The sequence below is a fragment of the Pristiophorus japonicus genome, unplaced genomic scaffold (genome assembly GCF_044704955.1).
Source record: "Pristiophorus japonicus isolate sPriJap1 unplaced genomic scaffold, sPriJap1.hap1 HAP1_SCAFFOLD_100, whole genome shotgun sequence".
NCBI classification, from domain to species: domain Eukaryota; kingdom Metazoa; phylum Chordata; class Chondrichthyes; family Pristiophoridae; genus Pristiophorus; species Pristiophorus japonicus.
Window position 1 is genome coordinate 1,928,548 of NW_027250650.1, and position 72,089 is coordinate 2,000,636.

Consider the following 72,089-nt stretch of genomic DNA (forward strand, 5'->3'; position numbering starts at 1 on the left):
ATATAAACAAAGTCAGTCAGTCAGTCATGTCTTGTCTTGTCTTGATTTGATTTGTATTTGAATATAAGGGGGAAGGAGGTCATCATGCCACACAGCCCATACACAATCTCTCACTAAAATCGCTATGTTTCTAACTTATGTCATTTGCCTTCTTTCAGATGTGGAATAGCAAAAGCCCACAGCAGATTCTTCTCCTGTCAGGCCGTCCTCGAATGCGTCTTCAATCAAATCAGTGTGGCTTCAAGTTGCAAATACTGCCTTTTTTCTCACATGACATCAAATGCACAGTAAGATCGCGCAGCATGTTTGCACGCACTCTCTCGCTGACACAAACACACAAACAAACTAAAATTCCTGCACCCTCAAAGGCAGTTTTTGAAATTTGAAATGTGAAATCCGGGACAGACAGCACATCCCTTTTGAACAGACACAGAATGAACCGGGACTGATAGCACACCATTTTAGAGAAACAGAAAATGTCCGCGACCATCAGCACTTCACCTCAAAAGGGAAACGGAAACAGAATGAAGAAAAACAGAGAATTCTGTAACACTCAGCAGGTCGTGCAAATTCTGTGGATGAAGATCCAGGGTTGACGTTCAGTCAGATGATCATTCCGATATTTTAGGAAAAATGTAAATTACAGATTTTTTCAACCAAAATAGCGTCTGGAAAAAAACTGGCAGTGAGGAAGGACAAAAGGGAATGTCTGTGATACAGTGGAGCCTTTGAGAGATTGAATAATAAATGGCACAATGCGAAAAGGCAAAGTGGGTAAAATGACTAAAGCGGTTCTTTAACTAAAAGTTAGCAGGGCTCCTCTGGGATCTCTCGCATTTCAATTTTTAAAATACCAAAGCGAGAATCATACCCCTAGACCAACGAGCCGCCGACAACGAGGAGCGTAGCTCTCAGATTCTGAAGGTAGTTTACTATTCGGCCCATCGTGCCTATTCTGACTCTCAGAGACCGATCTAATGAGTCCCCCTCTCCAGAGCCCTGCTAATGTTTTCCCTTTGATGAATATATTATTAATTTGAGACATTACATTACCAAAGAGCTGCATCCTTGTCAGTAAAAGGTGAATTTGGCACGGAGGTTAAATGTGATTGATAAAAAAACCCAGAGGGATCAAACTTTTAACACAATAAAGACGATAGTGGGAGCAGACCATCGCTTGAACCTCTCGGCCTCCTCGTCTCCTATTTAAAGCAACGTCAGACATCCATCCCATACTTTTTGCATCCAAACAGAAATAATGTGCAAGAAAGTCTACTTAACCGTCTGTTCTGCCCGTGCAACCAGATCGGCAGTGATGAAAATGTGCCATTCGCTTATTAAAGCAAACAGCCTTCCTTTAAATCAGGTGAGTGACTATCCGAGATGGTTGGTTTTGAGGCAGAAACAAAACAATGAATATAAAATTTCACGTAGCGTGTTAGTTGACCACGGTAGGATTGGAACCTCGTGGTTACTATCGAAGTCAGATTCCTTATCCATTAGGCCACGCGGCCGCTGCCATCTGCACAGATTTTGTTGTATTTTATATTGAGAGAAAATTTGGGACAAGGGTTATTTCAAGGAATGGTTGTAGTAAAACATGAGCATATTTCGATTAATGAACAGATGCGCTGCGATATGGATGCGCACGGGCACAGGCAACGTCAATGTAGCTTGAAACACAACAGTTTAACAATTCGGTCATCGCAACTGAAATCACACTCCTTTTAAAACTATACAGAATGATCCGGATTATGTGAAATTACGTCATAAAGGGGCAAATTATGAACCAGAACTGACAACCATCCAGTTTAAGCAGACACCGAATGATCCTGAACTGCAAACACATTCATATTACAAAGATATAAAATGAGAAATGAGGGGGTTACCTTATGATGATAGATTGAGTAGACTGGGTCTTTACTCCTTGGCGTTCAGAAGGATGAGGGGTGATCTTATAGAAACATTTAAAATCATGAAAGGTATAGACAAGATAGAGGCAGAGAGATTGTTTCCATTGCTGGGGGAGACTAGAACTAGGGGGCACAGCCTCAAAATACGGAGGAGCCAATTTAAAACCGAGTTGAGAAAGAATTTCTTCTCCCAGAGGGAGGTGAATCTGTGGAATTCTCTGCCCAAGGAAGTTGTTGAGGCTAGCTCATTGAATGTTTTCAAGTAAAAAATAGATAGATGTTTAAGCAATAAGGGAATTAAGGGTTACGGGGAGAGGGCGGGTAAGTGGAGCTGAGTCCACGACCAGATCAGCCATGATCTTATTGAATGGCGGAGCTGGCTCGAGGGGCTAGATGGCCTACTCCTGTTCCTAATTCTTATGTTCTTATGTTCGTTATGTTCATTGGTGATCATTTACGAACAGTCTATCGAATCTGGATCAGTTCTTATGGACTGGAGGGTAGCAAATGCAACACCACTTTTTAAAAAAAGGAGGGAGAGAGAAAACGGGAAATAATAGACTGGTTAGCCTGACATCAGTAGAAAATGTTAGAATCAATTATTAAAGCTGAAATAGCACGCATTTGGAAAGCAGTGACCGGATCGATCCAAGTCTGCATGGATTTATGAAGGGGAAATCATGCTTGACATATCTAGAATTTTTGAGGACGTAACTAGTACTGGACAAGGGAGAACCAGTGGATGTGATGTATTTGGACTTTCAAAAAGCTTTTGACAAGGTCCCACACAAGAGGTTAGTGTCCAGAATTAAAGCACATGGTATTGGGTGTAATGTATTGACGTGGATCGAGAACTGGTTGGCAGACAGGAAGCAGAGAGTAGGGATAAACGGATCCTCCTCAGAATGGCAGGCAGTGATGGGGTGCCGCAGGGCTCAGTGCTGGGACCCCAGCTATTTACATTATACATCAATGATTTAGATGAAGTTAGATGTTGTCCTTACTACGAGGTAGATCAAGGGGTATGGCGAGAAAGCAGGAATGGGGTACTGAAGTTGCATGTTCAGCCATGAACTCATTGAATGGCGGTGCAGGCTCGAAGGGCCGAATGGCCTACTCCTGCACCTATTTTATATGTTTCTATGTTTCTATGTTTCTATGTCCCTTGACTGACAGCAGTTCGTTTTTAAAAGAATAAAGTGGGATTTCTATCATTCTTGACGGCAATTATGCTGTGCGTGAGTGAGTGTGGGGCTCAGGACCAGTAGGGCCTGGGACGGTTATTGAAGCCACAGGTGATAGACAGGCAGGAAGTAGGGAGGGAAGTAAAACCAACCCAGACAAAAAGACATTTTAAAATATCTATATATTTATCATAATAAGAAAATAAATAATTTTACAATTTTATTGCAAAAAATTGAATTTGATTTGATTTAAATAAATAAATAATTGTTTCATAATCTATATATTTTTGATTGAACGAAGGCTGTGTGACTGGATGAATTCCACTGGAAATCAGGTGGTGCAGTCTGCAAATACCCAAACACAGTAAGCCCATGGTGGAAGACAAGCCACGATGGAAGATGTGGGCAACAAAGGCGATTTTTTAAAGTCGCGAGTGCCTTTCTGTTGGATCTGACAACAGCTGCGTGTGCTGTGAAAGAGGTCAAATGTAATAGAACCCTGTGCAGGCAGAACAGAAAAAGTACATTTATTGTAAAAGTTAAAAAGTAGGGAATGTATGTAAATATACGTATATATAAATGTTTATATACATATATATATAAACAAAGTCAGTCACTCAGTCATGTCTTGCCTTGTCTTGATTTGATTTATATTTGAATATAAGGGGGAAGGAGGTCATCATGCCACACAGCCCATACACAATCTCTCGCTAAAATCGCTATGTTTCTAACTTATGTCATTTGCCTTCTTTTAGATGTGGAATATCAAAATCCCACAGCAGATTCTTCTCCTGTCAGGCAGTATTCGAATGCGTGTTCAATCAAATCAGTGTGGCTTCAAGTTGCATGTAATGCCTTTTTTCTCACGTGACGTCAAATGCACAGTAAGATCGCGCAGCACGTTTGCACGCACTCTCTCGCTTACACAAACAAACAAACAAACTAACAATCCTGCATCCTCCAAAGGCAGTTTTTGAAAGTTGATATTTGAAATCCGGTACAGACAGCACATCCCTTTGAAACAGACACAAAACGAACTGGGACTGATCGCACACCATTTAGAGAGACAGAGAATGACCCCGACCATCTGCACATCACCTTTAAAGGGAGACGGAAGCAGAATGAACAAAAACAGAGTATTCTGTAATACTCAGCAGGTCGTGCAAATTCTGTGGATGAAGATCCCGGGTTCACGTTCAGTCAGATGATCATTCCGATATTTTAGGAAAAATGTAAATTTACAGATTTTTTCAACAAAAATAGCACCTGAAAGAAAATTGGCAGCGAGGAAGGACAAAAGGGAATGTCTGTGATACAGTGGAACGTAGGAGTGATTGAATAATAAATGGCACAATGCGAAAAAGGCAAAGTGGGTGGTAAGCGGGCAATAAAGTAACAAAGGATGGTCCAGAGGCGGTGTTAGTGAGAACAGCAGAACCATTACCAGACAATGGAATCAGTGCTTATGATCCGATAAGCTGAACATAATGTTGAGGCCAGAAGACTATAAAATGTCTGAAATATCGGGTGTGAACGCCTTTTAATCAGACCAGGCAGGTTGGCCACCCCGGATTGATTTCCTGTACGGTTTAAATTCGGCAGCCAAGGGACTAATTCAAAAGCCAGCTTCTCACGTCTTTTGGCCCGAGAGAAACAGGACGCACTCATATTCAGAGCATGGTCTGTTTCACGTTGAAGTGGAGATTGACGCCGAATGTATGCTTATCACAATGGAGGTGAGCTCATGCATGCAGAAAGGAAGATATACTGATCAAGTATTGGCCGGAACCAAACAAGGGTTTAGGTTGTCCAATGAGACACAGAGCCGAGAACATCTAAGATACTTTAATTTTACTCAGTTAGGTGAGTTTCACTTTGCTCCTGGGAAACTCCAGGATTTGGACGATGTGGGAACAACGGAGCGAAATCAGACGTTTTAATTTGAAATATGTTTGTTTTCTCAAATGTCGACCGGCTCAGAGCGTTTCTTTGACTAAAAGTTGGCAGGGCTCGTCCGTGATTTGAACCGGGGACCTCTCGCTTTTCCAATTATGAAAATCCCGAAGCGAGAATTATACCCCTAGACCAACAAGCCGCCGATGACGAGGAGCGTAGCTCTCAGATTCTGACGGTAGTTTACTATGCGGCCCATCGTGCTTGTGCTGACTCTCAGTCCCCCTCTCCATAGTCCTGCTAATGTTTTCCCTTTGATGAATATATTATTGAGACATTACATTCCCGAAAACAGTAAAAGGTGAATTTGGCAATGAGGTTAAATGTGATTGACAAAAAACGAGAGGGGTCAAATGTTTAACACAATAACGACGAGGGTGGGAGCACACTGGAATAGCAGTCCATCGCCTGAACCTCTCGGCAACCTCGTTTCCTATTTACAGCAACGTCAGATATCTATCCCCTACTTTTTGCATCCAAACAGAAATAATGTGCAAAAATGTCTACTTCACCGCCTGTTCTGCCTATGCAACCAGATCGGCAGTGATGAAAATCTGTCATTAGCTTCTTAAAGCAAACAGCCTTCCTTTACTTCAGGTAAGTGACTGTACGAGATGGTTGGTTTTGAGGCAGAATCCAAAAAATATATATAAAATTTCACACGGCGAGTAAGTTGACCGTGGCAAGACTCGAATCTGCAATTTTCTGATAACATTGCGGTTATCACCGAAGTCAGACGCCTTAGCCATTAGGGACAGCGGCCGCTGCCGTTGACGCAACACTTGTTGTTTTTTTATACTGAGAGTAAATTTTGGACAATGGTGATATCAAGAAGTGGGTTTCGAAAAACATGAGCATATTTCGAGGAATGAATAGATGCGCTGCGATATGGATGCGCACGGGCATAGACAACGTCAATGTAGCTTGAAACGCAAGGTTAACAATTCGGTCATCGCAACTGAAATCAAACTCCTTTTTAAAACTATACTGGATGATTCGGCTTTCTGAGAAAATACGTCTTAAAAGGGCAAATTATGAAACGGAACTGACAACCACCCCGTTTAAACAGACACCGAATGATCCGGGACTGCAAGTACATCCCTCTTACAGATGTAGAATGACCCTTGACTGACAGCAGTTCCGTTTTAAAAGAATAAAGTGGGATTTCTATCATTCCTGAAGGCAACTGTGCTTTGCCTGAGTGAGTGTGGGTCTCAGGACCACGCGGGGCTGGGATAGTTGTTGAAGCCACAGGTGATCGTCAGACAGAAAGGAGGGAGGGAAGTAAAACCAACCCAGAAAAAAAGCCTATTTGAAATATGTATATATTTATCATAATAAGAAAATAAATAAATTTACAATTTTATATCAAAAAACTGAATTTGTTTCATTTAAATAAATAAATAATTGTTTCATAATCTATTTATTTTTGATTGAACGAAGGCTGTGTAACTGTATTCCACTGGAAATCAGGGGGTGCAGTCAGTAAATACCCAAACTCAGTAAGCCCATGGTGGAAGACAAGCCACGAGGGAAGATGTGGGCAACAAATGCGATCTTTTAAAGTCGCGAGTGCCTTTCTGCTGGATCTGACAGCAGCTGCTTGTGCTGTGAAAGAGGTCAAATGTAAGAGAGCCCAGTGCAGGCAGAACAGAAGAAGCACATTTATTGTGAAAGTTGGCAAATAGGGAATGTATATAAATATACATATATATCAATAATTAGATACATATATTTATATATATATATAATACAAAGTCAGTCAGTCAGTCATGTCTTGTCTTTTCTTGATTTGATATGTATTTGAATATAAGTGGGAAGGAGGTCATCATGCCACACAGCCCATACACAATCTCTCGCTAAAATCGCTATGTTTCTAACTTATGTCATTTGCCTTCTTTCAGATGTGGAATAGCAAAATCCCACAGCAGATTCTTCTCCTGTCAGGCCGTCCTCGAATGCGTCTTCAATCAAATCAGTGTGGCTTCAAGTTGCAAATAATGCCTTTTTTCTCACATGACATGAAATGCACAGTAAGATCGCGCAGCATGTTTGCACGCACTCTCTCGCTGACACAAACACACAAACAAACTAGAATTCCTGCACCCTCAAAGGCTGTTTTTGAAATTTGATATTTGAAATCCGGGACAGACAGCACAGCCCTTTTAAACAGACACAGAACGAACCGGGACTGATAGCACACCATTTTAGAGAATCAGAGAATGACCGCGACCATCAGCACTTCACCTTAAAAAGGGATACGGAAACTGAATGAAGAAAAACAGAGAATTCTGTAAAAGTCAGCACGTCGTGCAAATTCTGTGGATGAAGATCCCGGGTTGACGTTCAGTCAGATGATCATACCGATATTTTAGGAAAAATGTAAATTTACAGATTTTTTCAACCAAAATAGCGTCTGGAAAAAAACTGGCAGCGAGGAAGGACAAAAGGGGATGCCTGTGATACAGTGGAGCGTAGGAGTGATTGAATAATAAATGGCACAATGCGAAAAGGCAAAGTGGGTAAAATGACTAAAGCGGTTCTTCAACTAATAGTTAGCAAAGCTCGTCGGAGATTTGAACCCGGGACCTCTCGCATTTCAATTTTTAAAATCCCAAAGCGAGAATCATACCCCGCGACCAACGAGACGCCGACAACGAAGAGTGTAGCTCTCAGATTCTGACGGTAGTTTACTATTCGGCCCGTCGTGCCTGTTCTGCCTCTCCGCCACCGATCGAATGAGTCCCCTTCTCCAGAGCCCTGCTAATGTTTTCCCTTTGATGAATATATTATTAATTTGAGACATTACATTACCAAAGAGCTGCATCCTTGTCAGTAAAAGGTGAATTTGGCAATGAGGTTAAATGTGATTGATAAAAATACCAGAGGGATTAAACTTTTAACACAATAAAGACGATAGTGCGAGCACACTGGATTAGCAGTCCATCGCTTGAACCTCTCGGCCTCCTCGTCTCCTATTTAAAGCAACCTCAGACATCCATCCCCTATTTTTGCATCCAAACAGAAATAATGTGCAAGAAAGTCTACTTCACCGTCTGTTCTGCCCGTGCAACCAGATCGGCAGTGAAGAAAATATGCCATTCGCTTATTAAAGCAAACAGCCTTCCTTTACTTCAGGTGAGTGACTGTCCGAGATGGTTGGTTTTGAGGCAGAATCAAAACAATGAATATAAAATTTCACGTAGCGTGTTAGTTGACCACGGTAGGATTGGAACCTCGTGGTTACTATCGAAGTCAGATGCCTTATCCATTATGCCACGCGGCCGCTGCTATCTGCACAGATTTTGTTGTTTTTTTATATTCAGAGAAAATTTGGGACAAGGTTTATTTCAAGGAATGGATGTCGTAAAACATGAGCATATTTCGATTAACGAATAGATGCGCTGCGATACGGATGCGCACGGGCACAGGCAACGTCAATGTAGCTTGAAACACAACAGTTTAACAATTCGGTCATCGCAGCTGAAATCACACTGCTTTTAAAACTATACAGGATGATCCGGATTATGTGAAAATACGTCATAAAGGGGCAAATTATGAACCAGAACTGACAGCCATCCAGTTTAAGCAGACAGCGAATGATCCTGAACTGCAAACACATCCCTATTACAAAGATATAGAATGAGAAATGAGGGGGTTACCTTATGATGATAGATTGAGTAGACTATGTCTTTACTCCTTGGAGTTCAGTAGGATGAGGGGTGATCTTAAAGAAACATTTAAAATCATGAAAGGGACAGACAAGATAGGGGCAGATAGGTTGTTTCCATTGGTGGGGGAGACTAGAACTAGTGGGCACAGCCTCAAAATACGGAGGAGCCAATTTAAAACCGAGTTGAGAAAGAATTTCTTCTCCCAGAGGGAGGTGAATCTGGGGAATTCTCTGCCCAAGGAAGTTGTTGAGGCTGGCTCATTGAATGTTTTCAAGTAAAAAATAGATAGATGTTTAAGCAATAAGGGAATTAAGGGTTGTGGGAAGAGGGCGGGTAAGTGGAGCTGAGTCCACGACCAGATCAGCCATGATCTTACTGAATGGCGGAGCAGGCTCGAGGGGCTAGTTGGCCTACTCCTGTTCCTAATTCTTATGTTCTTATGTTCTTTATGTTCATTGCTGATCATTTACCAACAGTCTACCGAATCTGGATCAGTTCTTATGGACTGGAGGGTAGCAAATGTATCACCACTTTCGAAAAAAAGGAGGAAGAGAGAAAACGGGAAATAATAGACTGGTTAGGCTGACATCAGTAGAAAATGTTAGAATCAATTATTAAAGATGAAATAGCACGCATTTGGAAAGCAGTGACAGGATCGATCCAAGTCAGCATGGATTTATGAAGGGGAAATCATGCTTGACATATCTAGAATGTTTTGAGGACGTAACTAGTACTGGACAAGGGAGAACCAGTGGATGTGATGTATTTGGACTTTCAAAAAGCTTTTGACAAGGTCCCACACAAGAGGTTAGTGTCCAAAATTAAAGCACATGGTATTGGGTGTAATGTATTGACGTGGATCGAGAACTGGTTGGCAGACAGGAAGCAGAGAGTAGGGATAAACGGATCCTCCTCAGAATGGCAGGCAGTGATGGGGTGCCGCAGGGCTCAGTGCTGGGACCCCAGCTATTTACATTATACATCAATGATTTAGATGAAGTTAGATGTTGTCCTTAGTACTAGGGGGATCAAGGGGTATGGCGAGAAAGCAGGAATGGGGTACTGAAGTTACATGTTCACCCATGAACTCATTGAATGGCGGTGCAGGCTCGAAGGGCCGAATGGCCTACTCCTGCACCTATTTTATATGTTTCTATGTTTCTATGACCATTGACTGACAGCAGTTCGCTTTTAAAAGAATAAAGTGGGATTTCTATCATTTTGACGGCAATTATGCTGTGCGTGAGTGAGTGTGGGGCTCAGGACCAGTAGGGCCTGCGACGGTTATTGAAGCCACAGGTGATAGACAGGCAGGAAGTAGGGAGGGAAGTAAAAGCAACCCAGACAAAAAGACATTTTAAAATATCTATATATTTATCATAATAAGAAAATAAATAATTTTACAATTTTATTGCAAAAAATTGAATTTGATTTGATTTAAATAAATAAATAATTGTTTCATAATCTATATATTTTTGATTGAACGAAGGCTGTGTGACTGGATGAATTCCACTGGAAATCAGGTGGTGCAGTCAGTAAATACCCAATCACAGTACGCCCATGGTGGAAGACAAGCCACGATGGAAGATGTGGGCAACAAAGACGATTTTTTAAAGTCGCGAGTGCCTTTCTGTTGGATCTGACAGCAGCTGCGTGTGCTGTGAAAGAGGTCAAATGTAATAGAACCCAGTGCAGGCAGAACAGAAAAAGTACATTTATTGTAAAAGTTAAAAAGTAGGGAATGTATGTAAATATACGTATATATAAATGTTTTCTACATATATATATAAACAAAGTCAGTCAGTCAGTCATGTTTTGCCTCTTCTTGATTTGATTTGTATTTGAATATAAGGGGGAAGGAGGTCATCATGCCACACAGCCCATATACAATCTCTCGCTAAAACCGTTATGTTTCTAACTTATGTCATTTGCCTTCTTTCAGATGTGGAATAGCAAATTCCCACAGCAGATTCTTCTCCTGTCAGGCCGTCCTCGAATGCGTTTTCAATCAAATCTGTGTGGCTTCAAGTTGCATGTAATGCCTTTTTTCTCACGTGACATTAAATGCACGTAAGATCGCTCAGCACGTTTGCACGCACTCTCTCGCTTACACAAACACACAAACAAACTAACATTCCTGCACCCTCCAAAGGCACTTTTTGAAAGTTGATATTTGAAATCCGGTACAGACAGAACATCCCTTTGAAACAGACGCAGAACGAACTGGGACTGATCGCACACCATTTAGAGAGACAGAGAATGACCCCAACCATCTGAACATCACCTTAAAAGGGATACGGAAACAGAACGAACAAAAACAGAGTATTCTGTAATACTCAGCAGGTCGTGCAAATTCTGTGGATGAAGATCCCGGGTTCACGTTCAGTCAGATGATCATTCCGAAATTTTAGGAAAAATTTAAATTTACAGATTTTTTCATCAAAAATAGCGCCTGAAAATAAATTGGCAGCGAGGAAGGACAAAAGGGAATGTCGACCGGCTCAGATGCGTTTCTTTGACTAAAAGTTGGCAGGGCTCGTCCGGGATTTGAACCCGGGACCTCTCGCTTTTCCAATTATGAAAATCCCGAAGCGAGAATCATACCCCTAGACCAACGAGCCGCCGATAGCGAAGAGCGTAGCTCTCCGGTTCTGACGGAAGTTTACTATGCGGCCCATCGTGCCTGTGCTGACTCTCAGAGACCGATCTGATGAGTCCCCCTCTCCATCGTCCTGCTAATGTTTCCCCTTTGATGAATATATTATTAATTTGAGGCATTACATTCCCAAAGAGCTGCATCCTTGTCAGTAAAAGGTGAATTTGGCAATGAGGTTAAATGTGATTGACAAAAAACGAGAGGGTTCAAATGTTTAATACAATAACGACGAGGGTGGGAGCACACTGGATTCGCAGTCCATCGCCTGAACCTCTCGGCAACATCGTCTCCTATTTACAGCAACGTCAGACATCTATCCCCTACTTTTTGCATCCAAACAGAAATAATGTGCAAAAATGTCTACTTCACCGCCTGTTCTCCCCAACGTGGACACAATGCTGAAAAAAGAAAAGGGATTTAATAAACGTTTCCTTTCTTCCATTATGTAATCTTAGCTAAATATATCCTTTCTCTTTCAACCACATTTATATTTACTAATAACTTCATATTTACAAAAACTTCGAGGGTTGGGAGCTGAATTATCAGTAACCAAATTAAATACAAAAATTCCGCACTTTAACACATAGTTCCACATAAATGGTAATTTAAACTCAGCAGGTGTTAAGTTTTATTTTTCTTGGAACAAAAACTGGCAGCTTCAGTGTCGGTTCAACTTTAACTTGCTTCTCCATCGACATTTGAATATTCGCCTCAGGAGATTTTTTTCTAATTCTCTGTTTGTAATATTGCCAAGGTCCAGGACTAAGTCCAGGCCCTCCTGCTGTTACCCACAGTTATTCGCGCACTGATGAGTTTTTCCCACTCTGCTAATTAATTGTATACATTGTTACCACATTAACGTGCATCGGCCCATTCCCACACGATTCGATTCGGAATTGTTAAGGGAAGGGTGTTTCTGACTAACTTGATTGATTTTTTTGAGGAGGTAACAAGGAGTGTCGATGAGAGTAGTGTGTTTTATGTAGTGTATATGGATTTCTGCAAGGCTTTTGATAAGGTCCCACACGGCAGACCGATTATGAATGTAAAAGCCCAGGGATCCACGACAAAGTGGCAAGTTGGATCTAACATTGGGCCAGAGGCAGGAAGCAGAGGTAAAGTTTGAGGGGTATTTTTGTGACTGGAAGGCTGTTTCCAGTGGGATTCCGTAGGGCTCAGTACTGAATCCCTTCATTTTTGTGGTACACGTCACTGATCAAGGCTTGAATATTGGGGGTATGATTAAAACATTTGCAGATGGTACTAAAATCGGCTGTGTGGTTAGTAATGAAGACGGAAGCTGTTGACTGAAGGAAGATATCAATCAACTGGTCAGGTGGGCTGAACAGTGGCAAATGGAATTTAATCCGGAGAAGTGTTAATAATGCATTTTGGGGAGGGCTTACAAGGAACGGGAATACAGATTAAATGGAAAGACACTGAGAAGTTTAGTGGAAGAAAGGAACTTTGGAGTGAATATCCACAGATCCCTGAAGGGAGCAGGCCAGCAAGATAAGGTGGTTAAGACGATATACGGAATGCTTGCCTTTATTAGCCGAAGCATCGAATACAAGACCAGAGGGTTATGCTTGAACTGTATAAAATATTAGCTCTGGTCACCACATTACAGGAAGGATGGGATTGCACTTGAGAAGTTACAGAGACGATTTACGAGTATGTTTCCGGGAGTGGAGAATCTTATACGAACATCAGAAATAGGAGGAGGAGAAGGCCTGCTCCGCCATTTAATACGATCATGGCTGATTAGATCGTGAACTCAGGTCCACTTTCCTGCCCGCTATCCATTATCTTTTATTATCTATCGTTTAAGAAACTGACTATTTCTGCCTTAAATTTATTCAATGTCCCAGCTTCGACAGCTCGGTGAGGCAGCGAATTCCACAGATCCACATACATCTGAGAGAAGGAATTTCTCATCATCTCAGTTGTAAATGGATGGCCCCTTATTCTAAGATTATGGACTCTAGATTTACTCTCCCCTATCAGTGGAAACATTCTCTCTGTATCTACCCTGTCAAGCCACCTCATAATCTTACACGATTCGATAAGATCACCTCTCATCCTTCTGAATTCCAATGAGTAGACGCCCAACCTACTCAACGTTTCCTCATAAGTCAACCCCGTCATCTCTGGAATCAACCTTGTGAACCTTCTCTGAACTGGCTCCAAACCAAGTATATCCTTTTGTAAATATGGAAACCAAAACTGCTCGCAGTATTCCAGGTACCCTCACCAATACCCTGTACAACTGTAGCACGACTTCCCTGCTTTTATACTCCATCCTCGTCGCATTAAAGGTCAAGATTCAATCGGCCTTCCTGATCACTTGCTCTGCCTGCATACTAACCATTTCTGTTCCTTGCACAAGTACATCCAGGTCCTGCTGTACTGCAGCACTTTTCAATCCTTCTCAATTTAATTAAGAATTTGTTCTTTGATTTATTTTTCTGCTAAAGTGCATGACCTCACATTTTCCAACATTATACTCCATCTGCCAAATTTTTGCCCACTCACTTAGCCTGTCTATATCCTTTTGAAGATTTTGTTTGGCCTCCTCACACGTTTCTTTTCCTCCGATCATTGTATCGTCGGCAAACATGGCTACGTTATATTCAGTCGCTTCCTACAAGTCGTCAATATAGATTATAAATAGTTGGGGTCCCAGCACTGATCGCTGCGGCACCCCACTGGTTACTATTTGCCAACCCGAGAATGAACCATTTATTGCTGCTCTCTGTTCTCTGTTCGTTAGCTCATCGTCTATCCATGCTAATATATTACCCCCTACCCGTGAACGTTTATCTTGTGCAGTAACCTTTTATGTGGCATATTGTCAAATGCCTTCTGGAAGTCCAAATACACCACATCCACTGGTTCCACATCCACCCTTTTCGTTAAATCCTCAATGAATTCCAGCAAATTTGTCAAACATGACTTCCCCTTCATAACTCCATGCTGATTGTGCCCAGCCGAATTTTGCTTTTCCAAATGTCCTGCTATTGCTTATTTATTAATGGACTCCATCGTCTTCCTCACCACAGATGATAGGCTAACTGGTCTATATTTTCTGGCTTTTTGTCTGCCTCCTTTTTTTAAATAATGCAGTTACATTTGCAGTTTTCAATCTGCTGGGATCTCCCCAGAATCCAGTGAATTTTTGCAAATTACAACCTAAGCATCCACTATCCCTGCCGCTAATTCTCTTAAGACCCGAGGATGCATGCATCAGATCCAGTGAATTAATCTGCCTTTAGTCCCATTATCTTACTGAGTGTCACTTCCTTAGTGATTTTGATTGTGTTAAGTTCCTCCCCCTATAGCCCCTAGACTATCCACTGTTGGAATATTGTTAGTGTACTCACCATAAGGATTGATACAAAATGTTTGTTCAGAGTTACTGCCATTTCCATGTTCCCCATTACTAATTCCCCGGTCTCGTCCTCCAAGGGACCAACATTTACTCTAGACCACTCTTGTCCATTGTATATACTATAGCAACTCTTGCCAACTGTTTATATATTTCGTGCTAGTTTACTTTCATAGTCTATCTTCCCTTTCTGAATCATTTTTAGTCACTCTTTGTTGGCTTTTAAACGCTTCCCAATCTTCTGTCCTCCCACTAGTTTTGGCCACATTGTTTGCCCTTGTTTTTAATTGGTTACCGTTCTTTATTTCTTTAGTACCCCACGGATGGCTATCGTTTCTCTCACGCCCGTTCCTCCTCATTTTTCTTGAGAGTTGTGAAATATCTCCTTAAATGTACGCCACTGTTCATCAACTGTCCTAAACTTTACTCTATTGTCCAAGTCGACTTTAGCCAACTGAACACTCATACCTTCATTGTTTCCTGTATTTAAGCTCAGTACGTTCGTTAGAGAACCAAATTTCTCACCCTCCATCTGAATGTGAAATTCAATCATGCTATGATCACTCATTCATATCTATGAGGACAGATTGCATAGACTGCGTTTCTTATCATTGGAATAGAGGAGACTGAGCGGTGACCTCATTGGGCAGTATTAAATTATTAAGTGCTCGATATAAAGAATGCAAATGGCATGTTTACCTTTGTTGTAAGGGGGATGGAGTGTAAGAGTGGGAAAATCGTGCTAATATTCTGCAGTGCCAATAGAAAGGGTTTATTTCCCTTAGCAGCAGTGTCAAAATCCAGGGGCTTAAATTTAAAATAATTGGCAGAAAGTTTAGAGGGGATTTGAGGAATATTTCACACCCATAAGATGGCTGGGCAGCGGAACTCACTGCCTGAAACCCTCACCACATTTAAAACGGATTGGATATGCACCTGAAGTGCAATGACCTGCAGGGCCATAGATCCAGATCTGAAAAGTGCGATTCGCTGCTTTTTGGCTGGCACAGACACGATGGATCTAAATGGCCTCCTTCTGTGCTGTAAACTTCTATGATATTATGATTCGATAAGAACATAAGACATAGGAGATCGTCTACCTCAACTCCACTTTCCGGCCCGATTCCCACATTCCTTGATTCCCCTTGAGTCCAAAAAATAGATCCAAGTCACCCTTAAATATACTCAAACATCAGCATCCACAGCCTTCTGAGGCAAAGAATTGCAAACATTCACAACCCACTGAGTGAAGAATGTATTCCTTATTTCGGTTTTAATACAGAAACTCCAGCTAGGAGAAACAATCACTCATTATTTTGCCTATCAACCCTCTTGCAGCATATTGGCTATTTCACTGAGATCACCTCCCTTTACTAAATGCCAGAAAGTGTAACTCAATTCGACTAAATCTCTCATCATAAGACAACCCTGGCATCCCCTGCGTCAGTTAGCGATCCTTTGTTGCAGCATTTCCAAGGCAACTTTATCCTTGCTCAGATAGGGAGGCAATTTGCAGGTATGGTCCCACCAAGGCACTGCACAATGTAAGTAAGATTTCCCCACTCTTCCACTCCAACCCTCTTACAGGAAAGGACAACATGCCATTTGCATTCCTTATTGCATGCTGTACCTGCATGTGTGTTTCTTGCACAAGGACATGCAACTCTCGCTGAACAACAACATTTAAAAGTTTGATACCATTTAAACATATTATGTTTTCCTATTTTTCTTCCTAAAGTAGATACGATCACATTTCCCTACATTACACTCCATCTGCCAGCTTACTGCCCACTCACAGTCTATCTATTTCCCTTTTCAGATGCTTTGTGTTCTCCTTACAAGCTTACTCTCCCACAGAGCTTTGTAGCGTCAGCAAACGTGATTACAGCACACTCGGTCCCTTCATATCGGTAGTTAATATAGTTTGTAAATAGCTGAGTCCGCAGCACTGATCATTGAGGCTCCACACTAGTTACCAGCTACTAACCTGCAAAAGATCAAATGAACCCTATTCTTTGTTCCTTTCCATGAAGAAAACCGTTAGCCATGCTGATATATTACCCCAATACCTGAGCCCTTATCTTGTGTAATAACTATCTATTTGCATTTTTTGGAATGCCTTCTGGAAATTTAAATATACTGCATCCTTTGGCTCCCCTTTATTATGCTGCTCGTTACGTCCTAAAAGCATTACAATAAATTTGTCAAAAACGATTTCCCTTTCATAAAACCAGATTTGCTCTGAGTGATATGATTTTCTACGTGTCTTGATTCCACTTCTTTCACAACGGATTCCAGCATTTTCCCCCAACATTGATATCAGTCTAACTGGCCATTAGGTCTCTATTTGCTCTTCCCTACTTTCTTGAATAGCAGTGTCATATTTGCTCAATTCCATCCCAGAACAGCATCAGTAATCTACTGAATATTGGAAGATCAAAACCAATACATCCGTTATCTATACATTCAGCCCTTTTATAAACCTAGGATGTAGCCCATCAGATCTAGAGGGGCTTGTCGGCTATTACTCCGATTCATTGCCTCGGACTTTTTCTCTACTTCTATTCATTGCATTAAGTTCCTTACCCTCATCAGACCCTTGCTTCCCCAAAATTGTTGGTATGCTTTTTGTGTATTCAAATGTGAAGACTGGTACAAAATATTTGTTTAACGTTTCTGCCATTTCCTTGTACCTCATAATGTTTTCTCCTGTCTCAGCCTCTAAGGGACCAAAGAACACTTGTGCTACTCTGTTCCTTTTTACATTCTTGTAGAAGCTATTACAATCTGTTTTTATATTTCTTGCTAGTTGTCTCTCATATTATATTTTTCCACATTTTATCAATTTGTTTGTCATTCTTTGCTAGTTTCTGAAATTCTCACAATCCGCAGGCTTACGACCACTCTTCGCACTATTATAAGCATATTACAATGTAATGCTATGCTTAACTTGCTGAGTTAGCCACGGATGGATCACTTTTTCCATGGAATTTTTCTTTCTCTTTCTGTCTTTGCTTCTGTCCGTGTAATAACGAGGGAAAACTTGTTCATCCAACCAGTTCCACCCTAGTTTATATCGGTTTATAACCTAAAACATTGTAACAGATGAAATCACCCCATTCCGGGGTCCCAATTTGTCACACAGCTCGTAGGTCGTATGTTCACATTGGGTATGATCAGCCTCCCTAGGTGGTTTGATCATTATTTCCCAATAAAGTTCCTATCGCTTCTTCCAACTTTTGGGTCCAAACTTCAAACTCGTTTTCTAATTCTGTATTTCTATCATTCATCGCTCGTGACCCGACTGCGAGTACAGCTGATACATACGCCTGAGTTTGCAGGTTCTGCAGCATACATAACAGGTCCTGGGCCCTTATGAGGTGTACCTTGAAAGTCTGCATTGGTTGGCTAAGTACTTTTCCAGGTTAAGTAATTGCAGTTTTTTCAGGCTTAGCTGTTTTCCAGATCAATGATTAGCTGCTCACTCATTTTTTTGCAAACGAATGCCGCAAATCCGAACCACGGTCTGCCCTTTTCCAATCTGATTGCATTGTCATCCACCTTCTCTTGAATGAACCACTGCAAATTAGCTTTATAATTACAGGGCAACATTTCCTTGACTAAATCTGTCCCACTCAACTTACCGAAGTGTTTCTCTAAGACTGTCTCTATGTCAGTTGTACTTTCAGATATTCTGCGACATTACAAAAACTGGCAGGTGTGCAAATATCCCTGCACTCCCCAATGGCTATCCGTCCTCGAACGATGTACCAGCAAAATGGGTCAGTCTTAGAATGTTTTTTAAACTCAAATAAACACCACCGTTTGGTCACACCAGATTTTGCTAGGGCTTTTGCAAGCTTTCCCAATTGTCTGACGTTACTTCAATATGGCACATTGTTCTTTTATTAGGTATTACACAAAGGTGAGCATTTATCAGTAGTTTACAGTATAGAACGAAAATGATATCACCCGTGCTGCCTCAGGTAGTTTTAGTTTCCTTTTGATAGGAGTCTGAAAGAAACAGTCCAATTCACCATGGATCTCTTCCACCTCACCCCGCCTGGAGTATCTTCTGTTCATTGGCCCTTCGGTTGGACTCATCCCACTCGAGGTGTTCTCTGTTCGTTGGCCTTTGCCTTGGAATCAAGCCGCTTGAGCTATTCTATGTTCATTGGCCCTTATCTTGTCTATTTGTATCCGGATCCTCCTCCCGTGGGCCACTGCTGCCTGGTCCCTCTCCAGGCTCAGCCCTTGCTCCTGGTACTCTAAAGTCGAACTCTCATAATTTGCCCTTTTATACTACTTTTCCAGGCGGTACCAGGAGTCGATATTGACACAGGTACCATTTTGGGGTCTTTCCAAATGGTGGGCTAGCCAATAGGGCGTGGAGTTTCTTTCAGACGAAGGAAAGAAGAGTCGGCCCTCACCACATCCATAACTTTGATGGACAAGGGCTGATTGACTTGTCCTCAAGATGCCATATATTTGTGGCTGACCAATTACCGGCCTACAAGAGGGGAAGAGGATTGTTCTTCCATTTTATCTGGCTCTTGCTTTTTCTCAAGGCCTTAGCCAGCAACTTCAGAACATGTGATCTCCTATTCTACAAATATTATTCTGTCCCAGGCTTCGTACTTCCAAGAACCAATTGTAAAGGCAGTGCATTATGTAGTCTCAAGACCAGTTAGTTGATTCTCACATTGTATTAATTGCATGAAGTCAGAATGCTTCTTTTTCTCACTTTTTCAATGCTTGACACATTTTAGACTTTAGGACTACTGTATACTTGTTCGATTAACATGAAAAAGATGAACATATAAAAAAAAGAAAAAGTTCTATTTCAAAAATGTATGTGGTACATTGAATCTAAACGCGTGTGTAAGGTTGTAAGAAGGGTCGACAATCAGTTCGTAGTCATTAAGTACATCTCTGACTAATACAAAGAAGATTAAAAAAATACATATCCAATCCAGATTTAACATATAGTGGAATGTTATGTCACAGATGAGCCTGTGTTAAGTAGTGCTGCAGTAAATAGTGCAGACTGGAGCAAGAAACTCCCACTCCAGAGACTCCATCACACATATCTGGGCTGAAAATCCAGTGAAATATAGAGGGAATGCTGCACTGTCGGCGGTGCAATCTTTCAGATGAGCGTTATGTTCTCCGAGGAGGGCGTAGCCGGTGCTATGACACCATTTCTAAGAAGAGCAGTGGAGTTATCCAGTTGCACAAACCTATATTTATCCCGCAATTAAATTCATGACTAACGGAGATTAACTTGTTATTGTAACATTGCTGTTTTTGGAACCCTGCTGTGTACAAATTGCCTGCAGCATTTGCTACAAAAGTACAGTGACTAAAGTTCAAACATTATGTAATTGGCTGTAAAGCCTTTTGCGACCTCCGTTGGTTGTGAAAGGCGCTATGTAAATTCAAGTGTTTCTATAAATGCGGGAAATATTGAATTGGGGAGTAATTGAACGGTGGGGTATGTCCGAGCGACTAAATGGCCTACTCGTGTCCGTGCATTCCTCAGTCTCTATAATATCACAGAACATATCAACGTGAAACTACGGCAATGGATAATTCTAGAGGATAATGAACGGAGCAGCGTCGTGAATCCCCACCGCAGCCCAGGAAATCCATGGGGAGGTAGATACCCAGAGAGATTCTGCTTCTCACGTGTCAGAAGCTATTCTAATACTGTACCGGTCCCTTGTCACAGTTAGCCCTCTGGAAACGGTTTTAACATCATCTGTAACATTGGAAAAATGTTAATTGCAGTGAAACGAGGCTTATTTCGAGCCCTTTTCATTGGTTACATTTTTCTACCCTAGTTTTTAGATTACTTTTATTCTAGGTGTTGTTGCAAAGCCCGACTTCATGCCGTTCTAAAGATATACATTGCTCATTCAATTGCAAGCCTCAACTCCGAGATTGAAAGGGATGATTGTCAAACACCGGGAGTGGTGTAAAATTTGAAATTTGATTGGAAATTCGGGGAATTCACTTTGTGCATCGACAGGAGTGAACCGCATCATTTAACAGTTGGACAACTGAAGCTGTTTCTGTTTAAGGTGCGGAAGTCATGCCGGCAGAGCTCGGCTTTCTGTACATTGTTAGTTAGAAATATGAGCAATATATTCGGCCAAGCTTTTGGGCGGTTTCACATCAAACACTTGTATTATCAGTTTGGATATAATTAGTGCAGCACAAACATTACAGTGAAGGGAGGTGACGTGCTGCCAAATGAATGGAAGTAATATCAATGCTCTTGATCTTTCATGGTCCCACGGGAAGGGTCCCGCAATTATAAATGATGTTTTCTCTTAAGCTCTCGTCTCACAATTATTTGGATCTCTGTTTCCAGTGCCAAGAGTCACCAGACAGAATGAGAGTTCCGTTAACTGCCTATCCATTTTCCTGGTTACCACCAATTCTACAGGCAGTAATGATTTACTATCCGATTATAGCAGCCATTGGAATCCCCGGTAAGTGATTAAATGCTGTTAAAAAATTTCTGAATAAAGTTGGGATTAAATGTATTCCTATCTTTTTGTAACGATCCTTCACAATTCAATCCAAAGGCAGAAATTCAGTGACACTATTTATCACTCAACATTGTTCATTGAATGATCATTTGGTGACTTTTAATCTTCTTTAACCCGGCATAATAACTGCAGATTAATTTCCATATGTAATGTCTTTCAAACCTGTTCCGTTTTAACTGAGAATCGTGCAATTTTTATTCAATGTACTACTTTAATTCTATTTTTCCCTGACTCGTCTTGTCTCCCCGAACACTCGGTAATATCTGACAGATTATATTTTACTGAACATTCAGCGTGTTATAAAATGCTCCAGTTTATCTCCCATTCACTCCCGCTGTGGAGATGGACAGTGACAGCCGATCATGGACATATACCTGGGAATTCGGACAGTCAGGACCGGGATTTGTTCAGTCCCGTTAATCAGAATCTAACCGCTGTTCTCGGTCTGGTTCCGACAAAGTGCCGGATATTATTCCTGGTGATCACAATCCATGCCGAGTGTGGGATTGTGCTCCATGCAGGAACACAGACTCTCTACCTCATCTTCTCTACTGACCGGTGACCAGCCTGTTCTCAGACTCGCCTTCACCCTCCCGGCGGAGATTGTTCTGCCTTCAGCCGGTGGGAGGCAGCTGGTTTCTGTCACATCCATTCCTGCAGCGGTACAGGTCAGACCGGGAATCCGTGCTGTGAGAGAGCGATTGAAACAAGGCAGCGGCGCTCTATGCCGCTGTCCTGGGTATGTCCACATTTAAAAACCCGTTTTAGATTCAATACCTGCATTTTAACCAAAGCACCGTTTAGATGCCGGGTAATGGTGACTTTATACTAATCGGACAAATTTATTGTTCAGACCTAACGCTTGCAGGTTGATAGAACATCGACTGTACCCTCAGTAACTCTGTCCGCTCGGTGATCCACACACATTCACTTTAATTTCGCTTCAGATAATTACAGATAGAGGAATTTCTAGTCTCATTTACCCACTCGGTCTCCATATCACTTTATCGCCTCTTCCTCTAGCCACGGACCCAATCTACTTCGAATTCTGACAGTTTCTGCCTCAACCTCTATCCATGTGACTGAACTCCACCTCCTCCCCAATCCCTGTATAAAAAAGCTTCTCCCGCTCTCTCTTCTCTCTGTTCCATTGTCTTCTATTTCATCTACTTTCTACAGCGCATCGTTCTGCAACACACATCTACTGGAATCAGTCTGCTTCTATCGACCTTCTTCCATCCTGTCAATAATTTTGAACACATCTGTCACATCGCCCTGTAATCTGTGTCTGTATTACATTCCTCTAACTCACATTTACAGTTTATGTGGCAGAGCCCAGGGTATCGAACCAGTGTGTTTTATCAACCATTGTACCACTGACTAACTTTCCCACTTCAGTTGGGAAACTGAAATCTCACGTTCTGTCTCATGAGTTCCCACCACCCTGTACTAATAAATTGCCTTGCATGTGTGTGTTTGAAGAAATATGATCAGCATTAAAGTTCTATATTACGGCTGTTGTTTTTAACACTCTGCAGAGTCTGTTTGAAGAGGTTACTCAATGAGAACAGATTGTAGTGAGTTGTCTCACTGTCCCGCTGACTCTCACAAATCTCAGGATCAATGCAGCCTAATGCTCCTACTGCAAGCTACGCCCCTGTATTACTAAAAGTATCTCTGACTATATCAGTTCTCATGGTCCATTGTAACATGTGCCGCACCAAGAGTCCCCATCATTTCTCAGAGATCAATACAGTTTGATTTATTGTATTACCATTTGTGGTGTTCCAGTTCTCGGCGTGGTAATTGGTGTTCCCGGTAACGTGCTTAATTTGTGAAGCAAAAGCGCCAAGTTATTATTTCCATTCAATATTGTGTCAGCTGCGGTAATTTTAACTGTAAATATGATCAGTACTCGGTGCATTGGAATGTCTGTTGCCATCGTCTAAAATTGCATTTCAGTGTCAGTTAAGTCCCTGCTTTGATAATGTATTTCAGTTATTATTCGTAAAAATAGGAACCCACGTAATTAGCGGTAATCTTACGACTTGGATCGATAGTTGGTTGCACGGAAGGAACCACAGAATAGGGATAAATGTTAAGCGAATTTTGGCTTTCATCACAAGGGGGAAGATATTTACAACTGAGGAAGTGCTGTTCTCGCTGTACAGAGATTTGGTCAGATCCCATTTGGAATATATACGTTCAGTTTTGGGCAGCATATCGCAGGATAGATGGATTGGCCTTCGAGGGCTTTCTGCACAAGTTAACCAGACTGATACCACGGTTTAAAGTATTCAACTATGAGGAAAGGTTACATAACCTTGCCTTGTATTCCATTGTGTTTAGAAGGGTGAAACGTGATATAACCGAGCTATTTAAATAGATAAATGTGTTCTATAGTGTAGGCACATAAACTGTTTCCTATGGCGGTGTAATCTAAACCAGAAGGCATTGTCTTAAAATTGGAGCTCTGCCATTTAGGAGTGAAATCACGAAACACTTTCTCACACAAAGTCGAGGAGAAATTTAACACACGTTCTCCCAAAATTCTGTCAATTAACGGTCAATTGTAATTTTACAGAATTTGATCGATAGATTTGTTAAGGTCAGGGTATCAAGGGGTATTGAACCAAGTCGGTAATTGGATTTAGGGTGCCGACCATGGTCTACTGGAATGGTGGAAAAGGCTTGTGGGGCAGAATGATCTAATCCTGCGTTCCTATACGTCACGCACGAGAGTCATCATTTCTGCAATGACAGTCCCATTACTCGCAGGTCCAATTTCAGTGTATCTGTATGTTCTACAGGAAAAAAATGTCCGATGATATTATTGCAGCCCATAGAGTTTCCGGCACTCATTTTAACAGGTTACTGATTGCACAAATCCGTGTCTCGCTGTATTACCTGGAGGGCCTGTTTATTGCTCTGTCGGTCCTGAGGTGATTATTTGTCAGATTTGGGTCACTATCGGAAATTCCGGGAATATCTGTCCTCCATTTCCTCCAAACTTTGCGAGATGTTTGTTGATATTACAATGTTTTTGAATCTCCAACTCAAAATCTAACATTGTTCTACATTGTATGTTTCGGAGCGATGCGGTTCTAAGTGAGAATGAGCCCTGTATTCACACAGTGGGATGTCGTTAGAGTGTGAAATTGTTTCAGTTAATCGTTAGCAGCGTCAGGAACCCCTCGCTAATGTTCTCCTCTTTGCATGCTCTGGTTAAATGATCTACCTCGCCTTTTACTGTAACAGTGGGGGCTCCCATCTGATTCAGAAGTTTATGCGTTTGACACACTATCGAAAATCTAGGCTCACATTCTTATGCACTGACTTTCCCATGGCAGTGTTTTCGAATAAAGCAAATCTTAGCCAACTTTACCAACCAGACGTTTGTTCGTGGACCTTGCTGTGTGCATATATACAGACATTTAGTTACATGACAAGGTACGTAACAAAGTTGTAGAAACCATCTTCTGACAAACAGTGAAGGTCCATATTAACTTTGCTAGACTGTAACAAACAAGTGTTGTATTGCAAATACGTTTCTGACAAATACGGTTGTGTTTTCAAGCAATTCCTGAAACCAAGGTGTTGATGTATTTATTCAGAGATGAATTCGTGCACCAATCACAGTTATGTCCTGTGGCCGCAAATTTCATTTTGAACATTTGCAATCAGTTATACACATATGTAATGATTATATTTGGTACATTGCACTGGCAGTGGAACCGGAGACTGAAGGGATGGAGAAATTGGAAAATAGAAACAGTAAGATATAATAGTAATGATATTTTGATTGGCAACTGGCAACAGTGGTGTTTGGATTCTGTGAGAGAAGGACATTGTTTCCTTTTAGTCCTGTCATTATGTAGCAGCTGCAATAGCAACAAGATTAATTGTCAAATCGTTTTGTTACTAGAATATTTGTTAGTCAGGTATCACCACTATTTAAACTATGACTCTGTTTAAACCGAGGAGACAATGAATTAATTGGCAATGCCATTTCTGCAGCCACCAATTTCCCCAAATATCCCCTCACCATCACCTTTGATGCCCTATATCCTATTAAAACAATTAATTTCTCTCACCCTGGCCTTTCCCCTGTACGGCCCTAATTCTCGCTCACTCAAGTACAAGGCTCGCAGACTTCGACGGATGTGGCGGACAACTGGTTTAACCAATCAACGCCAGATTTGGCGAGATCACATAAAGCATTATCGGGCCCTACTCAGGTCTCCCAAAACTGCTCACTATTCTAGCACCATTATAGAATGCAAACATAACCACCAGCTAGTATTCTCGACTGTAAACCGTCTTGTGAAACCCCACTCCCCTGTCTCCACCACACTCACCTTCAACAACAAGTGTGAGTAGCTCATGGAATTATTTGTCTCAAAGATTGAGACAATCCAATCAGCTGCCTCTGCCACTTCTCTTCGATCCTCTAGCCCAACGAGTCAAACGTCCCCTAAGGCTCCACCCTGCCCTAGCCATGAGGTCGCAACTCTGTCTAGTCTCTCCCTGATATGCCCCTCCTGACCTCTCCATGCTCATCTTATCCATGAGACCCACTTCCTGCTCACTTGACCCTATTCCCACCAAGCTCCTGACCACCCAACTTCCTTTTCTGACTCCCGTGTTAGCTGACATAGTTAACGGTACTCTCAGCTCATGTCCTCTCGTCTCCTTCAAATCTACCGTCATCACCTCTCTCCTCAAAAAATCATTGACACTATTCGGCTTGCAAGCTACCGCCACCTCTCCATACTCAATTTCCACTCCCAAGTCCTTGAACATGTTGTCGCCTCCCGGAACTCCATGTTTTAATCCCTTTAGTCTGGTTTCCGCCAAGCTACGCTACCGAAACAGCTCTCATCAAAGTCACAAAAGTCATCCTTTATGACATTGACAAAAGTAACCTTTCCCTCCTCAACATTCTCTACATGTCCGCAATATTTGATATGTTTGAGTACTCCATGATCCTCCAATGCCTCTTCACCACCCTCCAGCTGGGTGGGACTGCACTCACCTTGTCCCATCCATTTCTCCATAATTGTAGCCAGAAAATCACTTGCATTCGCTTATCTTCCCACGATCAAATCTTTGCATATCGTGTTCCCCAAGGATCTATCCTTGGCACCCTCGCGTTTCTCCACTATTTGCTGACTCTTGACGACATCATCCGAAAACACAGCGTCAGTCTCCACATGTAGACTGATGATACCAAGCTCCATCACACCACCACTTCTATCGACCCCTCCAACGTCTCTAAATTGGCAGACTGCTTGTCCGACATCCAGTACTGGATGAGCATAACATTTCTCTAATTAAATATTGGGAAGACTAACGACATTTTCTTTGGTTCCCGCCGCAAACTGTGTTCCCTAACCATCGACTCGATCCCTCTCCCGTGCTTCTGTCTGTGACTGAAGCAGACAGTTCGCAAACTAGGTGTCCTTTAGAACGTGAAATGATCTTCTGGCCATATATCTGCGATATGACATTGCCCTTCTCCGCCCCTGCCTCAGCTCCTCTGGTGTTGAAATCATCATCCATGCCTTTGTTACCTCTAGTTTGTACAGCTCCAACACACTCCTGGCTGACCTCCTACATTCTACCCTATGTAAACTTGAAGTCATTCAAAAATCGCCAGTGCATTTCCAATCTCGCACGAAATCCCACTCACCCATCACACCTGTGCTCGCTGAGCTACATTGATCCCAGTTCAGCAATACCTCGGCTTCAAAATTCTCTTTCTGTGTACAATTCCCTCCATGGCCTCGTCCCTCGCTATCTCTGTGATCTGATTCAACATCACAACCCCCCAAGATGACTGCGCTCCTCAAATTCTACTCTCTTGTGCATCCCTGATTATAACTGCTCAACCATTGGTGGCCGTGCCTTCAGTTGCCCGAGCCCTGAGCTCTGGAACAGCCTCCCTAAATCCTCACCGCCTCGATACCTCCCTTTCTTCCTCGAAGACAGTGCTTATAACCTATCTCTGACCAAGCTTTTGGTAATCGGTCGTAATTTATTCTTATGTGGCTCGGTGCCAAATTTATTTGTTATGTCTTATAACAGATCCTGTGAAGCATCTCTGGACGTTTTATAAAGGCGCTATATAAGTAGAAATTATTGTTGTTGTTGAAATAATGTTCCAATAGTTGAATTAATTAAGTGGTTTGAAAATTACTGAACAGGGGACATGATTTTAGCAACTTTTATGAGGTTGTATAGTTCAGATACATAAATTACTGACAGATTTGGCCGTTTGCAAAGTCCAGTCGGAAATATTTTCTCCTGATATCTACGCCATTATTTCATGCAGCTCACCAGCTAACAACTCTGTGGAGCACCGTCACCACACGGACTGCAGCGGTTCACGAAGGAGACCCACCTCCATCTTGTAAACAGCACAGGACGGCCCATCTCTTGTGTTTGAATCAGAGTTACTGTGTCAGTTTTTCTCTGTAGATTTCTATTTTGCTTCTGTATCCATGGTAACCGCACCCCTCCCCGTCACATACCACACACTCGAACTTAACTATATTAATCTTATATACTCATGTGATTTAATTTCCAGCTAAGCACGTATTGTCTAAACACAGTTGAACGGGAATGCAGTTAATTATTTCTACACCGACCGCCTTATCTTGTTCAGGATATCTTTTCAGTGCCGATGTTTCTTTTGTATATGTAGTCTCTCTCTCGCTCTCTGCCTGTCTCTATTTCTTTACAAATGAACACATGGAGCTCTTTACGTATATCAAGTTGGAACAACTGCTATATGTCACACTATCCTGCACACCAAAGGAATCCGAATCAAACACTTCTGAGCATATATTTCATTGTTGATAGATTGTGCTGGAAGCTCAGGTACATATAATATCCCACATCCCGTGGGATGTACTTTCCGCCAGTCTTTCTCACCAGAGAGACAGATTCTCCATATTGCTATGTGCCGGATTAATATTAAAGATGGATTCTGCCAATTCAGAGCTAAGACCTTACCACTCAGCCTTTCTGAAGCTGAATCTCGGCAGGTATCTCCTGGGCTGGACTGCAGCCTCTATTGTCACTTGTACTGTATCTTTGCTGCGGTCTCGAGATCGCCACCCACAACTCCCTCTGAAGTTTGCTCTAATATTAGAGGCGTCAAAAGCGAGGAGAAGATTATGCCCCTTGTGCCATTGTGTACTTTGGAATGTATATTTTTCCTAGGATTACAGAAGAAGGTGCAAGTTAAGGTTGTTTGTTCATGATCACATCTGAACTTCTCCCCCTTGTGATTATTGTTAGAGTTTTTCCAGATGGGGGTTGCACTGTACAAGGCACTAATGTAAAGACCTGAGACTTCCGGCCAAGAAGTCAGTTGATCAGATTAAATGTTTATCTGGTGGATTATAAACGTAAATGTTGCAACTTGGTTGAGTTGAAACATACCAACTCCCCTATTATCGTGGTGTTTGACAGTAGTTTGTCCAAAGGTCTTTACTCATCGCCTCCAGTCTGCGAATACAACATGAGAACTCTGAGCCATTTCGTACGCACACCTTGTATCCGCTCCCCTTTCCTATCCACGGACCCAAATCCCGCACTTTGTCTCACCCTCGGTTGTTCCCCTTTAGCATTCACTGCATTTCGGTCAGGCTTCATTCTCAGCGCTCCCCAAATATCTCCCAATTTAGAATTGACCATTCATGACGTATTTTCAATTAGTTTTCTGTTAATTTCTTCTTCCGTCACTGAACTGCTACTTTTCGCAATTATCCATAACTCATTCTCACACTGTCCATTTATTTATACATTTAAATGGCCAGTAGTTTACTCGGATCTCCGGTGGATTTCTACACCACTTTCAAAGAAGTTGCAGTGGCAGAAGCGTAACAGCTCCGAGGAAATTTCCAGAGTCTATTTGTATATTCTATACTCTTTGTGAAGTCGTTTATTTTCGCGTATTTACCCCACAGTCACAGATATTTAACATTGCAATTGTTTGTTAAAATCCTGTTCTGCTGGACAACTCTAGCAGCGGTAAAGAGTTCAGTTCCAGTCCTCAGATCCTGCAGTAAAGTACATTTCACACCAAATCCTGTGTAACTGACTCCCTTGCTGTAACCTGGCGGCTGATTCCCTGTTCCTGTGTGTTTCCCTTTTACAGCTAATGTGGTGACGATTGTGATCCTGTCCCGGGGAAAGTGCGGTCTCTCCAGATGTATCACTCGCTACCTTGTGGCCATGGCAGCAGCGGATCTACTGGTCATTATCACTGATGTGATACTGGTTCGGATTAATGATTATTATTTCCCGACTACCTTCCTGCACATGACACCTGTGTGTTCTTTCCTCCGAACGCTGATGCGTGCAGTCACCGATATTTCTGTCTGGTTAACAATCGCTTTCACTTTCGATCGTTTTGTTACCATTTGTTGCCAGAAGCTGAGGACTAAATATTGCACCGAGAAAACTGCAGCCCTGGTTATAGGAACCGTGTGCCTGTTGTTCTGTATAAAAAACATCCCCTGGTTCTTTATATATGAACCCATCATTACAATCGACAATGTACCCTGGGGCTGTATTGCAAAACCCGAGTATTACACTGTAACTGCTTGGGTAACATTTGGCTGGATTAACCGCTGTTTAAACCCACTGCTCCCAATATTCCTGATATTGCTGCTCAATGCTCTGACTGTAGGATACATTTTGGCGGCCAGTAGAGTCCGCAGGAGGCTGAGGAGCAGCAAGAATGATGTGAATCACAATGATCCGGAGACGCAGAACCGAAGAAAATCCATCATCTTACTATTCGCTATATCCGGTAACTTCATACTGCTCTGGACAACCTATGTGGTATTTTTCTTATTAATGCGAATTACAAACCAGTATTATCATACAGGTTACAATGACCCGATGCATATTGCAGACTATACCAGCTACATGCTGCTGCTTTTGAACTGCTGTACAAACACGTGTATTTATGCAGTAACCCAGACTAAATTCAGAGATGAGCTGAAAAATGGGTTGAAGTATCCTCTGAGAATAATATATAAGTTAGTTCAGCAAAGGAAAGTTTAGAGCAATTCCCAACATTAGACCTGCATTACATCACATATTGCATCCTGAGTTATATTTTACCTGAACGACAGCAGGGTACAACACAGGCCCAGGCTTCTTCAGACATAACACTGGACAATATCTGACAAGGCCTGCAGTTTCCTATGTAAGTGTCTGTGAACAAGGTCGAAGACCATTATGTAGACAGTGGGTTATAATAGCAGTAGCAGTTTAATTGGATTAAAACATTCTCCTGGACACAAAGAGATACAAGTCCCAGCATTGAGGTTTAGGATGTTGTGACCATGTTTATTGCCGGATGAACATCAGAACACGTGGGTTATCCAAGGGGAGTGTAAAAGGAGAATACGCCTTTTGATTTAATAGCTGAAGAATATCAGGACGTGAATGATAACTGTGTTGGATTTTGAGTGTGGAAATGCCTGGAGAATAATAAACAGATCATGAAACCAATCAGCATGTATTGTCTTTGAAATTTTACATTCTCCAGTTCACGAAAAGCTTCTCCATCACTTGCAGCTCTGTGGAATTTATTGGAACTGAAGTGATGTTGATTGTGGACGTGAGTCCATTGTCCTGGTGTCTGTCAACGGTGGTGTTTCAAGCAGCGAGTTCCCTCACCGCTGTCCTAGTACAATGGTGTTTGCAGAGTAACAACACCACTGGCAATGAGAACCAGTAGCACAGTGTGTGGGCAGCTGCAGACTCTTCTCAGGAAGAAATGACCCAGGTGGCCATTGCCTGCTGTCAGATATCTGTGACCACAGGTCAGATTGGGCACTGTGACAGCAATGTGATTCTAACCTTGTGAACAGTAAAATAGTTCTCTCCTTCACCAAAAACATACTGAGTCTCACTTTCTGCAGGAAAACCCCGCCATTGTCCTAACTCATTCGCTGCATATCCGGTATCAGGGTCCAGTGATCCAGACCCAGCTGAAGTGTGTGTGAATGTGAGGCTCAGTGCGTGAGGGACCAGCCTCAGGGTCCAATGATCCAGACCCAGATGAAGTGTGTGTGAATGTGAGGCTCCGTGTGTGAGGGACCAGCCTCAGGGTCCAGTGATCCAGACCCAGCTGAAGTGTGTGTGAATGTGAGGCTCAGTGTGTGAGGGACCAGCCTCAGGCTCCAGTGATACCGACACAGCTGAAGTGTGTGTGAATGTGAGGCTCTGTGTGTGAGGGACCAGCCTCAGGCTCCAGTGATACCTACCCAGCTGAAGTGTGTGTGAATGTGAGGCTCCGTGTGTGAGGGACCAGCCTCCGGATCCAGTGATCCAGACCCAGCTAAAGTGTGTGTGAATGTGAGGCTCAGTGTGTGAGGTACCAGCCTCAGGGTCCAGTGATCCAGACCCAGCTGAAGAGTGTGTGAATGTGAGGCTCAGTGTGTGAGGGACCAGCCTCAGGGTCCAGTGATCCAGACCCAGCTGAAGTATGTGTGAATGTGTGGCTCAGTGTGTGAGGGGCCAGTCTCAGGGTCTAGTGATCCAGACCCAGCTGAAGCTTGTGTGAATGTGAGGCTCAGTGTGTGAGGGACCAGCCTCAGGATCCAGTGATCCAGACCCAGCTTAAGTGTGTGTCAATGTGAGGCTCAGTGTGTGCCGGACCAGCCTCAGGGTCCAGTGATCCAGACCCAGCTGTAGTGTGTGTGAATGTGAGGCTCAGTGTGTAAGGGACCAGCCTCAGTGTCTAGTGATCCAGACCCAGTTGAAGTGTGTGTGAATGTGAGGCTCAGTATGTGAGGGACCAGCCTCAGGGTCCAGTGATCCAGACCCAGCTGAAGTGTGTGTGAATGTGATGCTCCGTGTGTGAGAGACCAGCCTCAGGGTCCAGTGATCCAGACCCAGCTGAAGTGTGTGTGAATGTGTGGCTCAGTGTGTGAGTCACCAGCCTCAGGGTCTAGTGATCCAGGCCCAGCTGAACTGTGTGTGAATGTGAGGTTCAGTGTGTGAGGGACCAGCCTCAGGATGCAGTGATCCAGACCCAGCTTAAGTGTGTGTCAATGTGAGGCTCAGTGTGTGCCGGACCAGCCTCATGTCCAGTGATCCAGACCCAGCTGTAGTGTGTGTGAATGTGAGGCTCAGTGTGTGAGGGACCAGCCTCAGGGTCTAGTGATCCAGACCCAGTTGAAGTGTGTTTGAATGTGAGGCTCAGTATGTGAGAGACCAGCCTCAGGGTCCAGTGATCCAGACCCAGCTGAAGTGTTTGTGAATGTGTGGCTCAGTGTGTGATGGACCAGCCTCAGGATCCAGTGATTCAGACCCAGCTGAAGTGTGTGTGAATGTGCGGCTCAGTGTGTGAAAGACCAGTCTCATGGTCCAGTGATCCAGACCCAGCTGCAGTGTGTGTGAATGTGAGGCTCATTGTGTGAGGGACCAGCCTCAGGGTCCAGTGAACCAGACCCAGCTGAAGTGTGTGTGAATGTGAGGCTCAGTGTGTGACGCACCAGCCTCAGGGTCCAGTGATCCAGACCCAGCTCAAGTGTGTGTGAATGTGAGGCTCAGTGTGTGAGGGACCAGCCTCAGGTTCCAGTGATCCAGACCCAGCTGAAGTATGTGTGAATGTGAGGTTCAGTGTGTGAGGGACCAGCCTCAGGATCCAGTGATCCATACCCAGCTGAAATTTGTGTGAATGTGAGGCTCAGTGTGTGACGGACCAGCCTCAGGGTGCAGTGATCCAGACCCAGCTGAAGTCTGTGTGAATGTAAGGCTCAGTGTGTGAGGGACCAGCCTCAGGGTCCAGTGATCCAGACCCAGCTGAAGTGTGTGTGAATGTGAGGCTCAGTGTGTGAGGGACTACTCTCAGGGTCCATTGATCCAGACCCAGCTGAAGTGTGTGTGAATGTGTAGCTCAGTGTGTGAGGGACCAGCCTCAGGGTCTAGTGATCCAGACCCAGCTGAAGTTTGTGTGAATGTGAGGCTCAGTGTGTGAGGGACCAGCCTCAGGGTCCAGTGATCCAGACCCATCTGAAGTGTGCGTGAATATGAGGCTCAGTGTGTGAGGGACCAGCCGCAGGGTCCAGTGATCCAGACCCAGCTGTGGGCAACGCAGTTTAGGAAGAATATGAAGGCCTTCGAGAGGGTGCAGGAAAGATTTACGAGAATGATTCCAGGGATGAGGGACTTCAGTTACCTGGATAGATTGGAGAAGCTGGGAATGCAAGGGGGATAGAGTATAAAAGCAGAGAAGTCCTGCTACAACTGTACATGGTATCGATGAGGCCACATCTGGAGTACAGCGTGCAGTTTTGGTCTCTGTATTTAAGGAAGGATATACTTACATTGGAGGCAGTTCAGAGAAGGTTCACGGGGTTGATTGCTGTGGTGAGGGGGTTGACTTATGAAGAAAGGTTGAGTAGGCTGGGCCTATACACACTGGAGTTAAGAAGAATGAGAGGTGATCTTATTGAAACATAAAAGATACTGAGGGGGCTTGACAATGTGGATGCAGAGAGGATGTTCCCACTCAAAGGGGAAACTAAAACCAGGGGGCATAGTTTCAGAATAAGGGGTCGCCCATTTAAAACTGAGATGAGGAGGAATGTATTCTCAGAGGGTTATAAATCTGTGGAATTTCCTGTCCCAGGAAGCTGTGGAAGCCGGGACATTGAATATATTTAAGGCGGGGATAGACAGATTTTTGAGCGATTATGGAAGTAAAGGTTTATGGGGAGCGAGCAGCGAAGTGGAGCTGAGTCCATGATCAGTTCACCCATTATCTTATTGAATGGTGGAGCAAGCTCGAGGGGCCGTATGGCCTACTCCTGCTCCAATTCCTATGTTCTAATGTTCTTCTTTCACTTTACTTTACAGAAGTTCACTTTACAGGGTATTAAACGGGGAGGATCTTTCGTCCAGAGGATCAAACCAAACATCAGATCCAGACCTGATGGAGTGACTCGATTCATGGGGACCTGAATATCTTCGGTCTTTGACCATGGAAGAAAAAAACACTGTTCACAGCGGGGACAAACTGTACAGGTGCTGTGTGTGTGTGCAAGGTTTCAGCCGATCATCCAACTTGGAGAGACACAAGCGCAGTCACACTGGAGAAAAACTGTGTAAATGTGGGGACTGTGGGAAATGTTTCAACTACCCGTCCCAGCTGGAAACTCATCGGCGAGTTCACACTGGGGAGAGACCGTTCACCTCTCTGAGTGTGGGAAGGGATTCACTCAGTTATCCCAACTGCTGATACACCAGCGAGTGCACACTGGGGACACACAGTTCACCTCTCTGAGTGTGGGAAGGGATTCACTCAGTTATCCCAACAGCTGACTCACCAGCGAGGTCACACTGGGGAGAGGCCGTTCACCTCTCTGAGTGTCGGAAGAGATTCAGTCAGTTATCCCACCTGCTAACACACCAGTGAGTTAACACTGGGGAGAGACCGTTCACCTCTCTGAGTGTGGGGAGAGATTCACTCAGTTATCCCACCTGCTGATACACCAGTGAGTTCACACTGGGGAGAGATTGTTCACCTCTCTGAGTGTGGGAAGGGATCCACTCAGTTATCCCACCTGCTGATACACCAGTAAGTTCACACTGGGGAGAGGCCGATCACCTCTCTGAGTGTGGGAAGGGATTCACTCAGTTATCCCACCTACTGATACACCAGTGAGTTCACACTGGGGGGAGACCGTTCACCTCTCTGAGTGTGGGAAGGGATTCACTCAGTTATCCCACCTGCTGATACACCAGTGAGTTCACACTAGGGAGAGACCGTTTACCTCTCTGAGTGTGGGAAGTGATTCACTCAGTTATCCCACCTGCTGATACACCAGCGAGTTCACACTGGGTAGAGACCGTTCACCTCTCTGAGTGTGGGAAGGGATTCACTCAGTTATCCCACCTGCTGATACACCAGTGAGTGCACACTGGGGAGTGGCCGTTCACCTCTTTGAGTGTGGGAAGGGATTCACTCAGTTATCCGACCTGCTGATACACCAGCGAGTTCACACTGGGGAGAGACTGTTCACCTATCTGAGTGTGGGAAGGGATTCACTCAGTTATCCCACCTGCTGATACACCAGCGAGTTCACACTGGGGAGAGGCCGTTCACTTCTCTGAGTATGGGAAAGGATTCACTCTGTCATTGGAGTCAGGCAGAGAATTCCGCAGGTTCACAATTCTCTGAGTGAGTTATGTACTCAGAAAGGTGAGGGGATTTAATGTCAGCTTTCCAGGCCCCTGTTTATTTTACGGCCTTATCTCTGATCCAATTATCTCTCAGTTCTGTAGAAATGCCTTGCCTGAATTGTGAACTGAAGCGAATGTTTCTCCAATGTTGGTATTACTGCAGTACTGATGTACACCAGCAGCTGGTGATATTGTACTGTAAAACTTTACAGACCTTTGCCCAGCTCACCCTCCCCATCTCCTGGATGTCAGTGGCCTCCAATGGGCTACAAGGGAAGGTTAAACACTCTGGGGTGAATTCTGACTTTTACCTCCCACAACTCGGATTTTAGGGGATCGGCTCCAGGTTTACAGCCCGCACGGAGGAAATGTGAACATTCAGCCATTAAAAGCGAAGGTTTACAAACTCCGGGTCTCTGTGAAGAGAGATAGTTTGTGTATTTCCCATCACCAATGGTGCGTGGTGCTATAACTGAGCAATCTGATCACTTTCAGAGCACAACTTATTGCTGCTTTTTAATACAAAGGAGAGGGGCACTGATGAGAAAGCGCGGGGATGGAGCTGCTGTCGGCGTTTACCTTTTATTAAAGTCTTCTCACATTTTATATTTGTATCGGTTTAGTTACAGTCTCACTGGGATTTACAATGTGTCATTTGGGATTACATTTTCTAACTCCCGACCTCTGACCTCTGCTCCTGAACCTATCCGCTCGGGGTCAAGTCATTGTAAGGTCATGGATGATGCGGGCAGAAAGATACTCAGAGAGAGAGAGAGAGGGAGAGAGACAGACATAGAGAGAGACAGAGAGCGAGACAAAGAGTGAGAGACATAGAGAGAGAGAGAGTGTGTGTGTCCCTACTCTCTCTCTCTCTTTCTGTATAGATTCTGGGTTTGATACAGGGCTATGGCGAGAGAGCGGGGCAGTGGGATTAGTTTGGGGATTGATACAGGACTATGGGGAGAGAGCGGGGCAGTGGGATTAGTTTGGGGTTGATACAGGGCTATGGAAAGAGAGCGGGGCATTGGGATTAGTTTGTTGATTGAAACAGAGAGAGACAGGGAGAGAGTGAAACAGAGACACGGAGAGAGAGAGATAGAGAGAGAGAGTGAGAGAGAGGGAGAGAGAGAGAGGGAGAGAGTGAAACAGAGACACAGAGAGAGAGACAAAGAAAGAGCCAGAGATAGGCAGACAGACAGAATGAATGAGCGAGACATAATTATAGAAAGATACAGAGAGAGGGAGAGATGGAGAGAAAGACAGAGAGAGAGAGACAGAGAGAGAGACAGCGAGAGGGAGGGAAAGACAGAGAGACAGAGTCAGAGAGAGCGAAACACAGAGAAAGAGAGACAGAGAGAGAGAGAGAGACAGAGCGAGAGTGAAAGAGAGACAGAGAGAGAGGGAAAGATGGAGAGAGAAACATAAACAGAGAGAGAGACAGAGAGAGCGAGACAGACAGAGCGAGACTGTGTGTGAGAGAGAGAGAGGGAAAGATGGAGTGACAAACAGAAACATAGAGAGAGAGACAGAGCGAGAGTGTGAGAGCGGGAGAGAGAGAGGGAAAGATGGAGAGAAAAACAAAAACAGAGATAGAGAGACAGAGAGAGAGGGAAAGATGGAGAGAAAGACAGACATAAAGAGAGACCGAGAGAGAGACTGAGAGAGATCGACAGACAGATAGAGAGAGAGACAGAGATAACCAGATCGAAAGAGAAAGACAGAGAGACAGAATTGTGGAGAGATACAGAGAGACAGCAAGACAGAGGGAGAGGGAGAGACGGAGCGAGATAGAGAGAGACTCAGAGAGAGAAGGTGAGAACGAAACAGAGAAAAATATAGAGCGAGACAGAGAGAGATAGAGAAAGACAGAGCGAGAGAGAGAGACAGGGAGAGAGTGAAAGAGAGTGAGAGACAGAGAGACAGACAGAGAGAGCGACAGAGCGAGAGAGAGACAGAGAGAGAGAGGGAAAGACAGATAGAGAGACAGAGAGAGAGAGAGATAAAGAGAGGGAGAGAGAGAGACAGAGCGAGAGGGAGAGAGGGACAGAGAGGGAAAGAGAGAGAGTGAAACAGAGAGAGAGAGTGTGACAGAGAGACAGACAGAGAGAGAGAGAGAGAGCAAGAGAGAGAGAAAGAGAGATGGATATATGCAGACAGACAGAGAAACGTAGAGAGAGAGAGAGCGAGCAAGAGAGAGAGAGACACTGAGAGAGAGAGAGAGACCGACAGCGTGAGAGAGAGAGAGAGAGATACAGAGTGAGTGAGACAGAGAGAGGGAAAGAGACAGAGCGAGAGATTGATAGAGAGAGTGAAGGATGGAGATAAAGACCGGGAGAGATACAGATAGACAGAGAGAGCACGCGAGAGAGACAGAAATAGAGAGAGAGAGAGAGAAACAGAGAGGGAGAGAGAGAGAGAGAAAGACAGAGAGAGGGGGTGAAAGAGAGTGAGAGAGACAGAGAAAGAGAGACAAAGAGGGAGACAGATAGAGAGACAGAGAGAGAGAATGACAGAGAGAGACAAAGATTGATATAGAGAGAGAGATTGATAGAGAGAGAGATTGATCGAGAAAGAGGGAAAGACAGAGATAAAGACAGGAAGAGATACAGAGAGAATGAGAGAGAGAGAGAGAGTGACAGAAAGAGAGGGTGACAGAGAGAGAGAGAGAGAGACAGAAATAGAGGGTGACAGAGAGAGAGAGGGTGAGAGAGACAGAGAAAGAGACAGAGGGAGGAAGACAGTAAGATAGAGATATAGAAATAGAGACAGAGTATGAGTAACACATACATGGAGACAGAGAGAGAGAAACACAGATAAAGAGTGAGAGAGAGAGAGAGAGACAGAGAGAGAGAGAGAAAGAGACAGAGAGAGAAAGACAGAGAGATAGAGAGATTGAAATAGAGACAGAGAATGAGTAACACAGAAATAGAGACAGAGAGAGAGAAACACAGAGAGAGAGAGTGAGAGAGAGAGAGAGAGAGAGACAGAGAGAGAGAGAGTGTGACAGAGAGGGAGAGAGCCAGAGAGAGAGAAAGAGAGAAACAGAGACGGAGAGCGAGAGAGAGGGGGAGAAAGACTGATAGAGACAGGGAGAAACAGAGAGACAGAAAGAGAGAGAGATAGAGAGAGAGATAGAGAGAGCGAGACAGAGAGAGAGCTAGTTTGGGGATTGATACAGGTCTATGGGGATAGAGCAGGGCAGTGGGATTAGTTTGAGGATTGATACAGGACTATGGGAAGAGAGCGGGGCAGTGGGATTAGTTTGGGGATTGATACAGGGCTATGGGGAGAGAGCGGGGCAATGGGATTATTTTGGGGATTGATACAGGTCTATGGGGAGAGAGCATGGCAGTAGGATTAGTTTGGGATTGATTCAGGACTATAGGGAGAGAGCTGGCCAGTGGGATTAGTTTGGGATTGATACAGGAATATGGGGAGAGAGCGGGGCAGTAGGATTAGTTAGGGGATTGATACAGGACTATGGGGAGAGAGCGGGGCAGTGGGATTAGTTTGGGGATTGACACAGGGCTATGGGGAGAGAGCGGGGCAGTGGGATTAGTTTGGGGATTGACACAGGTCTATGGGGAGAGAGCATGGCAGTGGAATTAGTTTGGGATTGATACAGGACTATGGGGAGAGAGCTGGCCAGTCGGATTAGTTTAGGATTGATACAGGAATATGGGGAGAGATCGGGGCAGTGGGATTAGTTTGGGGATGGATGCAGGACTTTGGGGAGAGAGCGGGGCAGTGGTATTAGTTTGGGGATGGATACAGACTATGGGGAGAGAGCGGGGCAGTAGGATTAGTTAGGGGATTGATACAGGACTATGGGGAGAGAGCGGGGCAGTGGGATTAGTTTGGGGATTGATACAGGGCTATGGGGAGAGAGCGGGGCAGTGGGATTAGTTTGGGGATTGATACAGGGCTATGAGGAGAGCGCGGGGCAGTGGGATTAGTTTGGGGATTGATACAGGACTATGGGTAGAGAGTGGGGCAGTGTGATTATTTTGGAGATTGATACAGGACGATGAGGAGAGAGCGGGGCAGTGGGATTAGTTTGGGGATTGATACAGGACTATGGGGAGAGAGCAGGGCAGTGGGATTAGTTTGAGGATTGATACAGGGCTATGAGGAGAGAGCAGGGCAGTGGGATTAGTTTGGGGATTGATACAGGACTATGGGGAGAGAGCGGGGCAGTGGGATTAGTTTGGGGATTGATACAGGACTATGAGGAGAGAGCGGGGCAGTGGGATTAGTTTGGGGATGGATAGAGGACTATGGGGAGAGAGCAGGGCAGTGGGATTAGTTTGAGGATTGATACAGGACTATGGGGAGAGAGCGGGGCAGTGGGATTAGTTTGGGAATGATACAGGGCTATGGGGAGAGAGCGGGGCAGTGGGATTAGTTTGGGGATTGATACAGGACTATCGGGAGAGTGCGGGGCAGTGGGATTATTTTGGGGATTGATACAGGACTATGAGGAGAGAGCGCGGCAGTGGGATTAGTTTGCGGATGAATACAGGACTATGGGATAGAGAGCGGGGCAGTGGGATTAGTTTGGGGATAGACACAGGACTATGAGTAGAGAGCGGGGCAGTGGGATTAGTTTGGGGATGGATACTGGACTATGGGGAGAGAGCAGGGCAGTGGGATTAGTTTGGGATTGATACAGGGCTATATGGAGATAGCGGGGCAGTGGGATTCGTTTGGGGATTGATACAGGACTACCAGGAGAGAGCGGGGCAGTGGGATTAGTTTGGGGATGGATACAGGACTATGGGGAGAGAGCAGGGCAGTGGGATCAGTTTGAGGATTGATACAGGACTATGGGGAGAGAGCGGGGCAGTGGGATTAGTTTGGGATTGATACAGGGCTATGGGGAGAGAGCGGGGCAGTGGGATTAGTTTGGGGATTGATACAGGGCTATGGGGAGAGAGCGGGGCAGTGGGATTAGTTTGGGGATTGATACAGGACTATGGGGAGATAGCGGTGCAGTGGGATTAGTTTGAGGATTGATACAGGAATATGGGGAGAGAGCGGGGCAGTGGGATTAGTTTGGGGATTGATACAGCACTATCGGGAGAGAGCGGGGCAATGGGATTCGTTTTGGGGATTGATACAGGACTATGAGGAGAGAGCGGGGCAGTGGGATTAGTTTGGGTATGGATACAGCTCTATGGGGAGAGAGCGGGGCAGTGGGATTAGTTTGGGTTAAATTAAGCAACCATTTTACATGAGATGCGTGATGACCATATTACAGCAGGACACGTGTCTGGGTGATCTGTGAACAAACCTGTTTTGCCTGCCTGGGCTCGGGGCTTTGTGTATTGGTCCCAGTCTCTGGGTCCTTCATGTGTTTGAAGAGTTTGAAGTCAGTCACACCTTTGTGAACCATTTCATTCTTTCAGGGCATTGATGGTAAACAACTTCAATCCTGTGTATCTTTGAGGGGGCGACACAATCGTATTTACACCTTATTCAAACCAACAAAACTTGATTCTCCATGTCCTGCCCTGTGAAGATATCCCACCGTTCCACAATGCAGCATTGTCTGAATCAGCCTTTGATCCCATATACTGGTCAATCTAACCCTAACCCTAACCCTGACCCTGACCCTGACCCTGACCCTGACCCTAACCCTAACCCTGATCCTAAACCTAACCCTAACCCTGACCCTGACCCTGACCCTGACCCTAACCCTAACCCTAACCCTAACCCTAACCCTAACATTAACCCTAACCATAACCCTAACCCTAACCCTAACATCTGAAAGAAGGCACATTATATAAGTTAGAAACATAGCGATTTTAGCGAGAGCTTGCGGATGGGCTGTGTGACATGTTGAGCTCCTTCCCCCTTATTTTCAAATACAAATGAAATCAGGACAAGACAAGACATGACTGACTGACTGAGTTTATATAAATATATGTATAAATATTTATATGTGCGTATATTTACATACATTCCCTACTTTTTAACTTTCACAATAAATGTGCTTTTTCTGTTCTGCCTGCATTGGCTCTATTACATTTGACCTCTTTCACAGCACACGCAGCTTCTGTCTGATCCTGCAGAAAGGCATTCGCGACTTTAAAAGATGGCCTTTGTTGCCCACATCTTTCCGCGTGGCTTGTCTTACACCAAGGGCTTAATGTGTTTGGGTATTTACTGACTGCACGCCCTGATTTCCAGTGGATTTCATGCAGTCGCACAGAATACGTTCAATCAAAAATATATAGATTAAGAAACCATTATTTATTTAATTAAATCTAATCAAATTCAATTTTTTGCAATAAAATTGTAAATTTATTTATTTTCTTATTATGATAAATATATATATGTTTTAAATTGTCTTTTTGTCTGGGTTGGTTTTATTTTCCTCCCTCTTTCCTGCTTGTCTATCACCTGTGGCTTCAACAACCGTCCCAGTCCCGCGTGCTCATGATAACCACGCTCAATCACGCACAGCACAATTGCATTCAGGAATGATAGAAATCCCACTTTATTCTTCTGAAAGGGAACTGCTGTCCGTGAAGGGCCATTCTACAGCTGTGTAAGAGGGATGTGCTTCCTGTCCAGGATCATTCGGTGTCTGTTTCAACGGGATGGTTGTCAGTTCCGGTTCATCATTTCCCACTATAAGATGTATTTTCTCATTATCCGGATCATCCTGTACATTTAAAAAGGAGTGTGATTAACAGCTGTGATAACCGAATTGTTAAACTGTTGTGTTTCAAGCTACATTGTCTTTGTCTGTGTCCGTGCACATCCGTATAGCAGAGCATCTGTTCATTATTCAAAATATGCTCATGTTTTCCGATATCCACTCCTTGATTTCACCCTCGTCCCAAATTTGCTCTCAATATAAAAAAGAACGAATGTGATACCGACGGTAGCGGCCGCGAGGCCTAATGGATCAGGTGTATGACTTCGATTGTAACTGTGATGTTATCAGAAGATTGCAGGTTTGAGTCCTGCTGCGGTCAGCTAACATGCCGCGTGATATTTTATATTCTTTGTTTTGATTCTGCCTCAAAACCAATCATCTCATACAGACACTCAGCTGAAGTAAAGGAAGGCTGTTTGCTTTAAGAAGTTAATGGCATATTTTCATCACTGTCGATCTGGTTGCACGGGCAAAACAAGCGGTGAAGTAGACTTTCGTACACATTATTTCTATTTGAATGCAAAAAGTAGGGGATGGATATCTGACTTTGCAGTTAATAGGAGACAAGGTGACTGACATATTGAGGCAATGGACTGCTGATCTCGTATGCCCCCAGCTTCGTCGTTATTGTGTTAAACATTTTCCCCTCGTTTTTTTATTCAATCACATTTCACCTCATTGATAAATTCACCTTTTGCTGACAAGGATGCAGCTCGTTGGTGAAGTAATGTCTCAAAAATAATCACTTCATCAAAGGGAAAACATGAGCAGGACGATGGAGAGGGGGACTCATGAGATCGGTCTCTGAGAGTCAGCACAGGCACGATGGGCCGAATAGCAAACTAACGTCAGAATCGGAGAGCTACATCCCACACTGTCGGAGGCTCGTTGGTCTAGGGGTATGATTCTCGCTTCGGGGTTTTAATAATTGAAATGCGAGAGGTCCAGGGTCCAAATCCCAAACGAACCCTGCCAACTTTAAATCAAAAAACCACTTTTCAGCCGGTCGACAAGTGAGAAAACTGACATGTTTCAAATTAAAACGTCTGATTGCACTCCGTTGTTCATATAGCGTCCAAAAATCCTGGAGATTCCCAGGAGCAAAATGAAACTTACCGAACTGAGTAAAGTTCATGTATTTCAGATGTGCTCTGCTCTGTGTCTCATTGGACAACCGAAACACGGGTTTGATTCCGGACAATACTTGATCAGTATATCGTCCTTCCTCCACGCATGAGCTCACCTCCATTGGGATAAGCATGCATCCAGCATCAATCTCAACTTCAACGTGAAACAGACGCTGCCCTGAATATGAATGCGTCCTGTATCTCGAGTGCTGAAAAGATATGAGAAGCTGGCTTTGGATTTAGTCACTTGGCTGCCAAATGTAAACCGTACAGGAAATCAATCCAGGGTGTCCAACCTGCCTGGTCTGATTAAAAGGCGTTCAAACCCTACATTCCAGGCATGTTATAATGTTCTTGCCTCAACATTCGGTTCAACGTATCGGATTATAAGCACCGCTCCCATTGTCTGCTGATGTCTCTGCTATTCCCACTAACACCTCCTCTGGTCCATCCTTTGTTAATTTATTGCCCACTTACCACCCACTTTGCCTTTTCGCATTGTGCCATTTATTATTCAATCACTCCTACGCTCCACTGTATCACTGGCATTCCCTTTTGTACTTCCTTGCTGCCTATTTTTTTCCAGGCGCTATTTTCGTGGAAAAATCTGTAAACTTTACATTTTTCTTAAAATATCGGAATGATCATCTGACTGAACGTGAGCTCGGGATCTTCATCCACAGAATGTTCACGACCTGCTGAGTTTGACAGAATTCTTTGTTTTTGTTCATTGTGTTCCTGTATCCCTTTTAAGGTGATGTGCTGGTCTGCCCGGGTTCATTCTCTGTCTCTCCAAAATGGTGTGCTATCAATATCGGATCATTATCAAGCTGTTAAAAGGAATGTGCTGTCTGTCCCGGATTTAAAATTTCAAATTTCAAAAACTGCCTTTGGAGGGTGCAGAATTTTTAGTTTGTTGGTGTGTTTGTGTTAGTGAGAGAGTGCGTTGAAACGTTCTGCGCGATCTTACTGTGCATTTAATGACATGGGCGGAAAAATGCATTACATGCAACTTGAAGCCACACTGATTTGATTCAACACGCATTCGGGGACTGCCTGACAAGAGAAGAATCTGCTGTGGGATTTTGCTATTCCACATCTGAAAGAAGGCAAATTATATAAGTTAGAAACATAACAATTTTAGCGAGAGCTTGCGGATGGGCTGTGTGACATGATGAGCTCCTTCCCCCTTATTTTCAAATATTGTACCTTTAAAAAGGAGTGTGATTATCAGCTGTGATAACCGAATTGATAAACTGTTGTGTTTCAAGCTACATTGACGTTGCCTGTGTCAGTGTACATCCACATCGCAGCGCATCTGTTCATTACTCAAAATATGCTCATGTTTCCCGATATCCACTCCTTGATCTGACCTTTGTCCCAAATTTGCTCTCAATATAAAAAACAACAAATTTTGCACAGATGGTAGCTGCCGCGTGGCCTAATGCATAAGCTATCTGACTTCGATTGTAATTGTGATCTTATTCGAAGATTGCAGGTTCGAGTCATGCAGCGGTCAGCTACAGTGCTGTGTGAAATTTTATATTCTTTGTTTTGATTCTGCCTCAAAACCAATCATCTCGGACAGTCACTCACCTGAAGTAAAGGAAGGCTGTTTGCTTTAACAAGCTAATGGCACATTTGCATCACTGTCGATCTGGTTGCACGGGCAAAACAAGCGGTGAAGTAGACTTTCGTGCACATTATTTCTGTTTGAATGCAAAAAGTAGGGGATGGATGTCTAATTTTGCAGTTAATAGGAGACAAGGTGACTGACATATTGAGGCAATGGACTGCTGATCTCGTATGCCCCCAGCTTCGTCGTTATTGTGTTAAACATTTTCCCCTGGTTTTTTTATTCAATCACATTTCACCTCATTGCCAAATTCACCTTTTGCTGACAAGGATGCAGCTCGTTGGTGAAGTAATGTCTCAAAAATAATCACTTCATCAAAAGGGAAAACATGAGCAGGACGATGGAGAGGGGGACTCATGAGATCGGTCTCTGAGAGTCAGCACAGGCACGATGGGCCGAATAGCAAACTACCTCAGAATCTGAGAGCTACAGCCCACACTGTCGGAGGCTCGTTGGTCTAGTGGTATGATTCTCGCTTCGGGGTTTTAATAATTGAAATGCGAGAGGTCCCGGGTTCAAATCCCAAACGAACCCTGCCAACATTTGGTCAAAAAAACAATTTTCACCCGGTCGACAAGTGAGAAAACTGACATGTTTCAAATTAAAACGTGTGATTGTACTCCGTTGTTCATGCAGCGTCCAAAAATCCTGGAGATTCCCAGGAGCAAAGTGAAACTCACCGAACTGAGTAAAGTTCATGCATCTCAGATGTACTCGGCTCTGTGTCTCATTGGACAACAGAAACCCGGGTTTTATTCCGGCCAATACTTGAGCATTGTATCTTCCTTTCTGCACGCATGAGCTCACCTCCATTGGGAAAAGCATGCATTTACCATCAATCTCAACTTCAACGTGAAACAGTCTCTGCCCTGAATATGAGTGCGTCCTGTTTCTCTAGCGCTGAAAATATATGAGAAGCTGGCTTTGGATTTGGTCCCTTGGCTGCCGAATATAAACCGTACAGGAAATCAATCCGGGGTGGCCAACCTGCCTGGTCTGATTAAAAGGCGTTCAAACCCTACATTCCAGGCAAGTTATAGTGTTCTGGCCTCAACATTCGGTTCAACCTATCGGATCATAAGCACCGCTCCCATTTTCTGCTAATGGTTCTGCTGTTCACACTAACACCTCCTCTGGTTCATCCTTTGTTACTTTACTACCCGCTAACCACCCACTTTGCCTCTTCGCATTGTGCCATTTATTATTCAATCACTCCTACGCTCCACTGTATCACAGACATTCCCGTTTGTCCTTCCTCGCTGCCTATTTATTTCCAGGCGCTATTTTCGTGGAAAAATCTGTAAACTTTACATTTTTATTAAAATATCGGAATGATCATCTGACTGAACGTGAGCCCGAGAAATTCATCCACAGAATGTTCACTGCCTGCTGAGTTTTACAGAATGCTTTGTTTTTGTTCATTGTGTTTCTGTATCCCTTTTAAGGTGATGTGCTGGTCTGCCCGGGGTCATTCTATGTCTCTCCAAAATGGTGTGCTATCAATATCGGATCGTTTAAAAGGAATGTGCTGTCTGTCCCGGATTTCAAATTTCAAATTTCAAAAACTGTCTTTGGAGGGTGCAGGATTTTTAGGTTGTTCGTGTGTTTGTTTAAGCGAGGGAGTGCGTTCAAACATTCTGCCCGATCTTACTGTGCATTTCATGTCATGGGAGGAAAAATGCATTGCATGCAACTTGAAGCCACACTGATTTGATTCAACACGTATTCGGGGACTGCCTGACAGGAGAAGAATCAGCTGTGGGATTTTGCTATTCCATATCTGAAAGAAGGCAAATTATATAAGTTAGAAAAATAGCGATTTTAGTGAGAACTTCCGGATGGGCTGTGTGACATGATGAGCTCCTTTCCCCTTATTTTCAAATACAAATCAGATCAAGACAAGACAAGACATGACTGACTGACTGTGTTTATATAAATATATGTATAACTATTTATTTGTGCATATACTTACATATATTCCCTACTTTTTAACTTTCACAATAAATGTGCTTTTTCTGGTCTGCCTGCATTGGCTCTATTACATTTGACCTCTTTCACAGAAAACGCAGCTTCAGTCTGATCCTGCAGAAAGGCACTCGCGACTTTAAAAGATGGCCTTTGTTGCCCACATCTTCCCTCGTGGCTTGTCTTACACCATGGGCTTACTGTGTTTGGGTATTTACTGACTGCACGCCCTGATTTCCAGTGGATTTCATGCAGTCGCACAGACTTTGTTCAATCAAAAATATATAGATTAAGAAATCATTATTTATTTATTTACATCTAATCAAATTCAATATTTTGCAATAAAATTGTAAATTTATTTATTTTCTTATTATGAGAAATATATATATGTTTTAAATTGTCTTTTTGTCTGGGTTGGTTTTACTTCCCTCCCACCTTCCTGCTTGTCTATCACCTGTGGCTTCAAGAACCGTCCCAGCCCCGCGTGGTCCTGAGACCCGCGCTCCTTCACGCATAGCACAATTGCTTTCAGGAATGATAGAAATCCAATTTTGTTCTTCTGAAAGGGAACTGCTGTTCGTGAAGGGCCATTCTACAGCTGTGTAAGAGGGATGTGCTTCCGGTCCAGGATCATTCGGTGTCTGTTTCAACGGGATGCTTGTCAGTTCCGGTTCATCAATTGCCCCTTTAAGACGTATTTTCTCATTATCCGGATCATCCTGTACATTTAAAAAGGAGTGTGATTAACAACTGTGATAACCGAATTGTTAAACTGTTGAGTTTCAAGCTACATTGACTTTGCCTGTGTCCGTGCACATCCATATCGCAGCGCATCTGTTCATGACTCAAGATACTCTCATGTTTTCCGATATCCACTCCTTGATTTCACCCTTGTCCCAAATTTGCTCTCAATATAAAATACAACAAATTTAGCACCGGTGGTACGGCCGCATGGCCTAATGGATAAGGTGTCTGACTTCGATTGTAACTGTGATCTTATCAGAAGATTGCAGGTTCGAGTCTTGCTGCGGTCAGCTATCATGCTGTGTCAAATTTTATATTCTTTGTTTTGATTCTGCCTCAAAACTAACCATCTCGGACAGTAACTCACCTGAAGTAAAGGAAGGATGTTTGCTTTAAGAAGCTAATGGCACATTTTCATCACTGTCGATCTGGTTGCACGGGCAAAACAAGCGGTTAAGTAGACTTTCGTGGACATTATTTCTGTTTGAATGCAAAAAGTAGGGGATGGATGTCTGACTTTGCAGTTAATAGGAGACAAGGTGACTGACAGATTGAGGCAATGGACTGCTGATCCACTATGCCCCCAGCTTCGTCGTTATTGTGTTAAATATTTTCCCCTCGTTTTTTTATTCAATCACATTTCACTTAATTGCCAAATTCACCTTTTACTGACAAGGTTGCAGCTCGTTGGTGAAGTAATATCTCAAAAAATAATCACTTCATCAAAAGGAAAACATTAGCTGGACGATGGAGAGGGGGGACTCATGAGATCGTTCTCTTCGAGTCAGCACAGGCACGATGGGCCGAAGAGCAAACTAACGTCAGAATCTGAGAACTACATCACTCACTGTCGGCGGCTTGTTGGTATGATTTTCGCTTTGGGATTTTAATAATTGAAATGCGAGAGGTCCCGGGTTCAAATCCTGGACGAGCCCTGCCAACTTTTAGTCAAAAAAACACTTCTCAGCAGGTCGACATGTGAGAAAACTGACATGTTTCAAATTAAAAAGTGTGATTGCACTCCGTTGTTCAAACAGCGTCCAAAAATCCTTGAGATTCCCAGGAGCAAAGTGAAACTCACCGAACTGAGTAAAGTTCATGTATTTCAGATGTACTCGGCTCTGTGTCTCATTGGACAACAGAAACCCGGGTTTGATTCCGGCCAATACTTGAGCATTGTATCTTCCTTGATGCACGCATGAGCTCACCTCCATTGGGAAAAGCTTACATTTACCATCAATCTCAACTTCAACGTGAAACAGTCTCTGCCCTGAACATGAGTGCGTCCTGTTTCTCGAGCGCTGAAAATATATGAGAAGCTGGCTTTGGATTTGGTCCCTAGGCTGCCGAATATAAACCGTACTGGAAATCAATCCGGGGTGGCCAACCTTCCTGGTCTGATTAAAAGGCGTTCAAACCGTACATTCCAGGCATGTTATAGTGGCCTGGCCTCAACATTCGGTTCAACGTAAGCACCGCTCCTATTTTCTGCTAATGGTTCTGCTGTTCACACTAACACCTACTCTGGTTCATCCTTTGTTACTTTACTACCCGCTAACCACCCACTTTGCCTCTTCGCATTGTGCCATTTATTATTCAATCACTCCTACGCTCCACTGTATCACAGACATTCCCTTTTGTCCTTCCTCGCTGCCTATTTATTTCCAGGCGCTATTTTCGTGGAAAAATCTGTAAACTTTACATTTTTCTTAAAATATCGGAATAATCATCTGACTGAACGTGAGCCCGGGAAATTCATCCACAGAATGTTCACTGCCTGCTGAGTTTTACAGAATGCTTTGTTTTTGTTCATTGTGTTTCTGGATCCCTTTTAAGGTGATGTGCTGGTCTGCCCGGGGTCATTCTCTGTCTCTCCAAAATGGTGTGCTATCAATATCGGATCGTTTAAAAGGAATGTGCTGTCTGTCCCGGATTTCAAATTTCAAATTTCAAAAACTGCCTTTGGAGGGTGCAGGATTTATAGTTTGTTGGTATGTTTGTGTAAGCGAGGGAGTGCGTGCAAACATTCTGCCAGATCTTACTGTGCATTTCATGTCATGGGAGGAAAAATGCATTGCATGCAACTTGAAGCCACACTGATTTGATTCAACAAGTATTCGGGGACTGCCTGACAGGAGAAGAATCAGCTGTGGGATTTTGCTATTCCATATCTGAAAGAAGGCAAATTATATAAGTTAGAAAAATAGCGATTTTAGTGAGAACTTCCGGATGGGCTGTGTGACATGATGAGCTCTTTTCTCCTTATTTTCAAATACAAATCAGATCAAGACAAGACAAGACATGACTGATTGACTGTGTTTATATAAATATATGTATAAATATTTATTTGTGCATATATTAACATATATTCACTACTTTTTAACTTTCACAATAAATGTGCTTTTTCTGGTCTGCCTGCATTGGCTCTATTACATTTGACCTCTTTCACAGCAAACGCAGCTTCAGTCTGATCCTGCAGAAACGCACTCGCGACTTTAAAGGATGGCCTTTGTTGCCCACATCTTCCCTCGTGGCTTGTCTTACACCATGGGTTTACTGTGTTTGGGTATTTACTGACTGCACGCCCTGATTTCCAGTGGATTTCATGCAGTCGCACAGACTTTGTTCAATCAAAAATATATAGATTAAGAAATCATTATTTATTTATTTACATCTAATCAAATTCAATATTTTGCAATAAAATTGTAAATTTATTTATTTTCTTATTATGAGAAATATATATATGTTTTAAATTGTCTTTTTGTCTGCGTTGGTTTTACTTCCCTCCCTCCTTCCTGCTTGTCTATCACCTGTGGCTTCAAGAACCGTCCCAGCCCCGCGTGGTCCTGAGACCCGCGCTCCTTCACGCACAGCACAATTGCATTGAGGAATGATAGAAATCCAATTTTGTTCTTCTGAAAGGGAACTGCTGTTCGTGAAAGGCCATTCTACAGCTGTGTAAGAGGGATGTGCTTCCGGTCCAGGATCATTCGGTGTCTGTTTCAACGGGATGGTTGTCAGTTCCGGTTCATCAATTGCCCCTTTAAGACGTATTTTCTCATTATCCGGATCATCCTGTACATTTAAAAAGGAGTGTGATTAACAGCTGTGATAACCGAATTGTTAAACTGTTGAGTCTCAAGCTACATTTACGTTGCCTGTGTCCGTGCACATCCATATCGCAGCGCATCTGTTCATGACTCAAGATACTCTCATGTTTTCCGATATCCACTCCTTGATTTAACCCTTGTCCCAAATTTGCTCTCAATATAAAACACAACAAATTTAGCACCGGTGGTACGGCCGCATGGCCTAATGGATAAGGTGTCTGACTTCGATTGTAATTGTGATCTTATCAGCAGATTGTAACTGTGATCTTATCAGAAAATTGCAGGTTCGAGTCTTGCAGCGGTCAGCTATCATGCTGTGTCAAATTTTATATTCTTTGTTTTGATTCTGCCTCAAAACCAACCATCTCGGACAGTAATTCACCTGAAGTAAAGGAAGGATGTTTGCTTTAAGAAGCTAATGGCACATTTTCATCACTGTCGATCTGGTTGCACGGGCAAAACAAGCGGTTAAGTAGACTTTCGTGCACATTATTTCTGTTTGAATGCAAAAAGTAGGGGATAGATGTCTGACTTTGCAGTTAATAGGAGACAAGGTGACTGACAGATTGAGGCAATGGACTGCTGATCCAGTATGCCCCCAGCTTCGTCGTTATTGTGTTAAACATTTTCCCCTCGTTTTTTTATTCAATCACATTTCACCTCATTGCCAAATTCACCTTTTACTGACAAGGATGCAGCTCGTTGGTGAAGTAATATCTCAAAAAATAATCACTTCATCAAAAGGAAAACATTAGCTGGACGATGGAGAGGGGGACTCATGAGATCGTTCTCTTCGAGTCAGCACAGGCACGATGGGCCGAAGAGCAAACTAACGTCAGAATCTGAGAACTGCATCACTCACTGTCGGCGGCTTGTTGGTATGATTTTCGCTTTGGGATTTTAATAATTGAAATGCGAGAGGTCCCGGGTTCAAATCCTGGACGAGCCCTGCCAACTTTTAGTCAAAAAAACACTTCTCAGCAGGTCGACATGTGAGAAAACTGACATGTTTCAAATTAAAAAGTGTGATTGCACTCCGTTGTTCAAACAGCGTCCAAAAATCCTGGAGATTCCCAGGAGCAAAGTGAAACTCACCGAACTGAGTAAAGTTCATGTATTTCAGATGTACTCGGCTCTGTGTCTCATTGGACAACAGAAACCCGGGTTTGATTCCAGCCAATACTTGAGCAGTGTATCTTCCTTTCTGCACGCATGAGCTCACCTCCATTGGGAAAAGCTTACATTCACCATCAATCTCAACTTCAACGTGAAACAGTCTCTGCCCTGAATATGAGTGCGTCCTGTTTCTCGAGCGCTGAAAATATATGAGATGCTGGCTTTGGATTTGGTCCCTTGGCTGCCGAATATAAACCGTACAGGAAATCAATCCGGGGTGGCCAACCAGCCTGGTCTGATTAAAAGGCGTTCAAACCCTACATTCCAGGCATGTTATAGTGTTCTGGCCTCAACATTCGGTTCAACGTATCGGATCATAAGCACCGCTCCCATTTTCTGCTAATGGTTCTGCTGTTACTTTACTACCCGCTTACCACCCACTTTGCTCTTCGCATTGTGCCATTTATTATTCAATCACTCCTACGCTCCACTGTATCACAGACATTCCCGTTTGTCCTTCCTCGCTGCCTATTTATTTCCAGGCGCTATTTTCGTGGAAAAATCTGTAAACTTTACATTTTTCTTAAAATATCGGAATGATCATCTGACTGAACGTGAGCCCGGGAAATTCAGCCACAGAATGTTCACTGCCTGCTGAGTTTTACAGAATGCTTTGTTTTTGTTCATTGTGCTTCTGTTTCCCTTTTAAGGTGATGTGCTGGTCTGCCCGGGGTCATTCTCTGTCTCCCCAAAATGGTGTGCTATCAATATCGGATCGTTTAAAAGGAATGTGCTGTCTGTCCCGGATTTCAAATTTCAAAATTCAAAAACTGCCTTTGGAGGGTGCAGGATTTTTAGTTTGTTCGTGTGTTTGTGTAAGCGAGGGAGTGCGTGCAAACATTCTGCCCGATCTTACTGTGCATTTCCTGTCATGGGAGGAAAAATGCATTGCATGCAACTTGAAGCCACAATGATTTGATTCAACACGCATTCTGGGACTACCTGACAGGAGAAGAATCTGCTGTGGGATTTTGCTATTCCATATCTGAAAGAAGGCACATTATATAAGTTAGAAACATAGCGATTTTAGCGAGAACTTGCGGATGGGCTGTGTGACATGATGAGCTCCTTCCCCTTATTTTCAAATACAAATCAAATCAAGACAAGACAAGACAAGACTGACTGACTGTGTTTATATAAATATATGTATAAATATTTATTTGTGCATATATTTACATATATTCCCTACTTTTTAGCTTTCACAATAAATGTGCTTTTTCTGTTCTGCCTGCATTGGCTCTATTACATTTGACCTCTTTCACAGCAAACGCAGCTTCAGTCTGATCCAGCAGAAAAGCACTCGCGACTTTAAAAGATGGCCTTTGTTGCCCACATCTTCCCTCGTGGCTTGTCTTACACCATGGGCTTACCGTGTTTGGATATTTACTGACTGCACGCCCTTATTTCCGGTGGATTTCATGCAGTCGCACAGACTTTGTTCAATCAAAAATATATAGATTAAGAAATCATTATTTATTTATTTAAATCTAATAAAATTCAATATTTTGCAATAAAATTGTAAATTTATTTATTTTCTTATTATGAGAAATATATATATGTTTTAAATTGTCTTTTTGTCTGGTTTGGTTTTACTTCCCTCCCTCCTTCCTGCTTGTCTATCACCTGTGGCTTCAAGAACCGTCCCAGCCCCGCTTGCTCATGAGATCCGCGCTCCTTCACGCACAGCACAATTGCATTCAGGAATGATATAAATCCCATTTTGTTCTTCTGAAAGGGAACTGCTCTTCGTGAAGGGCCATTCTACAGTTGTGTAAGAGGGATGTGCTTCCGGTCCAGGATCATTCGGTGTCTGTTTCAACGGGATAGTTGTCAGTTCCGGTTCATCAATTGCCCCGTTAAGACGTATTTTCTCATTATCTGGATCATCCTGTACATTTAAAAATGAGTGTGATTAACAGCTGTGATAACCGAATTGTTAAACTGCTGTGTTTCAAGCTACATTGACGTTGTCTGTGTCCGTGCACATCCATATCGCAGCACATTTATTCATTACTGAAAATATGCTCATGTTTTCCGATATCCACTCCTTGATTTCACCCTTGTCCCAAATTTGTTCTCAATATAAAAAACAACAAATTTGGTGCAGTCGATAGCGGCCGCGAGGCCTAATGGATAAGGCGAAAGACTTCGATTGGACCTGTGATGTTATCAGAAGATTGCAGGTTCGAGTCCTGCTGCGGTCAGCTAACACGCCGCGTGGAATTTTATATTCTTTGTTTTGATTCTGCCTCATAGCCAACCATCTCGGACAGTCAGTCACCTGAAGTAAAGGAAGGCTGTTTGCTTTAAGAAGCATATGGCTCATTTTCAATACTGTCGATCTGGTTGCACGGGCAAAACAAGCGGTGAAGTAGACTTTCGTGCACATTTTTTTCTTTTTGAATGCAAAAAGTAGGGGATGGATGTCTGACTTTGTAGTTAATAGGAGACAAGGTGACTGACAGGTTCAGGCAATGGGCTGCTGGTCCAGTATGCCCCCAGCTTCGTCGTTATTGTGTTAAACATTTTCCCCTCGTTTTTTTTATTCAATCACATTTAACCTCATCGCCAAATTCACCTTTTACTGACAAGGATGCAGCTCGTTGGTGAAGTAATGTCTCAAAAAATAATCACTTCATCAAAGGGAAAACATTAACAGGACTATGGAGAAGGGGACTCATGAGATCGGACTCTGAGAGACAGCACAGGCACGATGGGCCGAATAGCAAACTAACGTCAGAATCTGAGAGCGATGTATTTCACAGGCGGCGGCTCGTTGGTCTAGGCGTATGATTCTCGCTTAGGGGTTTTAATAATTGAAATGCGAGAGGTCACGACGAGCCTTGCCAACTTTTAGTTAAAAAAACACTTCTCAGCCGGTCGACATGTGAGAAAACTGACATGTTTCAAATTAAAAAGTGTGATTGCACTCCGTTGTTCAAACAGCGTCCAAAAATCCTGGAGATTCCCAGGAGCAAAGTGAAACTCACCGAACTGAGTAAAGTTCATGTATTTCAGATGTACACGGCTCTGCGTCTCATTGGACAACAGATACCCGGGTTTGATTCCGGCCAATACTTGAGCAGTGTATCTTCCTTTCTGCACGCATGAGCTCACCTCCATTGGGAAAAGCTTACATTCACCATCAATCTCAACTTCAACGTGAAACAGTCTCTGCCCTGAATATGAGTGCGTCCTGTTTCTCGAGCGCTGAAAATATATGAGAAGCTGGCTTTGGATTTGGTCCCTTGGCTGCCGAATATTAACCGTACAGGAAATCAATCCGGGGTGGCCAACCTGCCTGGTCTGATTAAAAGGCGTTCAAACCCTACATTCCAGGCATGTTATAATGTTCTGGCCTCAACATTCGGTTCAACGTATCGGATCATAAGCACCGCTCCCATTTTCTGCTAATGGTTCTGCTGTTCACACTAACACCTCCTCTGATTCATCCTTTGTTACTTTACTACCCGCTTACCACCCACTTTGCCTCTTCGCATTGTGCCATTTATTATTCAATCACTCCTACGCTCCACTGTATCACAGACATTCCCGTTTGTCCTTCCTCGCTGCCTATTTATTTCCAGGCGCTATTTTCGTGGAAAAATCTGTAAACTTTACATTTTTCTTAAAATATCGGAATGATCATCTGACTGAACGTGAGCCCGGGAAATTCATCCACAGAATGTTCACTGCCTGCTGAGTTTTACAGAATGCTTTGTTTTTGTTCATTGTGCTTCTGTTTCCCTTTTAAGGTGATGTGCTGGTCTGCCCGGGGTCATTCTCTGTCTCCCCAAAATGGTGTGCTATCAATATCGGATCGTTTAAAAGGAATGTGCTGTCTGTCCCGGATTTCAAATTTCAAAATTCAAAAACTGCCTTTGGAGGGTGCAGGATTTTTAGTTTGTTCGTGTGTTTGTGTAACCGAGGGAGTGCGTGCAAACATTCTGCCCGATCTTACTGTGCATTTCCTGTCATGGGAGGAAAAATGCATTGCATGCAACTTGAAGCCACAATGATTTGATTCAACACGCATTCTGGGACTGCCTGACAGGAGAAGAATCTGCTGTGGGATTTTGCTATTCCATATCTGAAAGAAGGCACATTATATAAGTTAGAAACATAGCGATTTTAGCGAGAACTTGCGGATGGGCTGTGTGACATGATGAGCTCCTTCCCCTTATTTTCAAATACAAATCAAATCAAGACAAGACAAGACAAGACTGACTGACTGTGTTTATATAAATATATGTATAAATATTTATTTGTGCATATATTTACATATATTCCCTACTTTTTAACTTTCACAATAAATGTGCTTTTTCTGTTCTGCCTGCATTGGCTCTATTACATTTGACCTCTTTCACAGCACACGCAGCTTCTGTCTTATCCTGCAGAAAAGCACTCGCGACTTTAAAAGATGGCATTTGTTGCCCACATCTTCCCTCGTGGCTTGTCTTACACCATGGGCTTACTGTGTTTGGGTATTTACTGACTGCACGCCCTTATTTCCAGTGGATTTCATGCAGTCGCACAGACTTTGTTCAATCAAAAATATATAGATTAAGAAATCATTATTTATTTATTTAAATCTAATAAAATTCAATATTTTACAATAAAATTGTAAATTTATTTATTTTCTTATTATGAGAAATATATATATGTTTTAAATTGTCTTTTTGTCTGGTTTGGTTTTACTACCCTCCCTCCTTCCTGCTTGTCTATCACCTGTGGCTTCAAGAACCGTCCCAGCCCCGCTTGCTCATGAGACCCGCGCTCCTTCACGCACAGCACAATTGCATTCAGGAATGATAGAAATGCCATTTTGTTCTTCTGAAAGGGAACTGCTCTTCGTGAAGGGCCATTCTACAGTTGTGTAAGAGGGATGTGCTTCCGGTCCAGGATGTTTGTCAGTTCCGGTTCATCAATTGCGCTTTTAAGACGTATTTTCTCATTATCCGGATCATCCTGTACATTTAAAAATGAGTGTGATTAACAGCTGTGATAACCGAATTGTTAAACTGTTGTGTTTCAAGCTACATTGACGTTGTCTGTGTCCGTGCACATCCCTATCGCAGCACATTTATTCATTACTGAAAATATGCTCATGTTTTCCGATATCGACACCTTGATTTCACCCTTGTCCCAAATTTGTTCTCAATATAAAAAACAACAAATTTGGTGCAGTCGCCAACGGCCGCGAGGCCTAATGGATAAGGCGAAAGACTTCGATTGGACCTGTGAAGTTATCAGAAGATTGCAGGTTCGAGTCCTGCTGCGGTCAGCTAACACGCCGCGTGAAATTTTATATTCTTTGTTTTGATTCTGCCTCACAGCCAACCATCTCGGACAGTCAGTCACCTGAAGGAAAGGAAGGCTGTTTGCTTTAAGAAGCATATGGCTCATTTTCATCACTGTCAATCTGGTTGCACGGGCAAAACAAGCGGTGAAGTAGACTTTTGTGCACATTTTATTCTTTTTGAATGCAAAAAGTAGGGGATGGATGTCTGACTTTGTAGTTAATAGGAGACAAGGTGACTGACAGGTTCAGGCAATGGACTGCTGATCCAGGACGCCCCCAGCTTCGTCGTTATTGTGTTAAACATTTTCCCCTCGTTTTTTTTATTCAATCACATTTAACCTCATCGCCAAATTCACCTTTTACTGACAAGGATGCAGCTCGTTGGTGAAGTAATGTCTCAAAAAATAATCACTTCATCAAAGGGAAAACTTTAGCAGGACAATGGAGAAGGGGACTCATGAGATCGGACACTGAGAGACAGCACAGGCACGATGGGCCGAATAGCAAACTAACGTCAGAATCTGAGAGCTATGTATTTCACAGGCGGCGGCTCGTTGGTCTAGGCGTATGATTCTCGCTTAGGGGTTTTAATAATTGAAATGCGAGAGGTCACGACGAGCCCTGCCAACTTTTAGCCAAAAAGCCACTTCTCAGCCGGTCGACATGTGAGAAAACTGAGATGTTTCAAATTAAAACGTGTGATTGCACTCCGTTGTTCACACAGCGTCCAAAAATCCTGGAGATTCCCAGGTGCAAAGTGAAACTTACCGAACTGAGTAAAGTTCATGTATTTCAGATGTACTCTGCTCTGTATCTCATTCGACAACCTAAACCCGGGTTTGATTCCGGCCAATACTTGTACAGTTTCTCGTCCTTCGTGCACGCTTGAGCTCACCTCCATTGGGATAAGCATACATTCAGCAGCAATCTCAACTTCAACGTGAAACTGACGCTGCCCTGAATATGAGTGCGTCCTGTATCTCTAGCGCTGAAAAGATATGAGAAGCTGGATTTGGATTTAGTCCCTTGGCTGCCGAATTTAAACCGTACAGGAAATCAATCCGGGGTGGCCAAGCTGCCTGGTCTGATTAAAAGGCGTTCACACCCGACATTCCAGGCATGTTATAGTGTTCTGGCCTCAACTTTCGGTTCAACGTATCGGATCATAAGCACCGCCCCCATTGTCTGCTAATGGTTCTGCTGTTCCCACTAACACCTCCTCTGGTCCATCTTTTGATACTTTATTGCCCGCTTACCACCCACTTTGCCTTTTCGCATGTGCCATTTATTATTCAATCACTCCTACGCTCCACTGTATCACAGGCATTCCCTTTTGTCCTTCCTCGCTGCCTATTTTTTCCAGGCGCTATATTCGTGGAAAAAATCTGTAAATTTTACATTTCCTTAAAATATCGGAATGATCATCTGCTGAACGTGAGCCCGGGATCTTCATCCACAGAATGTTCACGACCTGCTGAGTTTTACAGAATGCTTTGTTTTTGTTCATTGTGTTTCTGTATCCCTTTTAATGTGATGTGCTGGCCTGCCCGGGGTCATTCTCTGTCTCTCCAAAATGGTGTGCTATCAGTATCGGATCATTATGTATCTGTTTAAAAGGAATGTCTTGTTTGTCCCGGATTTCAAATTTCAAATTTTAAAAACTGCCTTTGGAGGCTACAGGATTTTTAGTTTGTTAGTATGTTTGTGTAAGCGAGAGAGTGCGTGGAAACGTGTTGAGCGATCTTACTGTGCATTTCATGTCATGGGAGGAAAAATGCATTACATGCAACTTGAAGCCACACTGATTTGATTCAACACTCATTCGGGGGCTGCCTGACAGGAGAAGAATCTGCTGTGGGATTTTGCTATTCCACATCTGAAGGAAGGCACATTATATAAGTTAGAAACATAGTGATTTTAGCGAGAGCTTGCGGATGGGCTGTGTGACATGATGAGCTCCTTCCCCCTTATTTTCAAATACAAATCAAATCAAGACAAGACAAGACATGACTGACTGACTGACTTTGTTTATATAAATATATATTTACATACATTCCCTACTTTTTAACTTTCACAATAAATGTGCTTTTTCTGTTCTGCCTGCATTGGCTCTATTACATTTGACCTCTTTCACAGCAAACGCAGCTTCTGTCTGATCCTGCAGAAAAGCACTCGCGACTGTAAAAGAAGGCTTTGTTGCCCACATCTTCCCTCGTGGCTTGTTTTACACCATGGGCTTACTGTGTTTGTGTATTTACTGACTGCACGCCCTGATTTCAGGTGGATTTCATGCAGTCGCACAGAATTCGTTCAATTTATTTATTTTCTTATTATGATAAATATATTTGTTTTAAATTGTCTTTTTGTCTGGGTTAGGTTTTATTTCCCTTCCTCTTTCCTGCTTGTCTATCACCTGTGGCTTCAACAACCGTCCCAGTCCCGCTTGCTCATGAGAACCGCGCTCAATCACGCACAGCATAATTGCATTCAGGAATGATAGAAATCCCACTTTATTCTTCTGAAAGGGAACTGCTGTCCGTGAAGGGCCATTCTACAGCTGTGTAAGAGGGATGTGCTTCCTGCCCATGATCATTCGGTGTCTGTTTCAACGGGATGGTTGTCAGTTCCGGTTCATCAATTGCCCCTTTAAAACGTATTTTTCATTATCCGGATCATCCTGTACATTTAAAAAGGCGTGTGATGATCAGCTGTGATAACAGAATTGTTAAACTGTTGTGTTTCAAGCTACATTGACGTTGCCTGTGTCCGTGTACATCCATATCGCAGCGCATCTGTTCATTACTCAAAATATGCTCATGTTTTCCGATATCCACTCCTTGATATAACCCTTGTCCCAAATTTGCTCTCAATATAAAAAACAACAGATTTGCTACCGAAGGTAGCGGCTGCGTGACCTAATGGATAAGGTGTCTGACTTCGATTGCAACTGTTATCTTATCAGAAGATTGCAAGTTCGAGTCCTGCTGCGGTCAGCTAACATGCCATGTGAAATTTTATATTCTTTGTTTTGATTCTGCCTCAAAACCAACCATCTCGGACAATCACTCACCTGAAGTAAAGGAAGGCTGTTTGCTTTAAGAAGCTAATGGCACATTTTCATCACTGTCAATCTGGTTGCACGGGCAAAACAAGCGGTGAAGTAGACTTCCTGCACATTATTTCTGTTTGGCTGCAAAAAGTAGGGGATGGATGTCTGACTTTGCATTAAATAGGAGACAAGGTGACTGAGAGGTTCAGGCAATGGACTGCTGATCCAGTATGCCCCCAGCTTCGTCGTTATTGTGTTAAACATTTTCCCCTCGTTTTTTTTCTTCAATCACATTGAACCTCATTGCCAAATTCACCTTTTACTGACAAGGATGTAGCTCGTTGGTGAAGTAATGTCTCAAAAAATAATCACTTCATCAAAGGGAAAACATTAGCTGGACGATGGACAAGTGGACTCATGAGATCGGTCTCTGAGAGACAGCACAGGCACGATGGGCCGAATCGCAAACTAACGTCAGAATCTGAGATCTACGTCCTTCAGTGTCGGCGGCTAGTTGGTCTAGGGATATGATTACCGTTTTGTGGTTTTGATAATTGAAATGCGAGGGGTCCCGGGTTCAAATCCCAGACGAGCCCTGCCAACTTTTAGTCAAAAAAACACTTCTCAGCCTGTCGACATGTGAGAAAACTGACATGTTTCAAATTAAAACGTGTGATTGCACTCCGTTGTTCACACAGCGTCCAAAAATCCTGGAGATTCCCAGGAGCAAAGTAAAACTCACCGAACTGAGTAAAGTTCATGTATTTCAGATGTGCTCTGCTCTGTGTCTCATTGGACAAACTAAACCCGGGTTTGATTCTGGCCAATACTTGATCAGTGAATCTTCGTTTCTGCACGCATGAGCTCACCTCCATTGGGATAAGCATACATTCAGCATCAATCTCAACTTCAACGTGAAACAGACTCTGCCCTGAATATGAGTGCATCCTGTTTCTCTAGCGCTGAAAAGATGTGAGAAGCTGGCTTTGGATTTAGTCCCTTGGCTGCCGAACTTAAACCGTAAGGAAATCAATCCGGGATGGCCAAGCTGCCTGGTCTGATTAAAAGGCCTTCAAACCCTACATTCCAGGCATATTACAGTGTTCTGGCCTCAACATTCGGTTCAACGTATCGGATCATAAGCACCGCTCCCATTGTCTGCTCATGGTTCTGCTGTTCCCACTAACACCTCCTCTGGTCCATGCTTTGTTACTTTATTGCCCGCTTACCACCCACTTTGCCTTTTCGCAATGTGCCATTTATTATTCAATCACTCCGATGCTCCACTGTATCACAGACATTCCCTTTTGTCCTTCCTCGCTGCCTAGTTCTTTCCAGGCGCTATTTTCGTGGAAAAAATCAGAAAAATTTACATTTTTCTTAAAATATCGGATGATCATCTGAGTGAAAGTGAGCCCGGGATCTTCATCCACAGAATGTTCACGACCTGCTGAGTTTGACAGAATTCTTTGTTTTTGTTCATTGTGTTCCTGTATCCCTTTTAAGGTGATGTGCTGGTCTGCCCGGGTTCATTCTCTGTCTCTCCAAAATGGTTTGCTATCAATATCGGATCATTATCTATCTGTTAAAAGGAATGTGCTGTCTGTCCCGGATTTAAAATTTCAAATTTCAAAAACTGCCTTTGGAGGGTGCAGAATTTTTAGTTTGTTGGTGTGTTTGTGCAAGTGAGAGAGTGCGTTGAAACGTTCTGCGCGATCTTACTGTGCATTTCATGTCATGGGAGTAAAAATGCATTACATGCAACTTGAAGCCACACTGATTTGATTCAACACGCATTCGGGGACTGCCTGACAAGAGAAGAATCTGCTGTGGTATTTTGCTATTCCACATCTGAAAGAAGGCAAATTATATAAGTTAGAAACATAGCAATTTTAGCGAGAGCTTGCGGATGGGCTGTGTGACATGATGAGCTCCATCCCCCTTATTTTCAAATATTGTACCTTTAAAAAGGAGTGTGATTATCAGCTGTTATAACCGAATTGATAAACTGTTGTGTTTCAAGCGAAATTGACGTTGCCTATGTCCGTGTACATCCACATCGCAGCGCATCTGTTCATTACTCAAAATATGCTCATGTTTCCCGATATCCACTCCTTGATCTATCCTTTGTCCCAAATTTGCTCTCAATATAAAAAACAACAAATTTGCACATATGGTAGCTGCCGCGTGGCCTAATGCATAAGGTATCTGACTTCGATTGTAATTGTGATCTTATTAGAAGATTGCAGGTTCGAGTCCTGCAGCGGGCAGCTTTAGTGCTGTGTGAAATTTGTTTTGATTCTGCCTCAAAACCAACCATCTCGGACAGTCACTCACCTGAAGTAAAGGAAGGCTGTTTGCTTTAACAAGCTAATGGCACATTTGCATCACTGTCGATCTGGTTGTACGGGAAAAACAAGCGGTGAAGTAGACTTTCGTGCACATTATTTCTGTTTGAATGCAAAAAGTAGGGGATGGATGTCTGACTTTGCAGTTAATAGGAGACAAGGTGACTGACATATTGAGGCAATGGACTGCTGATCTCGTATGCCCCCAGCTTCGTCGTTATTGTGTTAAACATTTTCCCCTCGTTTTTTTATTCAATCACATTTCACCTCATTGCCAAATTCACCTTTTGCTGACAAGGATGCAGCTCGTTGGTGAAGTAATGTCTCAAAAATAATCACTTCATCAAAGGGAAAACATGAGCAGGACGATGGAGAGGGGGACTCATGAGATCGGTCTCTTAGAGTCAGCACAGGCACGATGGGCCGAATAGCACACTAACGTCAGAATCTGAGAGCTACATCCCACACTGTCGGAGGCTCGTTGGTCTAGGGGTATGATTCTCGCTTCGGGGTTTTATTAATTGAAATGCGAGAGATCCCGGGTTCAAATGCTGGACGAACCCTGCCAACTTTTAGTCAAAAAACCACTTCTCAGCAGGTCGACATGTGAGAAAACTGACATGTTTCAAATTAAAAAGTGTGATTGCACTCCGTTGTTCAAACAGCGTCCAAAAATCCTGGAGATTCCCAGGAGCAAAGTGAAACTCACCGAACTGAGTAAAGTTCATGTATTTCAGATGCACTCGGCTCTGTGTTTCATTGGACAACAGAAACCCGGGTTTGATTCCGGCCAATACTTGAGCAGTGTATCTTCCTTTCTGCACGCATGAGCTCACCTCCATTGGGAAAAGCATACATTCACCAGCAATCTCAACTTCAACGTGAAACAGTCTCTGCCCTGAATATGAGTGCGTCCTGTTTCTCGAGCGCTGAAAATATATGAGAAGCTGGCTTTGGATTTGGTCCCTTGGCTGCCGAATATAAACCGTACAGGAAATCAATCCGGGGTGGCCAACCTGCCTGGTCTGATTAAAAGGCGTTCAAACCCTACATTCCAGGCATGTTATAGTGTTCTGGCCTCAACATTCGGTTCAACGTATCGGATCATAAGCACCGCTCCCATTTTCTGCTAATGGTTCTGCTGTTCACACTAACACCTCCTCTGGTCCATCCTTTGTTACTTTATTGCCCGCTTACCACCCACTTTGCCTCTTTGCATTGTGCCATTTATTATTCAATCTCTCCGACGCTCCACTGTATCACAGACATTCCCTTTTGTCCTTCCTCGCTGCCTATTTATTTCCAGGCGCTATTTTCGTGGAAAAATCTGTAAACTTTACATTTTTCTTAAAATATCGGAATGATCATCTGACTGAACGTGAGCCCGGGAAATTCATCCACAGAATGTTCACTGCCTGCTGAGTTTTACAGAATGCTTTGTTTTTGTTCATTGTGCTTCTGTATCCCTTTTAAGGTGATGTGCTGGTCTGCCCGGGATCATTCTCTGTCTCTCCAAAATGGTGTGCTATCAATATCGGATCGTTTAAAAGGAATGTGCTGTCTGTCCCGGATTTCAAATTTAAAATTTCAAAAACTGTCTTTGGAGGGTGCAGGATTTTTTGTCTGTTCGTGTGTTTGTGTAAGCGAGGGAGTGCGTGCAAACATTCTGCCCGATCTTACTGTGCATTTCATGTCATGGGAGGAAAAATGCATTGCATGCAACTTGAAGCCACACTGATTTGATTCAACACGCATTCGGGGACTGCCTGACAGGAGAAGAATCTGCTGTGGGATTTTGCTAATCCATATCTGAAATAAGGCAAATTATATAAGTTAGAAAAATAGCGATTTTAGCGAGAACTTGCGGATGGGCTGTGTGACATGATGAGCTCCTTCCCCCTTATTTTCAAATACAAATCAAATCAAGACAAGACAAGACATGACTGACTGACTGTGTTTATATAAATATATGTATAAATATTTATTTGTGCATATATTTACATATATTCCCTACTTTTTAACTTTCACAATAAATGTGCTTTTTCTGTTCTGCCTGCATTGGCTCTATTACATTTCACCTCTTTCACAGCAAACGCAGCTTCAGTCTGATCCTGCAGAAAGGCACTCGCGACTTTAAAAGATGGCCTTTGTTGCCCACATCTTCCCTCGTGTCTTGTCTTACACCATGGGCTTACCGTGTTTGGGTATTCACTGACTGCACGCCCTTATTTCCAGTGGATTTCATGCAGTCGCACAGACTTTGTTCAATCAAAAATATATAGATTAAAAATAATTATTTATTTATTTAAATCTAATCAAATTCAATATTTTGCAATAAAATTGTAAATTTATTTATTTTCTTATTATGATAAATATATATATGTTTTAAATTGTCTTTTTGTCTGGGTTGGTTTTACTTCCCTCCCTCCTTCCTGCTTGTCTATCACCTGTGGCTTCAAGAACCGTCCCAGCCCCGCGTGGTCCTGAGACCCGCGCTCATTCACGCACAGCACAATTGCAGTCAGGAATGATAGAAATCCCATTTTGCTCTTCTGAAAGGGAACTGCTGTTCGTGAAGGGCCATTCTACAGCTGTGTAAGAGGGATGTGCTTCCGGTCCAGGATCATTCGGTGTCTGTTTCAACGGGATGGTTGTCAGTTCCGGTTCATCAATTGCCCCTTTAAGACGTATTTTCTCATTACCCGGATCATCCTGTACATTTAAAAAGGAGTGTGATTAACAGCTGTGATAACCGAATTGTTAAACTGTTGTGTTTCAAGCTACATTGACGTTGTCTGTGTCCGTGCACATCCATAACGCAGCGCATCTATTCATTACTCAAAATATGCTCATGTTTTCCGATATCCACTCCTTGATTTCACCCTCGTCCCAAATTTGTTCTCAATATAAAAAACAACAAATTTGGTACAGACGATAGCGGCCGCGAGGCCGAATGGATAAGGCAAAAGACTTCGATTGGAACTGTGATGTTATCAGAAGATTGCAGGTTCGAGTCCTGCTGCGGTCAGCTAACATGCCGCGTGAAATTTTATATTATTTGTTTTGATTCTGCCTCATAGCCAACCATCTCGGACAGTCAGTCACCTGAAGGAAAGGAAGGCTGTTTGCTTTAAGAAGCATATGGCTCATTTTCATCACTGTCGATCTGGTTGCACGGTCAAAACAAGCGGTGAAGTAGACTTTCGTGCACATTTTTTTCTTTTTGAATGCAAAAAGTAGGGGATGGATGTCTGACTTTGAAGTTAATAGGAGACAAGGTGACTGACAGGTTCAGGCAATGGGCTGCTGATCCAGTCTGCCCCCAGCTTCGTCGTTATTGTGTTAAACATTTTCCCCTCGTTTTTATTATTCAATCACATTTAGCCTCATCGCCAAATTCACCTTTTACTGACAAGGATGCAGCTCGTTGGTGAAGTAATGTCTCAAAAAATAATCACTTCATCAAAGGGAAAACATTAGCAGGACTATGGAGAAGGGGACTCATGAGATCGGACTCTGAGAGACAGCACAGGCACGATGGGCCGAATAGCTAACTAACGTCAGAATCTGAGAGCTGCGTATTTCACAGGCGGCGGCTCGTTGGTCTCGGGGTATGATTCTCGCTTAGTGGTTTTAATAATTGAAATGCGAGAGGTCACGACGAGCCCTGCCAACTTTTAGTCAAAAAACCACTTCTCAGCCGGTCGACATGTGAGAAAACTGACATGTTTCAAATTAAAACGTGTGATTGCACTCCGTTGTTCACACAGCGTCCATAAATCCTGGAGATTCCCAACTGGGTAAAGTTCATGTATTTCAGATGTACTCGGCTCTGTGTCTCATTGGACAACCTAAACCCGGGTTTGATTCCGGCCAATACTTGATCAGTTTCTCGTCCTTCCTGCACGCATGAGCTCACCTCCATTGGGCTAAGCAGGCATTCAGCATCAATCTCAACTTCAACGTGAAACTGACGCTGCCCTGAATATGAGTGCGTCCTGTATCTCTAGCGCTGATTAGATATCAGAAGCTGGATTTGGATTTAGTCCCTTGGCTGCCGAATTTAAACCGTATAGGAAATCAATCCGGGGTGGCCAAGCTGCCTGGTCTGATTAAAAGGCGTTCACACCCGACATTCCAAGCATGTTATAGTGTTCTGGCCTCAACATTCGGTTCAACGTATCGGATCATGAGCACCGCCCCCATTGTCTGCTAATGGTTCTGCTGTTCACACCAACACCTCCTCTGGTCCATCTTTTGTTACTTTATTGCCCGCTTACCACCCACTTTGCCTTTTCGCATTGTGCCATTTATTATTCAATCACTCCTACGCTCCACTGTATCACAGGCATTCCCTTTTGTCCTTCCTTGCTGCCTATTTTTTTCCAGGCGCATTTTTCGTGGAAAAAATCTGTAAATTTTACATTTTCCTTAAAATATCGGAATGATCATCTGACTGAACGTGATCCCGGGATCTTCATCCACAGAATGTTCACGACCTGCTGAGTTTTACAGAATTCCTGGTTTTTGTTCATTGTGTTTCTGTACCCCTTTTAATGTGATGTGCTGGCCTGCCCGGGGTCATTCTCTGTCTCTCCAAAATGGTGTGCTATCAGCATCGGATCATTTTGTTTCTGTTTAAAAGGAATGTGCTGTCTGTCCCGGATTTCAAATTTCAAATTTCAAAAACTGCCTTTGGAGGCTACAGGATTTTTAGTTTGTTCGTGTGTTTGTGTAAGCGAGGGAGTGCGTGCAAACATTCTGCCCGATCTTACTGTGCATTTCATGTCATGGGAGGAAAAATGCATTGCATGCAACTTGAAGCCACACTGATTTGATTCAACACGCATTCGGGGACTGCCTGACAGGAGAAGAATCTGCTGTGGGATGTTGCTATTCCATTTCTGAAATAAGGCAAATTATATAAGTTAGAAAAATAGCGATTTTAGCGAGAACTTGCGGATGGGCTGTGTGACATGATGAGCTCCTTCCCCCTTATTTTCAAATACAAATCAAATCAAGACAAGACAAGACATGACTGACTGACTGTGTTTATATAAATATATGTATAAATATTTATTTTTGCATATATTTACATATATTCCCTACTTTTTAACTCTCACAATAAGTGTGCTTTTTCTGTTCTGCCTGCATTGGCTCTATTACATTTGACCTCTTTCACAGCAAACGCAGCTTCAGTCTGATCCTGCAGAAAGGCGCTTGCGACTTTAAAAGATGGCCTTTGTTGCCCACATCTTCCCTCGTGGCTTGTCTTACACCATGGGCTTACCGTGTTTGGGTATTTACTGACTGCACGCCCTTATTTCCAGTGGATTTCATGCAGTCGCACAGACTTTGTTCAAACAAAAATATATAGATTAAGAAATCATTATTTATTTATTTAAATCCAATCAAATTCAATATTTTGCAATAAAATTGTAAATTTATTTATTTTCTTATTATGATAAATATATATATGTTTTAAATTGTCTTTTTGTCTGGGTTGGTTTTACTTCCCTCCCTCCTTCCTGCTTCTCTATCACCTGTGGCTTCAAGAACCGTCCCAGCCCCGCGTGGTCCTGAGACCCGCGCTCATTCACGCACAGCACAATTGCATTCAGGAATGATAGAAATCCCATTTTGTTCTTCTGAAAGGGAACTGCTGTTCGTGAAGGGCCATTCTGCAGCTGTGCAAGAGGGATGTGATTCCGGTCCAGGATCATTCGGTGTCTGTTTCAACGGGATGGTTGTCAGTTCCGGTTCATCAATTGCCCCTTTAGGACGTATTTTCTCATTATCCGGATCATCCTGTACATTTAAAAAGGAGTGTGATTAACAGCTGTGATAACCGAATTGTTAAACTGTTGTGTTTCAAGCTGCATTGACGTTGTCTGTGTCCGTGCACATCCATATCGCAGCACATTTTATCATTACTCAAAATATGCTCATGTTTTCTGATATCCACTCCTTGATTTCACCCTTGTCCCAAATTTGTTCTCAAAATAAAAAACAACAAATTTGGTGCAGACGGTAGCGGCCGCGAGGCCTAATGGATAAGGTGAAAGACTTCGATTGGAACTGTGATGTTATCAGAAGATTGCAGGTTCGAGTCCTGCTGCGGTCAGCTAACACGCCGCGTGAAATTTTATATTCTTTGTTTTGATTCTGCCTCAAAGCCAACCATCTCGGACAGTCATTCACCTGAAGTAAAGGAAGGCTGTTTGCTTTAAGAAGCATATGGCTCATTTTCATCACTGTCGATCTGGTTGCACGGGCAAAACAAGCGGTGAAGTAGACTTTCGTGCACATTTTTTTCTTTTTGAATGCAAAAAGTAGGGGATGGATGTCTGACTTTGTAGTTAATAGGAGACAAGGTGACTGACAGGTTCAGGCAATGGACTGCTGATCCAGTATGCCCCCAGCTTCGTCGTTATTGTGTTAAACATTTTCCCCTCGTTTTTTTTATTCAATCACATTTAACCTCATCGCCAAATTCAGCTTTTACTGACAAGGATGCAGCTCGTCGGTGAAGTAATGTCTCAAAAAATAATCACTTCATCAAAGGGAAAACATTAGCAGGACTATGGAGAAGGGGACTCATGAGATCGGACTCTGAGAGACAGCACAGGCACGATGGGCCGAATAGCAAACTAACGTCAGAATCTGAGAGCTCCGTATTTCACAAGCGGCGGCTCGTTGGTCTAGGTGTATGAATCTCGCTTAGGTGTTTTAATAATTGAAATGCGAGATGTCACGACGAGCCCTGCCAACTTTTAGTCAAAAAAACACTTTTCAGCCGGTCGACATGTGAGAAAACTGACATGTTTCAAATTAAAACGTGTGATTGCACTCCGTTGTTCCCACAGCGTCCAAAATCCTGGAGATTCCCAGGAGCAAAGTGAAGCTCACCGAACTGAGCAATGTTCAGGTATCTCAGATGTACTCGGCTCTGTGTCTCATTGGACAACCAAAACCCATGTTTGATTCCGACCAATACTTGATAAGTATACCTTCCTTTCTGCACGCATGAGCTCACCTCCATTGGGATAAGCATACATTCAGCGTCAATCTCCACTTCAACGTGAAACAGACTCTGCCCTGAATGTGAGTGCAACCTGTTTCTCTTGCGCTGAAAAGATGTGAGAAGCTGTGTTTGGATTTAATCCCTTGGCTGCCAAATTTAAATCGTTGCGGAAATCAATTCGGGGTGGCCAAGCTGCCTGGACTGATTAAAAGGCGTTCACACCCTACATTCACGGCATGTTATAGTGTTCTGGCCTCAACATTCGGTTCAACCTATCGGATCATAAGCACCGCTCCCATTGCCTGCTAATGGTTCTGCTGTTCCCACTAACACCTCTTCTGGTACATTCTTTGTTACTTTATTGCCCGCTTACCACCCTCTTTTCCTTTTATCATTGTTCCATTTATTATTCAATCACTCCGACGCTCCACTGTATCACCGACATTCCCTTTTGTCCTTCCTCGCTGCCTATTTTTTCCAGGTGCTATTTTCGTGGAAAAAATCTGTAAATTTTACATTTTTCTTAAAATATCGGAATGAGTATCTGACTGAACGTGAGCCCGGGATCTTCATCCACCGATTCGCATTCCTTTGCTTTTGAAACTAAAAAGTGACATCAGTTAACGTCATTGGGGATTCGAAATGCAGTACCGTTCTGCAACAGCTAACGTGAGTCATACGTGGTGTGTATGCTCCCTGCTGCCAGCTAAAGAACATCACTGAGTGGGTGCAAAACATTTTTCGGGGTGAAGTGGAGCAGCATAAGCCGTTATCTCGGTGCTAACCAATGACATGAGGAAACAAGGGGATGTGTTCCTTCAGTCAGAGTTTCAGGTGCAATTGAGGAAATTAATGAGCAGGACCACAAAGGTATTCTATGGATTATTCCCAGTGCCCCGCGCTATTGAGTTTACAAATAGCAACGTGTGTCTGGATAAACGGTGCACAAAGTTGGACTGCTGAATCCTGGCGCATTGGGACCAGTTCTGGCGGAGGAGGGACCTATTGCAGTAGGTCCGGTTGTACATCAACAGAGAGTGGACCAAATTCGTCGTGGGAAGTTTAACAACTGGGGCTGGTGAGTGGTTGAATTAATTTAGCAGTGGATTTGTGTTCCAGGCTGAAACATCTGTAGATGTTGTAATTATGCCTTTATACATAAGTCCAGATGATTACTAGATATCAAATATCGCAGTGAACGTGGCCTCAGACAGCGCATTTCAGCCCATCCGTGTGAAACGATATACCATGGCACAGCCAAACTTTCCCTTACACCGAGCACATGCACAGGAAACACAGGCACAGCAGAATTTGCTGAAGACCGTAGGTAGTAAAGTGTTCTTTGATCAGTGATAGCTCTAAATATATTTTGGTGTCTCTGTGTTAATTTATAATTTGTTCTGTGGGATATAAATATATTTTGTATATCTTTTTCAATGTTTATGTATATGAATACTTCAACGTTATTTATAATAGTATTATGGAGAAACTGTGCTTGTTATAAATGTATTTACTGTGTATATATTTGTATCTATGTTACTTGTAAACACCTCGCAAATAAACGTAAATATAATTATAGCATAGAGATACTTGGAGATAAATTCAAAAAGAAAACAGACATAAAAAAAAATACATTTATAATAACACAGAGATGAACACAAATAATTTGATTATCAAGGTTCCACACAATTTTATTTACATCTCACAGATAGATGCACAAATATATTTATACATTTCCTGCATGGACATCCAAATTCATGAGAAATAAAAAAACATTGCACCCAAAAATAAAGCACGTCTATGGCGAAAATTTATGGAGACTCAATAACTGAAGGCTTCATGCAGAGAACCGGCACAGACACGATGGGATGAAAAGCTTCCTTCTGTGCTGAATGATTCGATGAATCGTTTACTTCTTGCTTGAAAGACAGGTCGAACAGGCACCTGTATGATGAGAGCAACGAGACCGCAAGTTGTACAGATACAATTGGCGCAATTGGTTAGCATGCAGTACTTCTATGAAATTACAGGCCCGGGAAATGCAGAGGTTGTGAGTTCGAGCCTCACCTACTGCAGTCAATGCTCTTATTTGTGATGTTTTAATTTTCAGAGTCTGTGGCTGTTTTGTATTTTTCCATCTCTCTTGTCGATTCCGCCATATGCCCCGCTGCTGTCTGTCTCTCTCACTGCGGTCACCTCAGTGTCAATCTGTGGGTTATTTCTGAATGAATACCCGTGTCTATTCCCGACATGAAATAAATGAGGGCTTCAAACAGTTCCTCATCTGACATTACGGAACTAATGAGCCAACATTTATAACAAGATATAGTTTATTGTCAAAATAACAGTCCATCTAACAGAATAGGTTCAATTCTGTACAAAACCTAACTATGATCACA

At 43.1% G+C, this 72,089-nt stretch overlaps 1 protein-coding gene and 2 non-coding genes across 3 annotated transcripts; 2 read left to right on the forward strand and 1 right to left on the reverse strand.

The window, feature by feature from the left end:
• Nucleotides 1–11,256: 11,256 nt before the first annotated feature.
• On the reverse strand, nucleotides 11,257–11,345 carry trnap-cgg (transfer RNA proline (anticodon CGG)). Its single transcript is given in 2 exon segments — nucleotides 11,257–11,292; nucleotides 11,310–11,345. It is a non-coding gene; the product is annotated as a tRNA-Pro (tRNA).
• Nucleotides 11,346–18,533: 7,188 nt separating this feature from the next.
• On the forward strand, nucleotides 18,534–30,406 carry LOC139241244 (probable G-protein coupled receptor 139). Its single transcript, XM_070869897.1, has 5 exons — nucleotides 18,534–18,550; nucleotides 18,681–18,693; nucleotides 19,398–19,454; nucleotides 21,145–21,265; nucleotides 29,493–30,406. Exons 1-5 carry the CDS (start codon nucleotides 18,534–18,536, stop codon nucleotides 30,404–30,406), a joined length of 1,122 nt encoding a protein of 373 aa, XP_070725998.1.
• Nucleotides 30,407–47,882: 17,476 nt separating this feature from the next.
• On the forward strand, nucleotides 47,883–47,971 carry trnar-ucg (transfer RNA arginine (anticodon UCG)). The gene is given in 2 exon segments: nucleotides 47,883–47,919; nucleotides 47,936–47,971. It is a non-coding gene; the product is annotated as a tRNA-Arg (tRNA).
• Nucleotides 47,972–72,089: the final 24,118 nt, after the last annotated feature.

Excerpts from the sequence above, each read along its gene's own strand:
- LOC139241244 (XM_070869897.1), top strand. Across the intron at positions 19,455-21,144 it reads ATTATGTAGTCTCAAGACCA|TGCCAAGAGTCACCAGACAG; the intron begins GTTAGTTGATTC and ends CTCTGTTTCCAG. Across the intron at positions 21,266-29,492 it reads AGCAGCCATTGGAATCCCCG|CTAATGTGGTGACGATTGTG; the intron begins GTAAGTGATTAA and ends TCCCTTTTACAG.